Source organism: Ranitomeya imitator, chromosome 2 (assembly GCF_032444005.1).
Source record: "Ranitomeya imitator isolate aRanImi1 chromosome 2, aRanImi1.pri, whole genome shotgun sequence".
Taxonomy (NCBI): Eukaryota; Metazoa; Chordata; class Amphibia; order Anura; family Dendrobatidae; genus Ranitomeya; species Ranitomeya imitator.
In genome coordinates this window covers 834,228,270-834,282,014 of record NC_091283.1, presented here as the reverse complement: position 1 = coordinate 834,282,014, position 53,745 = coordinate 834,228,270, and the positions used below count along the sequence as shown (strand labels likewise).

Here is a 53,745-nt window from a genome sequence, read left to right as displayed (position 1 = left end):
TGCACTTTTTTTTTTCCTCTGAGTCATTATTTTTCTTTTTCCAATGACTATGTAGTTTTAATTTTTGGGTACATGTCATGGATTTATTATTTTTTATTGTATTTTTTTTATGGAGTTTGGACTGATCAAAAAAAAATTATAATTCTGGCGTTTCCATTCTTTTTTTTTTTTTTCTTTACTGCATTTACTGATTAGTAAATTAATTTTATATTTTGATAGTTCGGACTTTTACGAATGCAGCGATAACCAATATGTTTATATTTTTTCATTTTTTATTCATTTTTTTTTAAAGGAAGTGATTCAGACATTTATTATTTTATATATATATATATTTATTTTTTTTTTCAATTTTTAATTGATTTTTTTTTTAGCCCTCCCGATGTGCATTACTTGTTTTTAGCAGAGCTGCAAAGGATACCGCAAAGATATACACGTGTTTGGTATCGACGCATTCATAAAAGCCTGATCTATCGATATGTAAAATTAATTCATCTGATGGGTAAAACATAACGATAAAATCAATACAACAAAACTCCCTAAACATACATTTTAAAAAAAATCAAAACAAACGTCTTATTTAGAAATAAAAACATCAGTTCGCCTCACAAAAACCAAGCTGCGAATTGATGGAAAAGTAAAAACGTTGCGTCGGAAAACGGCGGCGCAATTTTTTTTTTCAACACTCACATAAAAAAGAAAAGGAGAAAAACAGCGAAAATGCAAAAGTGAAAAATGTCCTGGTCTTGAAGAAGTTAAAAGAACGGCAGGAATTTCGGGCGAGTCCTGGTTGTGTGAAGCATGTGACAACAATCTCTCCTCTTATTATGTCTGGCCTGTGGGGTAGTATAGCAAGATGGAATCTGTTTCTTAAAAAAACAAACATCCAAGCCTGGCTGTGTTTTACCAAAACCTACATCACGTTGGCTTAAAGCGTGTGAGATAACATGTCTGATGAGAACAACTTGGAACATTTTGGCCATAATTCCAAAAAAGTTCAAATCCGACACTACGCATCACTAGAATTTCACCATCCCCACAGTGAGGCATGGTGGATGCAGCATTGTTCTTCTTGGCTGTTTTTCAGCAGCTAGAACAGGGGCTTTAGTCAAAGTGGAGGGAATTTTGAATAGTTTCAAATATCAGTCAATTTTGCAACAAAATCTCGAGCCCTCTACTAAAACGCTGAAGATGAGTTTTACATTTCATCCCAACATTGAACCTGTGACCTCCAAATCAGCAAAAGAACAGCTTCAACAGAGGAAGATCAGAGTTTTGGACCAATGGACAATCTGTGATGACCTGAATTGGGCGCTGTACACAGGAGATGCTGTCGCAATATGACAGACATGGAGGTGCTGCAAGGAAGAGCGTGAGAAGATCGCCAATTCTCCATGTGCCACACTGATAGACCCCGACCCAAAGAGAATGAATGGTGATTGAAGTTCAAAGGCGACTTCAGCGAAGTGAACCCGTCAGATCGGATAATGCTGTGACCATGCAGGTATAGAGTTAAACTGAAGGTTAATAGCATTATGAAGGTGCCCGGCCACAGTACTGAATGTTCAGCACTCAGGAGAATATTAACTTTAACTCCTTTAAGACCTATGACGTGTAGGTACGTCATAGATCGCCTCACCCTCTCTGTTGTGGGCTCCGGCGTTGAGCCCACATCTTTTCAGCTGATCTGATCAGCTGTCATTTGCCCCTAACAGCCGCGGGTGGAATTATGATCCATGTTATGACCTGGTGGTCAGGACAATAATGGACCTGGTGGTTAAGAGCACACGGAATGACCTGATAGTTACTGATAATAAGGACGAGCTCTGGGACGTGGGAACTCTGCTGACCGCAATCCCTAAACCTATCAAACACACTAGAAATAGCCGTGGATTGCGCCTAACGCTCCCTATGCAACTCGGCACAACCTAAGAAACTAGCTAGCCCTGAAGATAGAAAAATAAAGCCTACCTTGCCTCAGAGAAATTCCCCAAAGGAAAAGGCAGCCCCCCACATATAATGACTGTGGGTAAAAATGAAAATACAAACACAGAAATGAAATAGATTTAGCAAAGTGAGGCCCGACTTACTGAACAGACCGAGGATAGGAAAGGTTACTTTGCAGTCAGCACAAAAACCTACAAAAAGACCACGCAGAGGGCGCAAAAAGACCCTCCGCACCGACTCACGGTGCGGAGGCGCTCCCTCTGCGTCCCAGAGCTTGCAGCAAGCAAGACAACAAATTAAATAGCAAGCTGGACAGAAAAATAGCAAACCAAAGAAATACAAGCTGGAACTTAGCTTCTGATGGGAAGACAGGTCACAAGAACGATCCAGGAGTGAACAGACCAATACTGGAACATTGACAGGTGGCATGGAGCAAAGATCTAAGTGGAGTTAAATAGAGCAGCAGCTAACGAATTAACCTCATCACCTGTGAAACTCAGAAACACCCACCAGAGGAAGTCCATGGACAGAACCAGCCGAAGTACCATTCATGACCACAGGAGGGAGCCCGACAACAGAATTGACAGCAGTACCCCCCCCCCCTTGAGGAGGGGTCACCGAACCCTCACCAGAGCCCCCAGGCCGACCAGGATGAGCCAAATGAAAGGCACGAACCAGATCGGCAGCATGAACATCAGAGGCAAAAACCCAGGCATTATCTTCCTGACCATAACCCTTCCACTTGACCAGGTACTGGAGTTTCCGTCTCGAAACACGAGAATCCAAAATCTTCACCACATACTCCAACTCCCCCTCAACTAACACCGGGGCAGGAGGATCAACGGATGGAACCACAGGCGCCACGTATCTCCGCAATAACGACCTATGGAACACATTATGGATGGCAAAAGAAGCAGGAAGGGCCAAACGAAATGACACAGGATTGATAACCTCAGATATCTTATACGGACCAATGAAACGAGGCTTAAACTTAGGAGGGGAAACCTTCATAGGAACATAACGAGACGACAACCAAACCAAATCCCCAACACGAAGTCAGGGACCCATACAGCGCCGGCGGTTAGCGAAACATTGAGCCTTCTCCTGGGACAAGGTCAAATTGTCCACCACATGAGTCCAAATCTGCTGCAACCTATCCACCACAGTATCTACACCAGGACAGTCCGAAGACTCAACCTGCCCTGAAGAGAAACGAGGATGGAAACCAGAATTGCAGAAAAACGGCGAAACCAAAGTAGCCGAGCTGGCCCGATTATTAAGGGCGAACTCAGCCAATGGCAAAAAGGACACCCAATCATCCTGATCAGCAGAAACAAAGCATCTCAGATATGTTTCCAAAGTTTGATTAGTTCGTTCGGTTTGGCCATTTGTCTGAGGATGGAAAGCCGAGGAAAAAGACAAATCAATGCCCATCCTAGCACAAAAGGATCGCCAAAACCTTGAAACAAACTGGGAACCTCTGTCAGAAACGATGTTCTCCGGAATGCCATGTAAACGAACCACATGCTGGAAGAACAATGGCACCAGATCAGAGGAGGAAGGCAATTTAGACAAAGGTACCAAATGGACCATCTTAGAAAAGCGATCACAAACCACCCAAATGACCGACATCTTTTGAGAGACGGGGAGATCCGAAATAAAATCCATAGAAATATGCGTCCAGGGCCTCTTCGGGACCGGCAAGGGCAAAAGCAACCCACTGGCACGAGAACAGCAGGGCTTAGCCCGAGCACAAATCCCACAGGACTGCACAAAAGAACGCACATCCCGCGACAAAGATGGCCACCAAAAGGATCTAGCCACCAAATCTCTGGTACCAAAGATTCCAGGATGCCCAGCCAACACTGAACAATGAATCTCAGAGATAACTCTACTAGTCCATCTATCAGGGACAAACAGTTTCTCCGCTGGGCAACGGTCAGGTCTATCAGCCTGAAATTTTTGCAGCACCCGCCGCAAATCAGGGGAGATGGCAGACAAAATTACCCCCTCTTTGAGAATACCCGCCGGCTCAGGAACAACCGGAGAGTCAGGCACAAAACTCCTTGACAGGGCATCAGCCTTCACATTCTTAGAGCCCGGAAGGTACGAAACCACAAAATCAAAACGGGAGAAAAATAATGACCATCGAGCCTGTCTAGGATTTAACCGTTTGGCAGACTCGAGATAAGTAAAATTCTTGTGATCTGTCAAGACCACCACGCGATGCTTGGCTCCTTCCAGCCAATGACGCCACTCCTCGAATGCCCACTTCATGGCCAACAATTCACGATTACCAACATCATAGTTACGCTCAGCAGGCGAAAACTTTCTAGAAAAGAAAGCACATGGCTTCATCACCGAGCCCTCAGAACTTCTTTGTGACAAAACAGCCCCTGCTCCAATCTCAGAAGCATCAACCTCAACCTGAAACGGAAGCGAAACATCTGGCTGGCACAACACAGGGGCAGAAGAAAAACCACGCTTCAACTCCTGAAAAGCCTCTACAGCCGCAGAAGACCAATTGACCACATCAGCACCCTTCTTGGTGAAATCAGTCAACGGTTTAGCAACAGTAGAAAAATTAGCGATGAAGCGCCGATAAAAATTAGCAAAGCCCAGGAACTTTTGCAGGCTCTTCACAGATGTCGGCTGAGTCCAATCGTAAATGGCCTGGACTTTAACAGGGTCCATCTCGATAGTAGAAGGGGAAAAAATGAACCCCAAAAATGAAACCTTCTGAACTCCAAAGAGACACTTTGACCCCTTCACAAACAAGGAATTCGCACGAAGAACCTGGAACACCATTCTGACCTGCTTCACATGAGACTCCCAATCATCCGAAAAGACCAAAATATCATCCAAATACACAATCAGGAATTTATCCAGGTACTCTCGGAAAATGTCATGCATAAAGGACTGAAATACTGATGGAGCATTGGAAAGCCCGAATGGCATAACCAGGTACTCAAAATGGCCCTCGGGCGTATTAAATGCTGTTTTCCATTCATCGCCTTGTTTAATACGCACAAGATTATACGCCCCTCGAAGATCTATCTTGGTGAACCAACTAGCCTCTTTAATACGAGCAAACAAATCAGACAGCAACGGCAAAGGATACTGAAATTTGACTGTAATTTTATTAAGAAGGCGGTAATCAATACAAGGTCTCAAAGAACCATCCTTCTTGGCCACAAAAAAGAACCCTGCTCCTAACGGTGATGACGACGGGCGAATATGGCCTTTCTCCAAGGATTCCTTTATATAACTCCGCATAGCGGCGTGTTCTGGCACAGATAAATTGAACAATCGGCCCTTAGGAAACTTACTACCAGGAATCAAATTAATTGCACAATCGCAATCCCTATGAGGAGGTAGGGCACTGGCTTTGGGCTCATCAAATACATCCCGATAATCCGACAAAAACTCTGGAACTTCAGAAGGACTGGAAGACGAAATAGACAAAAATGGAACATCACCATGTACCCCCTGGCAACCCCAGCTGGACACAGACATAGATTTCCAGTCCAATACTGGATTATGAACCTGTAGCCATGGCAACCCCAAAACGACCACATCATGCAGATTATGCAACACCAGAAAGCGGATATCCTCCTGATGTGCAGGAGCCATGCACATGGTCAATTGGGTCCAATACTGAGGCTCATTCTTGGCCAAAGGCGTAGCATCAATTCCTCTCAATGGAATAGGATACTGCAAGGGCTCCAAGAAAAAACCACGGAGCCTAGCATACTCCAAGTCCATCAAATTCAGGGAGCGCCTGAATCCACAAATGCCATAACAGAATAGGATGACAAAGAGCAAATCAGAGTAACAGACAATAGAAATTTAGACTGTACAGTACCAATGGTGTCAGACCTAGCGAACCGCTTAGTGCGCTTAGGACAATCGGAGATAGCATGAGTGGAATCACCACAGTAAAAACATAGCCCATTCCGACATCTGTGTTCTTGCCGTTCAGCTCTGGTCAAAGTCCTATCACATTGCATAGGCTCAGGCCCATGCTCAGATAGTACCGCCAAATGGTGCACAGCTTTACGCTCACGCAAGCGTCGATCGATCTGAATGGCCAAATACAAAGACTCATTCAGACCAGCAGGCGTGGGAAATCCCACCATGACATCCTTAAGGGCTTCAGAGAGACCCTTTCTGAAGATTGCTGCCAGGGCACATTCATTCCACTGAGTGAGCACAGACCACTTTCTAAACTTCTGACAATATATCTCCGCTTCATCCTGACAAGATTTTCTCTGCCTGATCCACTGAATTAGGTTCGTCATAAAGCAATCCAAGCGCCAGGAAAAACGCATCAACATCACGCAATGCCGGATCTCCTGGCGCAAGGGAAAATGCCCAGTCTTGAGGGTCAGCACGTAACAAAGAAATAATGATCTTTACTTGTTGAACAGGGTCACCTGAGGAGCGAGGTTTCAAGGCAAGAAACAATTTACAATTATTTTTGAAATTCAAGAACTTAGATCTATCACCAAAAAACAAATCAGGAATTGGAATCCTAGGCTCTGACATCGGATTCTGAACCACAAAATCTTGAATGTTTTGTACCCTTGTAGTGAGATTATCCATCCAAGAGGACAGACCTTGAATATCCATGTCTACACCTGTATCCTGAACCACCCAGAGGTAAAGGGGAAAATAGAGACAAAACACACTGCAAAGAAAAAAAAATGGTCTCAGAACTTCTCTTATCCCTCTATTGAGATGCATTAGTACTTTGGGCCAGCTGTACTGTTATGACCTGGTGGTCAGGACAATAATGGACCTGGTGGTTAAGAGCACACGGAATGACCTGATAGTTACTGATAATAAGGACGAGCTCTGGGACGTGGGAACTCTGCTGACCGCAATCCCTAAACCTATCAAACACACTAGAAATAGCCGTGGATTGCGCCTAACGCTCCCTATGCAACTCGGCACAGCCTAAGAAACTAGCTAGCCCTGAAGATAGAAAAATAAAGCCTACCTTGCCTTAGAGAAATTCCCCAAAGGAAAAGGCAGCCCCCCACATATAATGACTGTGAGTAAAGATGAAAATACAAACACAGAGATGAAATAGATTTAGCAAAGTGAGGCCCGACTTACTGAACAGACCGAGGATAGGAAAGGTTACTTTGCGGTCAGCACAAAAACCTACAAAAAGACCACGCAGAGGGCGCAAAAAGACCCTCCGCACTGACTCACGGTGCGGAGGCGCTCCCTCTGCGTCCCAGAGCTTCCAGCAAGCAAGACAACAAATTTAATAGCAAGCTGGACAGAAAAATAGCAAACCAAAGAAATACAAGCTGGAACTTAGCTTCTGATGGGAAGACAGGTCACAAGAACGATCCAGGAGTGAACAGACCTATACTGGAACATTGACAGGTGGCATGGAGCAAAGATCTAAGTGGAGTTAAATAGAGTAGCAGCTAACGAATTAACCTCGTCACCTGTGAAACTCAGAAACACCCACCAGAGGAAGTCCATGGACAGAACCAGCCGAAGTACCATTCATGACCACAGGAGGGAGCCCGACAACAGAATTCACAACAGATCCACCCGCGGCTGTTAACATGTTAAATGCCGTCAATCTCTGACAGCGGCATTTAACATAACTGCGCCCATCGACGCCCTTGTCACATGATCGCAGAGCGCCGACGGGTTGGCAGGAGACCACCGCGCTTGTCATTCCAGATCTGCTATGAGCGCCACCCTGTGGCCGGCGTTCACAGCAGATGAGCATTTCTGCTACACATAGCAAAGCTGATGCCCTGCTATTTGTAACACAAGTGATGAGAAGATTGAAGCTTCAAGTCTCCTAAGGAGACGATTGAAGCAAGTAAAAAGTGAAAAAAAATGTTTTTAAAAATGTTAAAAAAAATATGAAAGTTCAAATCACCCACCTTTTGCCCCATTCAAAATAAAGCAATAAAAAATGAACATATTTGGTATCGCCGAGTTCAGAAACACCTGATGTATAAAATTTAAAACAAATTAATCTGATTGGTAAACGGCCTAATTTGAAAAACATCAAAATGCCAGAATTACATTTTATTGATCATAACAACATTGCAATAACGGGATAAAAAAAAATCTTATATCTACCCCAAAATGGTATTAATAAAAACATCAGATCAAGGTGCAAAAAAATAATCCCTCACCCAGCCCCAGTTCCCAATATAATGGAGGCGCCATCAGTCTCGGGAAAATGGTGTTCTTTTGTTTGTTTTTTGTTTCTTTTTTTTTTTACAAGCTTTGGATTTTTTTCACTTAAGTAAAAAACAACCTAGACATGTTTGGTATGTACGATCTCGCACTGACCTGGAGAATCGTATTGGTCGGTCAGTTTTAGCATTTAGTGAACATGGTAAAAAAAAAAAAACGATTGTAGAATTGCACTTTTTTTTGCAATTTCACCGTACTTGGAATTAGTTTTCCAGTACTCTATGTGGTAAAACCAAAAGTACAATTTTTCCCACAAAAAAAAACAAGCCCTCACACAGCTATATTCGTGGAAAAATAAAAAAAAGTTTTGGCTCTGGGAACAACAAGCAAAAAATGCAAAACCGGAAAATCCCAAAGTGGTGAAGGGATTATTCCTCCTTGGTGCCGCCGGCTTTCAGTTATACTGGTGTGCCGTGCGTTGACTGTAACCATGCCGGCTAACTGAAAGCTGGCGGCTCCAGGGAGGAATAAAGTTCATTTTCTCCCAGTGCGACAGCCAGACACTTTTCTAATGCTATAAACCCGCACATTAACCCTATATCTGGTGGTTAAAAACGTTATCCAGCTTGAGAGTTGCCTTTTAAGGGTATTTATGCCACTACGTTATTATTTTTCACTTGAATTGTACAGATTGTGGGTGACTTTATAGGTGCAAACAGTTTTGAGATAATTCTTCTAGGTATGATTTTTTTTCTTGACAATAGCCTGACATTTTAATAGGGGGTTGTAGACTTCATAAAAAAAAACGTATTTAGGGGTGAAGTCTGGGGTCTGAATTTGGGGGTATTGTCGGCTGACCAATACACCGCAATACTGCAATCCATTGTTTCATACAATTTAATAGCAGATTGTTGAAAGCGTAAGAAAATTGTGGCAGGAGAGGTTTATGTACAAGTCACGCTGCTATCAGATTGTTGATAAGATCAAGCTCATTGCTCCATGTAGGAACATGTAACCATCAAGCGCGTCGCCTGCCTGTGAACAAAGCTGTTGAACTGTCAAAAGGAGCCACTCTATCATGTTACTTATGTATCAACATTGCCTGCTGGTTCAGTGTCTCATTATTTGCTTTCTCAGAAGTGTCAACTTTACACCAGACACTTTCCTGCCATCTGACCTAAAACACCTCCCTCCACCCCTCCAGGAGAAGCCACAGGACAAGGCAGACTGTGATCTGGGGTGGAGGCCACACGCCGTGTCTCACACAGATGAACCCTAACCCATTGTAATTGGTGCCGTCAGTGCTGTAATCATGGCTCTGCCGAGTGTATTACATGGGAAAATGTTACATTTCGCCCCATCGTTGTTACTGTTTATGTTGTGCAATCAGCGACTGAGTAATGGCTTCCTTCCCTCGTCAGCATTTTATGTGTGTGATGAGTGCATACAAATATGGATTTAATACATATCTTTTTTATTACAGTTATTGTAGTTATTGTCGGCCTCAGTAGTTTGGAAGTTCTTTATTGTAGGAAAAAGTAATAGTTGCCTGCATTATAGTGTGAAGATAAGCAGTTAGGTGTCTGAATTCTACCAGCAGAACAGTGAGTGCAGCTCTGGAGTATAATACAGGATGTAAGGCTACGTTCACATTTGCGTTGTGCGGAGCTGCGTCGGCGACGCAACGCACAACGCAAACAAAAATGCATGCAAAACGTATTGTTTTGTGATGCATGCGTCCTTTTTTGGCATGATTTTGGACGCAAAAAAAATGCAACTTGCTGCGTCCTCTGCGCCCTGACGCTTGCGCCAAAAAAGACGCATGCGTCACAAAACGCAAGACAACGCATGTCCATGCGCTCCCATGTTAAATATAGGGGTGCATGACGCATGCGTCGCCGCGGCTGCGCCCGACGCAGCCCCGCAAAACGCTAATGTGAACTACCCTAACTCAGGGTCAGTAATGTAATGTATGTACACAGTGACTGCACCAGCAGAATAGTGAGTGCAGCTCTGGAGTATAATACAGGATGTAACTCAGGATCAGTAATGTAATGTATGTACACAGTGACTGCACCAGCAGAATAGTGAGTGCAGCTCTGGAGTATAATACAGGATGTAACTCAGGATCAGTAATGTATGTACACAGTGACTGCACTAGCAGAATAGTGAGTGCAGCTCTGGGGTATAATACAGGATGTAACTTAGGCTATGTAATGTATGTACACAGTGACTGCACCAGCAGAATAGTGAGTGCAGCTCTGGAGTATAATACAAGTTGTAACTCAGGATCAGTAATGTAATGTATGTACACAGTGACTGCACCAGCAGAATAATGAGTGCAGCTCTGGAGTATAATACCGGATGTAACTCAGGATCAGTACAGGATCAGTTATGTAATTTATGTACAAAGTAACAACGTTAAATTCAGATTATATATATTCCTTTTTTACACAAGCACATTCACTTGAATTAATTTGAGCTGAAGTATGAGAAACATACATCCCTATTGATAGACAGGAGTTCCTGTGTAAACAATAATGGTGCTTTCATATTGCGCTCTGTGTCCCCGTGAAAGCATACGCAAAATGGAATCCGGACTTGTGCACTGACGGGGCCACTAGACTGCAGTGGTTTGCTCTGCCATGCACCTTTTTCGGAAGTGTATGGATCGCCCCCACGTAAGGGCAATGGGGTACTCAGTACCGGGTCCTTCAGTCCTTCAGCGAGGATGTCACGGTGGCCCGACCCGGATCGTGGCCCTATGAGGGGCGCCCAATAAAAGGCAGAGTTCGTGACGCCACCTGTGGTATTCGGTCAGGGTGACCGACGCTGCTTAGGGGTCCGCTGGGGTGATGTTATGGCAGCTGGATGGTATACCTTCCCACAGGTGAAGTATATCCCCAGGGCTTCCCAGTGTGTAGATGGTGGATGGTGAGAGGCGCAGTGAAGAACGAGGACACAAGGTTGCAGTCTCTTTACCTTTACTGAAGGCTTCAGCATCCACAGTCCAGAGCACCGGATCACAGGGCAGGCAGAGTACAGCCGGTCTGATGACAATTCCAGAGTCCCCTTATCCAGGTGGAAATCAGTAGCCTTCATTCTAGCGCCTTGCGTTGTTGTACCTCCCTGCTGAGCAACTCGGTAAGGTCCTCACAACTTTTCTAGATGTTATGTCTTCCTCTCTGCCCCCCAGTTGGTATGGATAGGACAAACCCATATGACTGATGGCCTGAGGCTTGTTTATAGGGACCCTAGAGACGCCCCGACCCCACAATTTGCCACCGTGTCTTCTTAGGTATTAAGGTCGGGCAGCCAACTTGGAATTGACTGTCCTGCCAGTCTCTGAAGTAAAGTGTAGAGTCTATTACTCCCTTGGTGTTCCGGCCACCGGCCCGCGCTCCAGAAGGAGACAGCCTCTCCCAGGACAGGACTCCTCCTGGTTTTGTTCTCCTTTTGCTATGACTTCGTTTCTCACTCCCTACAATACAAGTCTCTTCGTGTCCTTTCTTAGGATGCTGCCACACGTGGGGCAGGCGCAGCTCCGTGTCTTTCTGTCTTGCTAGACCCCTGTCAGGATCCCACCCCTGACAGGGACCTCTGTCTGCAGCTTCATTGTTCCTCCTTTTCCCTCTGTCTGCCTGACAGGTGTTACCTGGGCAAAGCTTCTCCCTAACTCCCTATCCAACCCACCAGTTCTACCCTAATGTGAGGAGTGCCCTAATAGATAGGAGCAAGTCTCCCCCTGGTGGACTGGAGTGTGAAGTGTAGTGTATGGTTTGTGATACCTCGCACGGTGAACTCCTTTGGTGCCATCAGACGCAACATCACTCCCCCTGGTGGAAGAATGACATTACTGCAATGACCAGGACTCTGGGGCGCTGCATGTACGCCTACCGGAGGTGGACACTGAGACACAGTCTACTAAGTCTGAGTGCTTCCTCGAGGTGTACACTCCCAAAAAAAGTGCACGGCAGAGTGCACGTTCCCTCTGCTGTGACCATTGCAGTTTTTTGGCCCCGTCAACGCATATTTCCGGAGCCCGTTTTGTGGGGTATTACAGATGTATGCCCCGACGGGGACACAGAATGCCATGCGAAAGCGTCCTAAAGAGTGTGAGCAATGGGGTTCCTAGGGGTACTTTGTATATTAGCACTGTATGGCACCATACAACTAAGTTTATGTAGCTGTTGTGTGATATGTACATTCCCTTTAAGCCCCCATAGCTGCTCCAGTAGAACACCTGTCAAACTAATTTTTGCAGCATTTTCCTTTTTGTGATAGATTGTGATGTGCGCACTATAATACCATTGCTCCCTCTTGTGTCAGCCTGAAATATTACAATTTCATTACCATTGACCTCTTCCCTCTCTATTACAATCTAAACTATCACATTGAGGAAGTGTTGGATTTTTTTCCATTTGTTGCAAAATACTGGAATGTGACGAAATCTTTGTGTTTTTGTCTTTTTTCAGCAGAACTTCCAGTAGTCGCCACTAGATGGTGATATTACAACATTAATAGATTCCATGCACAAAATAAAAAAATTGTGGATAATTATTTAGATTTTTTTTTAAATTTACATTGATTTCTATAATTATGCTCATCATGTGATGTAAAGTCATATCATATCTACTATATAAAGCTGAATGTGTGTGTGTGTGTGTATGTCCGGGATTGGCATCTGCACCGTCGCAGCTACAGCCACAAAATTTTGCACAGTCACACGTCTGGACCACGAGAGCGTCATAGGCTATGTTGTGAGGTGAAATTTTAACCCCGCGCTTTCCAATTTACCAAACAATTTTGCCCCTATCTACATAATGGGGAAAAAAGTGAAAGGAAAAGTGTTGGAGGCGTCGCAGCTACAGCAACAAAATTTTGCACAGTCACACGTCTGGACCCTGAGAGCGTCATAGGCTATGTTGTGAGGTGAAATTTTAACTCCGCGCTTTCCAATTCACCAAACTATTTTTCCCCTATCTACATAATGGGGAAAAGTGAAAGGAAAAGTGTTGGAGGCAAATTGACAGCTGCTAGATGTGAACAAGGGGGACTTAAAGAATGAGAGCGATGGCGCAAAAGAGTATATACCGTACAGTTGCTAAGGTGGGGCCTCGACATGAGATACTCACCACACACGGGGATATGAACACACACACAAAATGCGCCACACACTACCACGTGCTTGAACACATATACCACCCTCAGCACACATAAAAGTCGAAACACAAAAGTTGCCGCTCAAAACTCGCCACACGCAAAACTCGCCACAGGCAAAAACTAGGCTCACGCAAAACTCGCCACAAGTGCAAAACTCACCTCATGGAAAACTCGCCACACGCAAAACTTGCACACGCGGAAAAATTGCCACATGCACAAAATTTGCAACACATGCAAAAGTTGCCTCACACAAAACTTGCACATACTCAAAAGGCACCACACATAAAACTCGCCACGCGCAAAACTCGCCATGCGCAAAACTTGCTGCACACAACTTGCTACACTAACCTGTCACATGCAACTCAACACACAAAAAGTTGCTACACGCATGTTGCCACACAAAACTCATCTCACAAAAGTCGCTACATGCATGTCGCCACACACAACTCAACACACACAACTTGACAAACGAAACTCGCCCTAAAACACACACAAGTCTGGTATTATCCTTCAAAAATAAAAATCTGATTAATAAGCAGACAAACTACAAGAGCAACAAATGTACCATATAGGAAATACGGCAGCTGTCAGTCACATGACCTGTCTATTATGTGTATGTGTGAGCTAATATATACTGCCAGGGGGAGGGCTTCCTGTTGGCTGGGGATTTATCAGGCTGCCAATTTATCTTACAAATACTGAGGTAAAAATACTGAGCAAATAACGTGTGAATGAGGTCTAATACAGGAGATCACACAGGTATATACTATATACAGGGGAGATGACACACAGATATATACTATATACAGGAGAGATGACACACAGGTATATACTATATAGAGGAGGAGATGACATACAGGTACATACTATATACAGGAGGAGACGACATACAGGTATATACTATATACAGGAGGAGATGACACACAGGTATGTACTATATACAGGAGCAGATTACCTACAGGTATATACTATATACAGGAGGAGATGACATACAGGTATATGCTATATATAGAAGATAACATACAGGTATATACTATAAAAATAAAGATTATTATAAAATAAAGATTATTATTATATATACAGGAGGAGATGACACACAGATATATACTATATACAGGGGAGATAACACACAGGTATATACTATATACAGGAGGAGGTGACATACAGGTATATACTATATATAGAAGATGACATACAGGTATATACTATATATAGGAGGAGATGACATACAGGTATATACTATATATAGGAGGAGATGACATACAGGTATATACTATATACAGGGGAGATGACACACAGCAGGTATATACTATATACAGGGGAGATGACATACAGGTATATACAGGAGATGAAACACAGGCGTATACTATATATAAGGGAGATGACAAACATGTATATACTGAGGTGAAAATGAGAGGTGTGAGGTGAAAATGAAAAGGTGTGAGTGCAAAATGAGAAGAGTGAGGGAAAATAGTGGAGTGATCGGAAAATGACAGATGTGAGGTCGAAATGACAAGTGTTAGGGGGGAATGAGAGGAGTGAGGGAGAAAATGAGAGGTGTGAGGGAGAAAATGAGAGATGTGAGGGGGAAAATTAAAGATGTGATTGGGAAAATGAGAGGCGTGATGGGAAAATAAGAGAAGTGAGGTGCTATAACTAACCACAGATATTTACTATGCCCAGGCAACGCCGGGCTCTTCAGCTAGTATCAAATATAATTGATTTTATCGGCATTTTATCTATATCGTTATCTATCTATCATTTATCTATCTTATCTATCTATCTATCTATCTATCTATCTATCTATCTATCTATCTATCTATCTATCTATCTATCTATCTATCTATCTCAATTATATTATATGCTGCCCCCCAATGTTTACAATGCAAGCCGCTTCATCTCCAGTGGAAGAGCTGCAGTGTGATTGCTGCGCTGGCATAAAACTTCACTACAAATGATAAAACTTTCCTGTCCATAAAATGAGGTCGGGGATCAACAGCAAAAAAAATATTTGTTCTCTGAATTAACTTGTTATTATTATTATTTAGACTTATAGATGATGTGCATATAAATATTTTTTTCAAAATTTAAAGGGGCCAGTAACCTTAAAATCAACAGACAAATAGCCGATATAATTTATGCCTATATATGTAAACTTCACTGGAGATATGTAGTAGTGATGAGTGAATATGCTCGTTACTTGAGATTTCTCGAGCACGCTCAGGGGTCCTCCTGAGTATTTTTTAGTGCTTGGAGATTTAATTTTTCTCGCAGCAGCTGAATGATTTACATCTGTTAGCCAGCTTGATTACATGTGGGGATTCCCTAGCAACCAGGCAACTGTTAAATATTAATTATTCTTATTTTTATTCTGTACCGAGCACATGGTTTCTTGCTGACACTATCAAAAGCTATTTCTGTGTATGTAGCTCAGAGTATAAGTTAACTCCATATACAGAAGACACGTGATCAGTGTTGAACATATATAAACGTCTCTTAGGAGGGGGTGGGGGCTTTTTGTCACGTGGGACGGTCACCTCCCTTCCTTCACCATCATTCTCCATGGACATGGGACAAGACACGAGGAACAACAGCTGTTAGCTACTCCATGCCATGATGAACTTCACACAGACAGATGACTTTTACCATTCTACCTTTTAAAGATGAGTAACAAGAAAAGCGCTGATATCTACACATGGACACTCTGTTTGTAATTGTTTCATCTACCTTTTATGTTTTCTGCAATTTGGTTTTTCTGTGGACTAGTCAATAAACCACTATACTTTCTTCAGAAAATCATGACATTTTTCTTTTAAGAATAACGCACCTGGTTAAGTCTTGATTAGATATTTTTGCGCAATAACGATTTTTAACATTTGGCCTAGCCAGCCAGTTTTGATTTTTTGTGCTATTTTTGCGTGAATTTCCTTCTTCTTGCACACGGGGGAAGACAGAAGAGTTCCGCTAGATTGTGCAAGTATTCAGGAATTCCACTTCAAAACTTCAAGTCACAAAGAACTCATACAAGAACCTACGAATTACGAAGACTTTAACAGGTGTCAGACGGATTGACAGCAAGCACTGGTAGTGCTGAAGATAGATGTGCTAAAAATAGCCGTGCTGAAGTCCGGAGCCCAGCGTTGTAAAAGCAAAGGGATTACAAGCTGAGATTTCAAGGTAAGACAAATGGATTTGATAAATTCATATGCTAAATCAAGTCAGATAGAATTTGTAAGTTTGTACGGATCTAGCTTAGAAATATTTTGGTCTAATTTATTTGCAGAATGCAGAATAGCGAATTCGAATTTGAATTTAGATTCTAAGCTAATGTCTAAGAAAAAAGAAAAAGAGCAACTTAAAAATATTTTACATATGGTTTATGTATTTAACGAGTTTGTGACAGAGAAGTCCAAAAAAGACAGTGTAGAAAGAATTTCTAAGGAAACGAATGATGTTCCCAAGATTGACTGTAATGAGAAGAGTGAGAAAGATGTGACGCACGTATCTGTAATGACGATGACCACCCAAAGTGACATTGACTTTGTGACACAAAATGAAAAACAAGATGGAGGAAGTGAAGGAGACATGACAATTGACAAAGATGATCTACGAGGGACAGATGTACCATTGCCCTTAAAAATAGACGACTCAGAGGCCCAACTCCAACCTAAATCTAGGAAAATTCTGCTAAAATTATGCAAAACCATTCCTGCATATGATGACAAAATCCATGTGTGCAGAAATTCAGAGATATTTGAAAGTTTTGCTGATAAGTTTGATTTGACTAATCAGGAGAAAAATAATTTGTTTAAAATTTGGCTGCCAGTAACTTTTATCAGAAGATATTCATTAGAAATGCAGAATGAGGAGTATGAAAATATGACTGATGTAGAAAGTTTAAGAATTTTGATTTTCTGTGGATTAAAAGAAAATTATCCAGATCTTGATATTCTTCTAAAATTGAAGATTGGCCAGAAAGAATGTACTTTTACATTCATGTCCATTTTTGAAAGGATTTATAAATTGGTCTGTACGAATTTGAATCAACAATCCATGATAAATTGTTTTGTAAACAAGTTTAAATTCTTAAATCCTGTATCTCGTATAATTGCTTCACAGAAAAATTCCTTATACGAATGCGCAAAATCCCTAGATTTTTCTAGAAAACACGAGAATCTTGAAAGGAAAGCAAATCACACTAAGTTTTTGAAACCAGGCAGAATTCAATCTTATCAAAAGCCAAAATCAAAATCTCCAAAACTGATCCAAAATCACATCTATGAAGTACGAAGAAAATTACATATTTGCTACAAACCCTATGAAAAGATTCAGGAGTCTATTAAAGAAATTTCTCTGAAAGATTTAAAATCTGAAGGCTCAGATCTGTCTCTAAAGATGGCGGAGACTGACAGACGGAAGCAGGTGAGTATCCCAGGGGGAGCTCAGCTGAACACTCTATCATCACAGCAGCTCTTCAAAGAGTCCATAGGGTTAAAACTGACCTTACTAAATTTAGCATTTCAGCAGATTATCGACAAACAGCCAAATTTTGGGATAGGAATTGGCTAAAAATTAATTATATTATATGATGAGTTATACAATGTATTATTTATTAATGTAATTATTCTATTTCAATATAATTCTGCAGTTACATATATTAATATAATATACAGTAAATACTGTAGCATATTTGTATAAGTAGAGATTATATTAACTGCATTTTTATATGTATAGTGAAATAATTAAAATTTACTCCAGTAATAATATTTAGAATTACAATTAAATACATTTATTAAATATATACATATGTATAAGATATCTAAATTATTTTGTTTTGAAATAAATATGAAATTAACCTTTATCTTTCATTTTCCCTTAGAATTTTACTTTCAAAGCGAGGATTGAACAAAAAATACCTGTTTCATGAATTTATGTCTTATTCACACAGGAAGCTATATTAACTGCATGATTTTTATATATTTAACACTTAAAAATAAATAATATATCTAACAACCAAAAAAAAAAAAAAACATGTGTGTACTACATGTTTTTCTGTAACATTATGTTTTTTTCCTCTCACTGCATGGTGTGACAGCTGTGAGTTAAGGAATATCATATAGCCTTGTTTTTTAATTTTAGGAATTTTCCTCAGCCTTACATTCAAATGGTTTCAGTTACAGGCTTGTACCGAAATAGCGTTAGAACATTCAACTCAAGTTTCTTGTAAATGAGTCCAGTCCTTTCTATAGTTTAAAACATACTGATACTGTTAAATAATATTTGGGGAATATTCAAAGGAATATTAGAATACTAAATTTAATAGATTACAATGCGCATTGATTGATAATTAGGATACAATATTTTGGGTTAATATACATGTTTTTTATTCTTTGTATGTGAAATGTATTGTGAACGTCTATGTGAGTCACATGTGACAGGTGAGAGAACATATGAGCAGCTGCTGAGTGAATTTGACATAAGTGTGTGATGTAAGAGTGACCAGAGCGTGGTATGTGGAATGTGGAATGTGGATGCACAGTTTGACTGAGGCCTCATGATTTATGGTATGTCAGAAAAAAAAACCCAACAACTGTGTGTTTAAAAAAAAAATAATAATAATAGGATTCAGTTAAATTATTAGAATATTAAGATATATTTAAATATTATTATGCAACATATATTTCTTTGGTGATTATTATTTAATAAGTACAATAATACATCAATATGATTTTTCTAGAAAACCTACATTTAGAATAATTTTTCCAAATTATAATTTTATGATATTCAGTGTTTTTTTTTTATAGTTACATAGATGAGTACACATCTTCAAACAAATATATGGCACAAGCTGATATGACAGTTCTAAAAATAATGATTTTTCACTTGGGTTTTTACAAATTAATTTTTTCATAAAATAATATTTTTTGATATTAAGGGGGAAATGTGTTTTTGATCCTGATCACATCATCACATTTCATCAATACCTCTTCTTCACACATTTTAATAAAGAAGAAATATTAATAAGGTATTATTGGGTACAATAACAATAAATATTATAAATATCATTTTTTTCTCTTATGAAGGGTATTATATGCAAAGTTGCATAATTTCAATATTTTGGTGTTCCAAGGCTTTGACAACATCTACATGAGGAAGTATTAAGGGAGTGTGTTACTGAAACATAATCTCAGCATTTGTCATCAACATATAAAGGCCTTATTTTTATTTTTATTTTTTATTCTCATTTTTATTTTTCATTTTTTTTCCACTTTTCTTTCAATTTTTATTTTTCATTCTTATTTTTCATCAAGGAAAAATCTATATTTCATAAAGTAATGTCTAATACAAGAATATTGCTTGATCAAATATAGTGATCATATGGTTTCATTATATAAGAAATGTTTCAATTCTGAGTTAAATACAACAATTCATTCATTCATTCATTTATTTATTCATATATATATATTCTTATTTTGGTTCATGACTATATACATACTTACATATTATTGGTTTACTGAACATAAATTAATAAAGTTTTAATAATAAATATCAGCACTTGTTACATAAAAGACACACTGACATCTATGGGTTCAAGAAGAAATTACACCTACGACATAAAAATGTCCAATCACATGAAGAATATGGTAAATAATATATAATTTATTATTATTATTATTATTTTATTTTCTAAATATAAATTTCATATTAATATAATTTAATAATTATATGGATATTATTGATTGCTATGGTACGCTGTGATGTTATAAGTTAGGGAAAAGAACCAGATTTGGTATAGAATAGGGAATGAAGACTTCAATCAAGATACCGGAGATACGTTAATAAAGACTTTACATTTTTCTAAATTCAATTGATTCTTAAAAATTGCAAGAAGAAAAGCCGTTATCCAGAAGTTCCACAAGGTAACAATGCTATGATTTCTGAGTAATAATAGACTGTGTCAAATACAATTCATGTCACCATTCACAACTACAGCATCCATCACTGACAACTGAGTACAGTATCAAAGATGAACTGTGTTATTACGTTCTTATCACGATCCAGTGGTTTCCTATCACCTATAAGACTTCCATGAAAGCTGGTGAACACTCAGGTAATTGTCAGGACGCTACAACCCTGACATGTGTCCTGTGCACTAAGGACTGGTTATGGTGCTATGTTTGGCAAGGAAGAGTCAATGTAACCCTTGCTGTGCTGACCAAAGACGTCACACCTGTCCCAAGACCAGTGCGGATGATATGAGGATTCCAGATGATTTCCAAGGCGAGCCAATGTAAGTCCAGGTCTCTAAAAGTGACACTGCACAGATATTAAAGCTACATTTCATCTATGGACTTTGTTTTCTTATCAACATTTGAATTTATGGACTTTGATTGACACATGACACACGGTCTCTACATATCTACATGCTATCATCTATTGCAAAAGACATATTAAAGATTGTTTGAAAGAACCAAGAAGAAGAACCAAGATGAAGACCAGATGACATCAGATGACATCACACCTGAGATGCTTCAAGTAGATATAGGGAAGTATAATATATATTTTATATGAATATTAGTCACGGCTTACCATAACATGAATTACCATAACATGAATTACCATAACATGAATTTACATATCATTATATTATTGAGAACATATAACGATATTATTATTAATAATATTATTTATTACATCATTTTGCCAAAGAAGAAAGAAGATTTTATTAATATTTTAATTTGAGGGTTCCAATCAATGTCTGTCACCCTCAAAAGGGGGAATTGTTAAATATTAATTATTCTTATTTTTATTCTGTACCGAGCACATGGTTTCTTGCTGACACTATCAAAAGCTATTTCTGTGTATGTAGCTCAGAGTATAAGTTAACTCCATATACAGAAGACACGTGATCAGTGTTGAACATATATAAACGTCTCTTAGGAGGGGGTGGGGGCTTTTTGTCACGTGGGACGGTCACCTCCCTTCCTTCACCATCATTCTCCATGGACATGGGACAAGACACGAGGAACAACAGCTGTTAGCTACTCCATGCCATGATGAACTTCACACAGACAGATGACTTTTACCATTCTACCTTTTAAAGATGAGTAACAAGAAAAGCGCTGATATCTACACATGGACACTCTGTTTGTAATTGTTTCATCTACCTTTTATGTTTTCTGCAATTTGGTTTTTCTGTGGACTAGTCAATAAACCACTATACTTTCTTCAGAAAATCATGACATTTTTCTTTTAAGAATAACGCACCTGGTTAAGTCTTGATTAGATATTTTTGCGCAATAACGATTTTTAACAGCAACCCCCACATGTACTTATGCTGGTTAACAGATGTAAATCATTCAGCTGCTGCGAGAAAAACTAAATCTCTGAGCACTAAATAATACTCGGAGGACCCCCGAGCATGCTCGAGAAATCTCGAATAACGAGTATATTCGCTCATCACTATGTAACCTAACGTATTGATCAAGAAAGGAATCTTAGACTCTCCTGGGCATGTAGTGGCTGACAACAGAGAACAACAGACTGCATTTAAAAGCACAGGTTGTGAAGAGCTTAGTGGTATCATGTCCCTTTAAGCTTCATTTTCTGGTCCATGAGTTTATGTGTCTACAAATAGGCCGAGTGATGATGAACCGTTGGAATTTTGGCCCTCCACCCCCTCCACCCTCTTTCATTTATTGGAAATCAGCTGCTTTCAGCCCCAAAAAAACTTTGTTGTGTTACGAAATCCTGTACTTTCCCTGTTTGCTGTTTTTCTATTATTGCCTCCTTCTGGCTCCTTTGGCAGGGTGCAACCCACATCTGGATCCCCCAGCCCTCCTCTACTCATGTCCTCAGGCCCCACGAGGGTTAAATCCATCCATGAAGCTGGTGGCGGTGGGGGGGTGACTACAAAGTCCGAAAACGAAAACAAGAATACAATGTCTCCCTCTCTCCTAATGCAAAACCATTAAGGTCCGAAATGACCAGTGTTCAAGTCATATGTCATTTACTGGAATAGATATGAAGCTGAGGTGAGTCACCCGTCACCCCACTACTGACCTGCAGAGCTAGCAATCTACTTCTCCCCTCGCCTACCCATGATCCTCTGAGAATATTGCGCCAATCTCAAAAAGCTTAAAATATTTTATATATTTATACAATTTTTAGATTGCATTCTTTCCATATTTTTAGACTGGATTTTTTATATATATTTTTAGATTGCACTTTTTTATATTTTGTATTTCTAGATTGCATCTTTTCATATTTTTAGACTGGATTTTTTTTTATATTTTTAGATAGCACTTTTTTATATTTTGTATTTCTAGATTGCATGTTATCATATTTTTAGACTGGATTTTTTATATATATTTTTAGATTGCACTTTTTTATATTTTGTATTTCTAGATTGCATGTTATCATATTTTTAGACTGGATTTTTTTATATTTTTGATAGCACTTTTTTATATTTTGTATTTCTAGATTGCATTTATTCATATTTTTAGACTGGATTTCTTTTATATTTTTAGATTGCACTTTTTTATATTCTGTATTTTTAGATTGTATTTTTTAGATTTTTAGATCTTAGATTACATTTGTTGTCAAAGTGCAGTTTTTATATTGATTTTTTTAATATTTTATATTTTTATATTGGATTTTTTTTATCCTTTTAGATTGCACTTTTTTATATTTTGTATTTTTAGATTGCATTTTTTTAATGCTTTTAGATCTTAGATTACATTTGTTGTCAGAGTGCAGTTTTTATATTGATTTTTGAATATTTTATATTTTTAGATTGGATTTTTTTATTTATATTTTTAGATTGCATTGGTTGTCAGATTGCACTTTTTTATATGTTTAGGTTGAATTCGTTTTCATACTGCATTTTTTCCTTATCTACAGGTGGCTGCTCCTCGTCCTCCTGGGCTGTGCTAGTGCATTGTCACCTTCTATGTATGGGGAGATCACATCCCCCAACTATCCTCAGATTTACCCCAATAATGCCAAGAAAACGTGGAATATTCAAGTCCCGGATGGGTACGGGATCCGCCTGTACTTCATACACCTGGACATTGAGCCCTCTGATAACTGCGAGTACGACTCTCTGCAGGTAAGGCAGGACTCACAAGCTCGTACGGTTCTCCACATATTACACTACAACCCCCATCATGCTATGGGCTGTAGCTATGTAATAACTGCAGAGCCACCTGCTGAGAGTCACTACAGCAGGAGATAAGCGTTCACTAAACACATCTCTTGCCGCTTATCTCTACAGGATAAGACTGGACGAAAGTAAAGTCCAAAACATGGCGGTCACACAGTCATGTGATAAATTAGCGCCTCCCAAAATTAAATGGAGGCGGTCAGATGCCTATTTTTCACGGTTTTTACAAGCTCAAAACAAACATGTTGCGCTTGCTGCGAAATGCATTGAAAGTGAAACACAACTTTGAAAAATGTTGATTGATTTTATCGATTGATTTTATTGATTGTTTTGTGCTTGTTTTTTGCGTATTTTTTATAATTTTTAGACATTTTTATAACAGTCAGGGTCCATTTTTTCTTCATTTTATTTTATTTTAAGCTCGTGAAAAGAGGCAGGTCCCCAACATTTTCCCTGTTCTAACTTTGTTAATGACTTGCAATTTTTTAAATAATCTCACACGAAAAGGCGAAATGTAGGGGGATGTCGTAAAAAGTGGAGTAACGTTTCGAGATACATCAGGCGAGACTTTGATAATCTTGGCGCAAAAAAACAGCAACGCAGCCTGAAGCAAAACTGACTTTAAGAATTCCTCTCAACGAGGGTCTAAGACCCTCCTAAATGCGCTAAAATTGTGGCACACAACAAATGACAAACTGCACTTTGGGCCTCATTTATCAAAACTGACTAGCAGTAAGACAGGCCTTGTTGCTCCATAGCAACCAATCACAAAGCCATTTTCATTTTTTCAGCGCAGTCTAAGAAATGAAAGCCGAGCTCTGATTGGTTGCTATGGGAAACAAGGATTTTTTTTACTGCTAGACAGAAAAATGAGGCCTAGATGTGAAACATTTAAAGCACAGCTTTTGTTTTTCCATGGTTAATCTAAGCTCTGACTAGGTGCTAAGGGCAACAAGGACAATCTTACGTGAGGCCTAGATAGCAACCAACCAAAGTTGAGCCATTTTTTTAGCCATTTTTGATGATCTGCCAGATCTTCCAGGCAATACCTGAACCCGATATCCTAAGCCCTTGGAAACCTAAAGAAAAAAGGGATTTTTAAGAAAAAATAAATGTTGAGGAACTAATTATAATTTTGAATGACACCATTCATTTTACAATATAATGTACTGTAAAAAAAAAAAAAATCAACATGTTGAGAAATGGTGGAAAAAAACCCTCAATTCCCCCACTGTTTTTTTTTTATTTTGTTTTTGTTTTTCAGGCGTTCATTGTGTGTTAAAAATTACCTGGAAACATGATTCTCCCGGTCAGTTCGATTACGGTGATCGCAAACTTGTATCGTTTTTTAATATTTTATTGGTAAAAATAAATAAATAAGAGCTTTGGAAATAAAAATTTTGTTTTTTTCGCCTTTTTCAGAGACCCGTATTTCTATTTTGATGGAGTTGTGTTAGAGCTTGTTTTTGTTATGTTGTCATTGATATTATTTTGGGGCACATGCAAGAATTTGATCCCGATTTATTATTTTTTTTAAGCTGCTGTGAACAAAAACAACATTTTTATCATTTTAATTTTTATTTTTACAGCGTTTACAATATGAGATAAATAACTTTATATTTTGAAAGATGGGAAAAAATTGAATAAGGCAATACAAAATATTATATATATATATATATATATATATATATATATTTAATTAAAAAGGAACACAATTCAAGCTTTCATTTATTTTTTAATTTATTTTTCTAATATTTGTAAAAAAAAAATTATTACTTTAAATTGCGATCGTTCTATGACTTACAATACATACTGTAATATTTTTAAACATAGCAAAATGTTCGATCTCCTATACTGTTTGTGATTGCTGCTGATAGAGACAGGTGCTGGCTGAATAATACAGCCGGCACCCACTATGTATGTAATTAATTATCATAAGGCCTTATATGTCCTAAACATTCTGTCCACAGATTAATTATTTGCGGTTTGATGCCACTTTTCCTTTTCTTTTTTTCCTGTGGTGCAAAAATTCTGGCACACGTGGTTCATGAATTATGCGTAAAGTTAAAAAAATGCTTTTCATATTTGTTTTTAGCCTTTTTGCACCTTTTTAAAGCAAAATATTTCATGGTCTGCAAAATGTAAAAAAAATTGCACAAATAGAAAAAAAATTTTTGCGTACATGAAATCATTCCAGGGAGGAAACTAGAGTACATTTGTGCACAAATTTTGCAACTTTTTAAAAAGTTGGAATTGATGTATCAGGCTAGAACATCTGGAAAAGTCACATTGATATGAAAATCAGAAAATAAAGAAAACAACAAAAGGCAACTTTAAAAAAAAGGCAAAAATCCTTTCATGAATTTGTCGATAATCAAAAAAAGTCAGGTATTGAGATTTCTTCACAATGAAGAAATGATGACATTGCAATGATGAATCAAATATAATAAATATATAAAATTATTCACACCCCCTTAGTACACTGTGCATGAGGACGGTTTTATGAATGTAATAGATATCTCTATTTTTGCCGCTCGGTGAATATGCTCCTTTGTGATCTTTTCTTGGGTGACTGATGTCTCTATACCGCAGGTTATCATTGGAAATGAGGTTCAGCGGGTATACTGTGGTCGCCAGTCTTTAGAATCTACTGGATTCCTGAAGGAGAAGGTGTATCCTACCACCCACATGAAGTTACTGTTCCAGTCTGACTTCTCCAATCAGGAGAGACATACTGGATTTGCTGCGTATTACGTGGCTGCAGGTGTGTAACATTCATACTGTCTGGCGAGGGGCAGATTGCTGCAGCAGAAACCTTCCTTCACTACTTTGTTCTGCAAAGGAATCGAAAGGTGCAGGGGATCATTAGGAAATGGACCTCGGTTTTCTTACCTAAGATTTTCATCTTCTTAATCCCAACATGTTGGAAACATTTTGCTGATGATTCAGTGCATTTGTCTCACAGTCTGCTCTCCTCTCTGATACAGATGTGGATGAGTGCATATTGAGCAACCCCTGTTCTCATTTTTGCAATAACTACATTGGAGGGTTTTTCTGCTCCTGTCCCCCAGAATATCAATTGCAGGAAGACCACAGCAGCTGTGGGGGTAAGTAGTGCTCTGTACTTATCTGGTGGGTGGTCAGCGGCATATAGCGGCAGTCTGAATGTTGAGCCTGGAGCGCCCCCTGTAAAGGAAGTATGGATGTATAGACTAGAGCCCCTTAATAACAGCAATCTAGGTATGCAGTCTGGAGCCCCCCCTATAACAGCAATCTAGGTATGCAGTCTGGAGCCCCCCTATAACAGCAGTTTGGATGTGTAGTCAGGTGCCCCCTATAACAACAGTCTGGAGCCCCCTATAACAGCAATCTAGATGTGTAGTCTGGAGCCCCCTATAAAAGCAGTCTGGATGTGTAGTCAGGTGCCCCCTATAACAGCAGTCTGGATGTGTAGTCTGGAGCCCCCCTATAACAGCAGTCTGGATGTGTAGTCTGGAGCCCCCCTATAACAGCAGTCTGCAGCCCCCTATAACAGCAGTCTGAATGTGCAGTCTGGAGCTCCCTACAACAGCAGTCTGGATGTGTAGTCTGGAGCCCCTCTATAACAGCAGTCTGGATGTGTAGTCTGGAGCCCCCCTATAACAGCAGTCTGGATGTGTAGTCAGGTGCCTCCTATAACAGCAGTCTGGATGTGTAGCCTGGTGCCCCCTATAACAGCAGTCTGGATGTGTAGTCAGGTGCCCCCTATAACAGCAGCCTGGAGCCCCCCTATAACAGCAGTCTGGATGTGTAGTCTGGAGCCCCTCTATAACAGCAGTCTGGATGTGTAGTCTGGAGCCCCCCTATAACAGCAGTCTGGATGTGTAGTCAGGTGCCTCCTATAACAGCAGTCTGGATGTGTAGCCTGGTGCCCCCTATAACAGCAGTCTGGATGTGTAGTCAGGTGCCCCCTATAACAGCAGCCTGGAGCCCCCCTATAACAGCAGACTGGAGCCCCCTATAACAGCAGTCTGGTGCCCCATATAACAGCAGTCTGGAGCCTCCCCTATAACAGCAGACTGGATATGTAGTCTTGCAGCGTTATGGGAAAAGTTGTTCTAGAATTGTTTATTTTTTATAGGGAATTCATGTATTGATAGCAGTAGAGGCGTCAGGAGCGCAGCTGATAACAGTAGAGGTGTCAGGAGCGCAGCTGATAACAGTAGAGGTGTCAGGAGCGCAGCTGATAACAGTAGAAGTGTCAGGAGCGCAGCTGATAACAGTAGAGGTGTCAGGAGCGCAGCCATAGAGAGGTCGTCTTTCGGAGGCAGAGTGCCTGAGCTTTGCTCACCCTCACACTATACACCTAGGGACCATCGTATGATCTGGATGTGTCTTTGCCTTTCACAGTGAACTGTAGTGGGGGTCTGTACAAAGATCTGAGGGGGCAGATCAGCAGCCCAGGATATCCTTCTCCATACCCTGAGAACTCTCGTTGTGAATACAAAGTCCTCCTAGAATTGGGGTACCAGGTTGTCCTGACGTTCAAGGCTCAAGATTTTGACATTGAGGCCCCTGAGGACGGGAGCTGCATTTATGACAGTCTCATCGTGAGTACGAGTGTCAGCCTCTGTCTCCACAATGTACATTTAATGGAACAGTGTAATGACTGGACATACTCCGCATTGCATACAAACTTAAAGGAAAACCCCAACTTTTATGAAAATTTCAACATAAAAGTCAACATAAAACTTCCTGAATGCAGATTTCTGTTATCAGAATGCAGCAGCCACAAAAACAATCACATTAGCAAACTTTTTGATTAGAAACCCAAGTGGAAACCCAACCTATCCCATTCCTATCAGTAGATTTCTTTACTAACTGTGAAGGGTTCTCTGCAGTAAGAGCATAATAACTCTAAATGAACTGTAATGGATGCTTCGCTGTTGTAATTCTCCTCAGATAAAACCCAAAGTCTCAAATTAAATTCGGATCAATAGATTTCTTTACTGTTGCCAGGAGTTTTTGCAGTAAGAGCATAATTTGTATAAATGAGCTATAAATGACCATTTTCTAACTTATTCCTCTTTTGATGAAAACTAAAGTCTCAAATTCCATTTGAAACAATAGATTTCTTTACTAACCGTGGGAAGGGTTCTTTTCTGTTAGAGCATACTCAGTATCAATTAGCTGTAATGGACACTTTCACATCGTATTTCTCCTCAGATAAAAGTAAAAATCCCATTACTATAAATAGACTTCTGTACAAACTGTGTGAAGGCTTCTTTGCTGTAAGAGCTTAATTAGTGTAAATGAGCTGCAATGGACACTTTGTTTTTGTATTTCTTCTCAGATAAAAGCGAATGTCTCAAAATCAATTTACTGTTAACTATTTCTTTATTAACTGTGTGTAGGGTTCTTTGTAGTAAGAGCATTATTAGCAAATGAGCTGTAATGTACACTTTACCATTGTATTTTTTCTCAGATAAAAGCCAAAGGACGAACATTCGGACCTTACTGTGGGAAGACGCCCCCTCCTCGCATCGAGACGGGCAGTAATGAAGTGGATATTGATTTCATGACAGACAGCGGAGGGGATAACAAAGGCTGGAAGATCTATTATTCAGAGGATGGTGAGGGGGGAATATGATATGGGGCCTGAGGGATGAGGACCCCATCTGGTGCAATGATAGGATAGTCATATTGTGAGGCCTAAAGAGTGGCATACACAGGGAGGGGGCACCATAGGGGTAATCGAAATGGGCCTCCTAATTTATCTCCAGGACTTTTCTCAGAAGAGTAACGTGTAACAGGGCCCTCGACCATACAGGTCCTTCTCAAAAAATTAGCATATAGTGTTAAATTTCATTATTTACCATAATGTAATGATTACAATTAAACTTTCATATATTATAGATTCATTATCCACCAACTGAAATTTGTCAGGTCTTTTATTGTTTTAATACTGATGATTTTGGCATACAACTCCTGATAACCCAAAAAACCTGTCTCAATAAATTAGCATATTTCACCCATCCAATCAAATAAAAGTGTTTTTTAATAACAAACACAAAACCAACAAATAATAATGTTCAGTTATGCACTCAATACTTGGTCGGGAATCCTTTGGCAGAAATGACTGCTTCAATGCGGCGTGGCATGGAGGCAATCAGCCTGTGACACTGCTGAGATGTTATGGAGGCCCAGGATGCTTCAATAGCGGCCTTAAGCTCATCCAGAGTGTTGGGTCTTGCGTCTCTCAACTTTCTCTTCACAATATCCCACAGATTCTCTATGGGGTTCAGGTCAGGAGAGTTGGCAGGCCAATTGAGCACAGTAATACCATGGTCAGTAAACCATTTACCAGTGGTTTTGGCACTGTGAGCAGGTGCCAGGTCGTGCTGAAAAATGAAATCTTCATCTCCATAAAGCATTTCAGCCAATGGAAGCATGAAGTGCTCCAAAATCTCCTGATAGCTAGCTGCATTGACCCTGCCCTTGATGAAACACAGTGGACCAACACCAGCAGCTGACATGGCACCCCACACCATCACTGACTGTGGGGACTTGACACTGGACTTCAGGCATTTTGGCATTTCCTTCTCCCCAGTCTTCCTCCAGACTCTGGCACCTTGATTTCCGAATGACATGCAAAATTTGCTTTCATCAGAAAAAAGTACTTGGGACCACTTAGCAACAGTCCAGTGCTGCTTCTCTGTAGCCCAGGTCAGGCGCCTCTGCCGCTGTTTATGGTTCAAAAGTGGCTTTACCTGGGGAATGCGGCACCTGTAGCCCATTTCCTGCACACGCCTGTGCACGGTGGCTCTGGATGTTTCCACACCAGACTCAGTCCACTGCTTCCTCAGGTTCCCCAAGGTCTGGAATCGGTCCTTCTCCACAATCTTCCTCAGGGTCCTGTCTCCTCTTCTCGTTGTACAGCGTTTTCTGCCACATTGTTTCCTTCCAACAGACTTACCATTGAGGTGCCTTGATACAGCACTCTGGGAACAGCCTATTTGTTGAGAAATTTCTTTCTGGGTCTTACCCTCTTGCTTGAGGGTGTCAATGATGGCCTTCTTGACATCTGTCAGGTCGCTAGTCTTACCCATGATGGGGGTTTTGAGTAATGAACCAGGCAGGGAGTTTATAAAAGCCTCAGGTATCTTTTGCATGTGTTTAGAGTTAATTAGTTGATTCCGAAGATTAGGGTAATAGGTCGTTTAGAGAACCTTTTCTTGATATGCTAATTTATTGAGACAGGTTTTTTGGGTTATCAGGAGTTGTATGCCAAAATCATCAGTATTAAAACAATAAAAGACCTGACAAATTTCAATTGGTGGATAATGAATCTATAATATATGAAAGTTTAATTGTAATCATTACATTATGGTAAATAATGAAATTTAACACTATATGCTAATTTTTTGAGAAGGACCTGTATATAATGTCTTGTGTAGACGCTGACCATGTGTGGACAGATCTGTTCCGGATTCTGCTACTTTGGCATTTCCAATAAAGACTAGGGACGCTGGTGCCGGGTTCGGTTCTTTTTGGTTGCTGGTGTTTTTTATTTTAAGAAAGCAAAATCTGCATTGTTATTATTGCTATCACAGGCCCCAAAACCCCGACGGGAACATGTTGGAACCATTCTTAAGTCAATGGGATCATCAGAAGTCATTGGGATCTGGTTGGAAGCCATGATGGCCTCCTTGCCAGCTTTTAAGGACTGATGTCTGGGGGGTTGGTGGGAGACTAAAGGGCCCCTTGTAGTCTTCTTGCTGAGGTGACGCATAGAGTACAGGAGGACTGTCGTTCTGTCAGTATGTGTGACAGACAAGATGGGTGTCAGCACGTTCAACCCATAGGACGTGGACATTCTACCACCCAACCTTCCACCATTGCCCCAACAAAAACCCATCACACAGCTACATGGCAAAAACGCGTGTCTTGTGGCCACTGTACTAACATACAGTTACAATAAAGGGGGACTCTAACCAGTTAAGACTCTGCGTCATCCCCGGGTCCTAAATATACCGTAAATGTTCATCCGAGCAATGCTGCTGATTTTCTCATTCCCTTAATCACCTTCAACCTCTTCTCTCATCTTTGCCAGCCATCCCGTGCCCGACAGGTGTGTTCCAGCATGCCATCGTAAAACCGATGAAGGACAAGTATGTTTTCAAAGACATGATGACCGTGAAGTGCGAAGATGGATATGAGACACTTTCCGGGCAGGTAAGTGATGCTTTATGCATATGATCAGATGCCCAAAAAACAGATCCCAGACCAAACCAAATAAATAAAGACCACAGGCCCAAGAATAAATAGAGACCTTAGTCAGGACTCCAGAATAAATACAGATCCACAGACCAGACCTGGAAAAGATTCCAGAGTAAACCCCAATAAAAACGTAGAACCCAAACCAGACTCCAAAACAAAAATAAATCTCAGATAACAAAGAATACTTACCCCCGAAATAAACATAGACCCCAAATCTGAAAATAAATAGACACCCAAAAAAGAAGACCCGACAAGGGAACCCCGAATAAGTGCAAATTCCAGACTAGACTCTAGAATACAAACCATAGACCCCAAAGTAAATACAGAATCCAAACTAAAGCGCCAGATGACACCCCAAAATAAAACATTGACCCTAAACCAGACCCTAAACCAGACTCAAAAATAAACCGAAAGTCCAGTAAGATCCAAGAAAGAATACAGACCCCATAATAAATACAAACCCCAAACCAAACCCTAAGATAAATACAGACCCCAGACTAAAACAGATCTAAGACCCTAGTATAAATACAGACCCCAGAGTAGAATCCAAAATAAATAAAGACTACAGATCCTAGAATAAATAGAGACCCAAAATGAAAACTCCAGATCAGACCCTAAAATAAATGTAGACCTCCAAACCAGATTCCAAAATAAATACAAACCCCAGATGAGATCCCAACAATAGATGTGGACCCCAGAGTAAATGCAGATCCCAGACTAGACCCTGATGGGGTTTTTTCTGGAGTCTTGTGTGAATTTTTGGAAGTGTAACAATTATGGTTAATACATTAGATCCCTGGGGAAGGTACATGGGTCCTTAATAGAATTTCTGAATTGTAGCTACCCATTATTATGTCTCCCAAAGGCAGTTACCCACCTATACCGTACCCCATGTCAGCTCCACTGAGATCATCTTTGTACCTGTTTTATGTAATTCCATATTACCCATTACTATAAGTCTCCTGCTCCTAATCTCTCATCAGAAGCGTCTGCCATCATTCAGAGCAAAATGCCAAGCAGATGGGACCTGGTCAAATGCCAATCTGCAATGTCAGCGTAAGTTACAATTCCAAAAACTGTGTTTCTCATAGTAGAATATACCATTAGCAGGTACTAGAACAGTAGGACACTGACCCCGTCCTCTTTTCAGCTGTGAATTGTGGAGATCCCGAACAAATCATTAACGGTGATGTTGAATTCACACTCACCACATACAGGGCGACGGCCATATACCATTGCAAAACAAAGTACTACACCCTAAAAGGAGAAGGTAAGTATGGGCGCACTGTACAACGTATATAAGATAGGATGGAGGAGATGATGGGATGGACAATGATGGGTATGTGTGCAACTAATGAGGCATGAAGAACATAGTAGGAAGTGAGGAGTGCGGGCACATGTGTGACTGGTAGGAGGTGAGGAGTGCGGGGCACATGTGTGACTGGTAGGAGGTGAGGAGTGAGGGGCACGTGTGTGACTGGTAGGAGGTGAGGAGTGAGGGGCACGTGTGTGACTGGTAGGAGGTGAGGAGTGCGGGGCACATGTGTGACTGGTAGGAGGTGAGGAGTGCGGGGCACATGTGTGACTGGTAGGAGGTGAGGAGTGAGGGGCACGTGTGTGACTGGTAGGAGGTGAGGAGTGAGGGGCACGTGTGTGACTGGTAGGAGGTGAGGAGTGAGGGGCCCATGTGTGACTGGTAGGAGGTGAGGAGTGAGGGGCACGTGTGTGACTGGTAGGAGGTGAGGAGTGCGGGGCACGTGTGTGACTGGTAGGAGGTGAGGAGTGAGGGGCCCATGTGTGACTGGTAGGAGGTGAGGAGTGAGGGGCACATGTGTGACTGGTAAGAGGTGAGGAGTGCGGGGCACATGTGTGACTGGTAGGAGATGAGTAGTGCGGGGCACGTGTGTGACTGGTAGGAGGTGAGGAGTGAGGGGCCCATGTGTGACTGGTAGGAGGTGAGGAGTGAGGGGCACGTGTGTGACTGGTAGGAGGTGAGGAGTGTGGGGCACATGTGTGACTGGTAAGAGGTGAGGAGTGCGGGGCACATGTGTGACTGGTAGGAGGTGAGGAGTGCGGGCACATGTGTGACTGGTAGGAGGTGAGGAGTGCGGGGCACATGTGTGACTGGTAGGAGGTGAGGAGTGCGGGGCACGTGTGTGACTGGTAGGAGGTGAGGAGTGCGGGGCACATGTGTGACTGGTAGGAGGTGAGGAGTGAGGGGCACGTGTGTGACTGGTAGGAGGTGAGGAGTGCGGGGCACATGTGTGACTGGTAGGAGGTGAGGAGTGCGGGGCACATGTGTGACTGGTAGGAGGTGAGGAGTGAGGGGCACGTGTGTGACTGGTAGGAGGTGAGGAGTGCGGGGCACATGTGTGACTGGTAGGAGGTGAGGAGTGCGGGCACATGTGTGACTGGTAGGAGGTGAGGAGTGAGGGGCCCATGTGTGACTGGTAGGAGGTGAGGAGTGCGGGGCACATATGTGACTGGTAGGAGGTGAGGAGTGCGGTGCACATGTGTGACTGGTAGGAGGTGAGGAGTGAGGGGCACATGTGTGACTGGTAGGAGGTGAGGAGTGCGGGGCACATGTGTGACTGGTAGGAGGTGAGGAGTGAGGGGCACATGTGTGACTGGTAGGAGGTGAGGAGTGCGGGGCACATGTGTGACTGGTAGGAGGTGAGGAGTGCGGTGCACATGTGTGACTGGTAGGAGGTGAGGAGTGAGGGGCACATGTGTGACTGGTAGGAGGTGAGGAGTGCGGGGCACATGTGTGACTGATAGGAGGTGAGGAGTGCGGGGCACATGTGTGACTGGTAGGAGGTGAGGAGTGCGGGGCACATGTGTGACTGGTAGGAGGTGAGGAGTGCGGGGCACATGTGTGACTGGTAGGAGGTGAGGAGTGCGGGGCACATGTGTGACTGGTAGGAGGTGAGGAGTGAGGGGCACATGTGTGACTGGTAGGAGGTGAGGAGGGGCCCATGTGTGACTGGTAGGAGGTGAGGAGTGCGGGGCACATGTGTGACTGGTAGGAGGTGAGGAGTGAGGGGCACGTGTGTGACTGGTAGGAGGTGAGGAGTACGGGGCACATGTGTGACTGGTAGGAGGTGAGGAGTGCGGGGCACATGTGTGACTGATAGGAGGTGAGGAGTGCGGGGCACGTGTGACTGGTAGGAGGTGAGGAGTGCGGGGCACATGTGTGACTGGTAGGAGGTGAGGAGTGCGGGGCACATGTGTGACTGGTAGGAGGTGAGGAGTGCGGGGCACATGTGTGACTGGTAGGAGGTGAGGAGTGAGGGGCACATGTGTGACTGGTAGGAGGTGAGGAGGGGCCCATGTGTGACTGGTAGGAGGTGAGGAGTGCGGGGCACATGTGTGACTGGTAGGAGGTGAGGAGTGAGGGGCACGTGTGTGACTGGTAGGAGGTGAGGAGTACGGGGCACATGTGTGACTGGTAGGAGGTGAGGAGTGCGGGGCCCATGTGTGACTGGTAGGAGGTGAGGAGTGCGGGGCACATACGATACGATACGATACGATACGATACACTTTATTGATCCCGTGGGAAATTATGATATCACAGCAGCACAACTTAAATCATAAAAATCATGAAGGAATTACATAGTTGACATGACAGTTTGTTGACAGAAGAACATTATACATTATACATTAGAATAGGACATACACAACGAGTGAACTGAAATGTAGAGAAATAAGTAGACATTCACCTTGGTGGTTTAACCCTAATGTTATTGTTGTACATCCCCATAGCAGTTGGCACAAACGATTTCCTATATTTTTCCTTCTTACACCTCAGAAGTATTAGCCGGTTACTGAAGGTGCTCTTCTGTCTCATGAATAGCTCATATAATGGATGTGCATTATTGTTCATAATTGCCATACACTTTTTCAGAGTTCTTTTCTCCACTACCTCCCCAAAAGAGTCCAGCTTGCAGCCCACAGCAGAACTTGCCTTCTTGATAATCTTATTCAGCTTATTAGCATCAGAGGCCCGCACACTACTACCCCAGCACGTGATTGCAAAAAAGATGGCACTTGCCACTACAGACTGGTAGAACATTTCTAACATTTTGCTGCACACATTAAAAGACCTCAGTTTCCTTAGGAAATACAATCTGCTCATCCCCTTCTTGTAGACAAACTCTGAGTGGCATCTCCAGTCCAGTTTGCTATCCAAATGGACCCCCAAATATTTGTAACTCTCCACCTGCTCGACCTCCTGACCAGCAATAGTGATCGGTAAACATTCCAACTTAATCCTGCTATAGTTGGCCACCAACTCCTTAAGGCCCCTTCACATTAAGCGACGCTGCAGCGATACCGACAACGATCCGGATCGCTGCAGCGTCGCTGTTTGGTCGCTGGAGAGCTGTCACACAGACCGCTCTCCAGCGACCAACGATGTCGGTAACCAGGGTAAACATCGGGTAACTAAGCGCAGGGCCGCGCTTAGTAACCCGATGTTTACCCTGGTTACCATGCTTAAAGTAAAAAAAAACAAACACTACATACTTACCTACAGCCGTCTGTCCTCCAGCGCTGTGCTCTGCTCTCCTCCTGTACTGTCTGTGTGAGCACAGCGGCCGGAAAGCAGAGCGGTGACGTCACCGCTCTGCTTTCCGGCTGACCGACGCTCACAGCCAGTACAGGAGGAGAGCAGAGCACAGCGCTGGAGGACAGACGGCTGTAGGTAAGTATGTAGTGTTTGTTTTTTTTTACTTTTAGCATGGTATCCAGGGTAAACTTCGGGTTACTAAGCGCGGCCCTGCGCTTAGTTACCCGATGTTTACCCTGGTTACCAGTGAAGACATCGCTGGATCGGTGTCACACACGCCGATCCAGCGATGTCAGCAGGTGTCCAGCGACGAAATAAAGTTCTGGACTTTGTTCAGCGACCAACGATCTCCCAGCAGGGGCCTGATCGTTGGTCGCTGTCACACATAACGATTTCATTAACGATATCGTTGCTACGTCACAAAAAGCAACGATATCGTTAACAATATCGTTATGTGTGAAGGTACCTTTAGTTTTCTTAACATTTAGTTGTAGATAGTTACCATTGCACCAATCCACGAAATTCGACACCACCCTTCTATATTCCTCATCCCCCTGATCTCCCCTAATGCATCCCACAACCACGGAGTCATCCGAAAATTTTTGAAGGTGGCAAAGTTCAGATTTATACTGAAAGTCTGAAGTATACAGTGTGAATAGAAAGGGCGCAAGCACCGTTCCCTGGGGGGCACCTACACTGCTCAATAATCTGCTTGACACCACTGCTCCTATCTGTACAAACTGTGGCCGATCTGACAGGTCGTCAGTTATCCAATTTCTCATCCCCTCCTCCCCCTTCATATCAGTCATCTTTTTGTGTAGTAAAAGTGGCTGCAGGGAGTTAAATGCACTCGAGAAATCGAAGAACATCGCTCGCACCGTGGTTCCGTCAATCTCCAGAAATGAATGTACCCTATGTAACAGAGAAAGAATAGCATCATCCACCCCCAATCTATGTCGGTAAGCAAACTGAAGGGGATCGATAAAAGCATTGACCCTTGGTCTTAAGTGAGCAAGCACTAATCTTTCCAAGGCCTTCATAGCGTGAGATGTTAAGGCTACAGGACGATAGTCATTTAGGGTTGCAGGAGAAGAAGTCTTGGGTACCGGCACCAGACAGGAAGTTTTCCATAACACTGGTACCCTCTGTGTTTGTATACTTCCATTAAATAGGCGTGTAAAGACAGTACACAGCTGGTCTGCACAAACTTTAAGGACACGTGAGCCGAGTCCATCAGGTCCTGCAGCTTTACCAATGTTAAGTGACTTAAACTGCCTCCTCACATCATGTGTGACTGGTAGGAGGTGAGGAGTGCGGGCACATGTGTGACTGGTAGGAGGTGAGGAGTGAGGGGCACATGTGTGACTGGTAGGAGGTGAGGAGTGCGGGCACATGTGTGACTGGTAGGAGGTGAGGAGTGCGGGCACATGTGTGACTGGTAGGAGGTGAGGAGTGAGGGGCACATGTGTGACTGGTAGGAGATGAGTAGTGAGGGGCACATGTGTGACTGGTAGGAGGTGAGGAGTGCGGGGCACATGTGTGACTGGTAGGAGGTGAGGAGTGCGGGGCACATGTGTGACTGGTAGGAGGTGAGGAGTGCGGTGCACATGTGTGACTGGTAGGAGGTGAGGAGTGCGGGGCACATGTGTGACTGGTAGGAGGTGAGGAGTGCGGGGCACATGTGTGACTGGTAGGAGGTGAGGAGTGCGGTGCACATGTGTGACTGGTAGGAGGTGAGGAGTGAGGGGCACGTGTGTGACTGGTAGGAGGTGAGGAGTGTGGGGCACATGTGTGACTGGTAGGAGGTGAGGAGTGCGGGGCACATGTGTGACTGGTAGGAGGTGAGGAGTGAGGGGCACATGTGTGACTGGTAGGAGGTGAGGAGTGCGGGGCACATGTGTGACTGGTAGGAGATGAGTAGTGCGGGGCACATGTGTGACTGGTAGGAGATGAGTAGTGCGGGGCACATGTGTGACTGGTAGGAGGTGAGGAGTGCGGGGCACATGTGTGACTGGTAGGAGGTGAGGAGTGAGGGGCACATGTGTGACTGGTAGGAGGTGAGGAGTGAGGGGCACATGTGTGACTGGTAGGAGGTGAGGAGTGGAGGGCACATGTGTGACTGGTAGGAGGTGAGGATTGCGGGGCACATGTGTGACTGGTAGGAGATGAGTAGTGCGGGCACATGTGTGACTGGTAGGAGGTGAGGAGTGCGGGGCACATGTGTGACTGGTAGGAGGTGAGGAGTGCGGGGCACATGTGTGACTGGTAGGAGGTGAGGAGTGAGGGGCACATGTGTGACTGGTAGGAGGTGAGGAGTGAGGGGCACATGTGTGACTGGTAGGAGGTGAGGAGTGAGGGGCACATGTGTGACTGGTAGGAGGTGAGGAGTGCGGGGCACATGTGTGACTGGTAGGGGATGATGCCTATATACTATTCTGAGCTCATCTTTACTTTTTCACAGATACCTATCACTGCTCCTTGGATGGATTCTGGAGAAACAGCAACAAAGAAACTGAACTTCCCAAATGTGCAGCAGGTAAATGAGAGGAGCCAACTCCAGAACTGCTCATTCATTGCTCGGATTATAAGATATTTGTCTTATAGTCCATCCAGACATATTTCATATTTGCTCTCCGGCCACAGACACTCGTTATTACTACCAGCCCCTGCTCGTTCAGTGTCTGTATAGAAACCCTGACCCCCAACATCCTCGCTAAAATTAGAGTATTACATAATGTGACTAACGTATGTTGAAATTATTTACAAAGTGACTCAACAAGATATGGGGGATTTCAAAAACAGAACCTGGAGTTTAACACCGCTTATCTGCTCCAAAATATTTACTTCCATTTTATGTATTTTCAGTTTGTGGAAAAAGTTCAGTAACCGGGACCACCCGAATTTTTGGTGGGGAAAAAGCACAAGAAGGCTACTTTCCATGGCTTGTGCGGGTCGAGGTGACTTCATCTATCGGTGGGGCGTCACTTATATCGGATCGCTGGGTCTTGACGGCTGCCCACGTTGTGGAGGAAGATGCAAATCCTACATTAAAGGTCGGCAGTGTGGATCATCGGACGGCAACAGAAATACCAGTCAAGAAAGTGATCATCCACCCCGACTGGGAAAAGCTCTCTACAAATGACGATAGAGTGAATTACAACAATGACATCGCCCTTATCCAGCTCGCAAGGAGAATTGAACTGGATGAATGCGTTTACCCAGTATGCCTCCCGCAAAAAGGAGAGGCTGACCATCCTGCAATTAGAGAGGCTGGATATGTCGCAGGTTGGGGGAAAACCGACCGAATACATCAGAAAACTGGATACGCAATAGACAAACCCAGGATCTTAGAATTTACAAGGGTTCCACTCCGGGATCTGGTGGAATGCAAGAAGACTGTGCCAGAAGATTATACTGTTACCTCCAACATGTTGTGTGCTGGGGAAGCCGGTCATGACAGTTGTGGTGGTGACAGTGGGGGTCCCCTTATGTTTGAAGATCTTAAAATTCGAGAATACAAAAGACTATATATCGCTGGCGTCGTCTCCTGGGGCATCAAATGTGGCGAATTCGGAATGTACACCAAAGTTCAGAACTACCTGGATTGGATCGAGACGACAATACAAAGGGTGGAAAGCGAAGAGAATGACGAAGAGCCACCGGAACCGCTGAAAATATGTAAGGAGAAAACAAAGGCAGGAGGATAACTCTCCGAGCTCACAAATTAGTATATATGACGGGGAGAAGGAGCAAATATCATTCATGTCTTTCACAATAAACTCTATATACACAAACACAATAAAAGGATTTGGCTATATTTTTTTCCAAAAAATTGTAACTGAAGAACTACACATCGCAGCCCCACCTGACATCACTAATAGGTCAGGAGTCACACGTTTCAGCCTGCCAGAAAGGCCTTAGTCCAACCTAGGCTGCTAGAGGTGTGGGCTTTTCCACTGGGAGCTTTTGAAGCTGGACTACCTGCTGAGCCAGGTGTCTTGTCTCAGCTTCACATTTTGAAGGAGGTCTATAATCTCTGATGGATATGGTACAGTCAATTGGCATGAAATAATATCCCCCATATTCTTAACAATAACATCTGAATCAGCTTAATGAAAGTGGTTAAAATCATGTGATCAGGCTCTTCATTATTCTCCCTGAATGGTTTGCTGCTCAGTCATCTTTGGCTCTTTCCTTTTTCTTGATGTACCCCGCAATTGGTGCATATTCCAGACTAGACTCTGGAATACAGACCACAGACCCTAAAGTAAATACGGAATCCAAAGTAAAGCTCCAGATTTAAACATTGACCCTAAACCAGACTCAAAAATAAACACAAACCCCAGGTAAGATCCCAGAAAGAATACAGACCCCAAAATAAATACAGACCCCAAACCAAACCCTAAGATACATACAGACCCCTTTTTCTTGATGTAGCCCACAATTTGTGCCACAGATTGTGCCTCAAAGCACGCACGGTGTCGCATATGCCAGACATGTCAACTCTTCACTGCCACAATGCCTTCCATAACAACCACAATATCCCCAAGTGGCAATATCCCCCATAATAGGCCACATAAGACAGCAACATGCCCAGTGACAGCCTGTCATTCTCTATCTGTCCCCATTGTGTAATGCGGCATTGTATCTCCACTTTTCCTCATAGATTGTAAGCTTGCGAGCAGAGCTCTCATTCCTCTTGGTATCTGTTTTGATCTATGTGTTTATTGTTATGTCTATTGTATATACAAGTCCTCTCTAAAATGTAAAGTGCTGCGGAATATGTCAGCGCTATAGAAATAAAATTATTATTATTATCTGTCACTCCCTACCTGTCCTCCATGTGTAGTGCAGGTGTGGCACCCCAGGAGTCCAGTTGCCACAGTGGCAATGCCTCCATCACAGGGGGTGATGCCATGCCTGGAAGCAAGAAGGGATTACATTAGCAGGTACGCTGGCATGCAACACCTTTCCTGACTCCAGACCAGAAGGGGGAGCTCTAAACCCGGTTTCAGTGGAGCTTCCCTATAAGTTCTTGCCTGGAGACGGTGTTAGGGAGTGAAGTGTAAGACAGTGAAGGGAGAGGAAGCATGTAAGGAGAAGCCTGAGAGTGGAGCTGTGACCGAGCTCACCCCAGGATTGAGCGCAACAGAGTGGACACCGGAGTCCATGGTTGTGTGGGAACTACAGGCCCCGCAGCCAAATCCAGAGGACAGGAAATTGCAGGTCTCCTGGCCACAACTGACACCCGAAAACACAGCTGCAACCCAGAGCCCGAAGCCACCACGAAGGAGTGACACTTTGAACAGGCTCAAGCTGCCAGCCATGCGGGTAGTATTTCACTAATTGGACAGACTGAGAGAGGGACTTGAGGTGTACTACAAGCATCAGGAACCCAGAGAGCAGCGTAGTAGGGAGGTTTTCAACCCCACCTGGCTAGGGGAATTCTGAACTGCTTCCATGCTGCCCGGATCTCTAATACCACCTGTTACCTGTGCTCCGGACGGCAGCTACAGTTAAAGGTAAAGAAACTACAGTCCCTATGTCCTCCAATTATTCCTGCACCCCAACATCCACAATCCCTCATGGACTGGTCTGGAAGCCCTGGGACCCCTGCTCCGCCTGTGGGGAGCTATACCAACTCTGCTGCAACGCCATCAGCCCTACTGTAGTAGTCCCTTTAAGCAGCGTCGGCCATCCCTGGCCGAGTACCACAGGTGGAGTCACGAACATTTCCCCTTTATCCCCTACAAACTTTATCATTAACATTCCCTCCTTCCCTTTTATTGTGCACCCAGGGCCACAGACTGGGTCACCGCTGCCATGAAACTCCTTTAAGAACTGTCCGACCCGGTTCCGAGTGCCCCACAGCCTGTTGTGAATTCTGTTGTCGGGCTCCCTCCTGTGGTCATGAATGGTACTTCGGCTGGTTCTGTCCATGGACTTCCTCTGGTGGGTGTTTCTGAGTTTCCTTCCACAGGTGACGAGGTTAATTCGTTAGCTGGCTGCTCTATTTAACTCCACTTAGATCTTTGCTCCATGCCACCTGTCAATGTTCCAGTATTGGTCTAGTTCACTCCTGGATCGTTCTTGTGACCTGTCTTCCCAGCAGAAGCTAAGTTCCAGCTTGTATTTCTTTGGTTTGCTATTTTTCTGTCCAGCTTGCTATTTTTATTGTTGTCTTGCTTGCTGGAAGCTCTGGGACGCAGAGGGAGCGCCTCCGCACCGTGAGTCGGTGCGGAGGGTCTTTTTTGCGCCCTCTGCGTGGTCTTTTTGTAGGTTTTTGTGCTGACCGCAAAGTAACCTTTCCTATCCTCGGTCTGTTCAGTAAGTTGGGCCTCACTTTGCTAAATCTATTTCATCTCTGTGTTTGTATTTTCATCTTTACTCACAGTCATTATATGTGGGGGGCTGCCTTTTCCTTTGGGGAATTTCTCTGAGGCAAGGTAGGCTTTATTTTTCTATCTTCAGGGCTAGCTAGTTCCTTAGGCTGTGCCGAGTTGCATAGGGAGCGTTAGGCGCAATCCACGGCTATTTCTAGTGTGTTTGATAGGATTAGGGATTGCGGTCAGCAGAGTTCCCACGTCCCAGAGCTCGTCCTTTATTATCAGTAACTATCAGGTCATTCCGTGTGCTCTTAACCACCAGGTCCATTATTGTCCTGACCACCAGGTCATAACAGCAGCCCTAGCGGGTGCTGCACAGGGTCTGTCACTCTCTACCTGTCCTCCATGTGTAGTGCGGGGTCTGTCACTCTCTACCTGTCCTTCATGTGTAGAGAAGGGACTGTCACTCTCTATCTGTCCCCCGTGTGTGTCTGTCGCTCTCCACCTGTCCTCCGTGTGTAATGTGATATCTGTTGCTCTGTACCTGTCTTCCATGTGTAGTGTGGTGTCTGTCACTCCTATCTGTCCTACGTGTGTAGAGAAGGGACTGTCACTCTCTATCTGCCCCCCCGTGTGTGTCTGTCGCTCTCCACCTGTCCTCCGTGTGTAATGTGATATCTGTCACTATGTACCTGTCTTCAATGTGTAGTGCAGGGTCTGTCACTCTCTACCTGTCCTTCATGTGTAGAGAAGGGACTGTCACTCTCTATCTGTCCCCCCGTGTGTGTCTGTCGCTCTCCACCTGTCCTTCGTGTGTAATGTGATATCTGTCACTATGTACCTGTCTTCCATGTGTAGTGTGGTGTCTGTCACTCCTATCTGTCCTACGTGTGTAGTGTGTGGCCTATCTCTTCCTGTCCTTCGTGTGTAGTATGGGGTTTGTTGCTATCCACCTGTTCTCCATGTATAGTCCAATGTGTGTCATTCTCTACCAACACTCCATTTGTAATGTGCTGTCTGTCGCTCTCCTCTTGTCCTCTATGTGTATTATGGTGTCTGTGACTCTCTCCCTGTCCTCCATGTGTAGTGTGGTGCCTGTCGCTCTTCACCTGTCCTCCATGTGTAGTGTGGTGTCTGTCACTCTTCATCTGTCTTCCATGTGTAGTGTGGTGTCTGTCGCTCTCCACCTGTCTTCCATGTGTAGTGTGGTGTCTGTCGCTCTTCACCTGTCCTCCATATGTAGTGTGGTGTCTGTCGCTCTTCACCTGTCCTCCATATGTAGTGTGGTGTCTGTCGCTCTTCACCTGTCCTCCATGTTCATTGTGGTGTCTGTTACTCTTCACCTGTCCTCCATGTGTAGTGTGGTGTCTGTCGCTCTTCACCTGTCCTCCATGTGTAGTGTGGTGTCTGTCGCGCTTCACCTGTCCTCCATGTGTAGTGTTCCAGTATTGGTCTAGTTCACTCCTGGATCGTTCTTGTGACCTGTCTTCCCAGCAGAAGCTAAGTTCCAGCTTGTATTTCTTTGGTTTGCTATTTTTCTGTCCAGCTTGCTATTTTTATTGTTGCCTTGCTTGCTGGAAGCTCTGGGACGCAGAGGGAGCGCCTCCGCACCGTGAGTCGGTGCGGAGGGTCTTTTTTGCGCCCTCTGCGTGGTCTTTTTGTAGGTTTTTGTGCTGACCGCAAAGTAACCTTTCCTATCCTCAGTCTGTTCAGTAAGTCGGGCCTCACTTTGCTAAATCTATTTCATCTCTGTTTGTATTTTCATCTTTACTCACAGTCATTATATGTGGGGGGCTGCCTTTTCCTTTGGGGAATTTCTCTGAGGCAAGGTAGGCTTTATTTTTCTATCTTCAGGGCTAGCTAGTTCCTTAGGCTGTGCCAAGTTGCATAGGGAGCGTTAGGAGCAATCCACGGCTATTTCTAGTGTGTGTGATAGGATTAGGGATTGCGGTCAGCAGAGTTCCCACGTCTCAGAGCTCGTCCTTTATTATCAGTAACTATCAGGTCATTCCGTGTGCTCTTAACCACCAGGTCCATGATTGTCCTGACCACCAGGTCATAACAGTGTGGTGTCTGTCGCTCTTCACCTGTCCTCCATGTGTAGTGTGGTGTCTGTCGCTCTTCACCTGTCTTCCATGTGTAGTGTGGTGTCTGTCGCTCTCCATCTGTCCTCCATGTGTAGTGTGGTGTCTGTCGCTCTTCACCTGTCCTCCATGTGTAGTGTGGTGTCTGTCGCTCTTCACCTGTCCTCCATGTGTAGTGTGGTGTCTGTCGCTCTTCACCTGTCCTCCATGTGTAGTGTGGTGTCTGTCGCGCTTCACCTGTCCTCCATGTGTAGTGCGGGGTCTGTCACTCTTCACCTGTCCTCCATGTGTAGTGTGGTGTCTGTCACTCTTCACCTGTCCTCCATGTGTAGTGCGGGGTCTGTCACTCTTCACCTGTCCTCCATGTGTAGTGCGGGGTCTGTCACTCTTCACCTGTCCTCCATGTGTAGTGTGGTGTCTGTTGCTCTTCACCTGTCCTCCATGTGTAGTGTGGTGTCTGTCACTCTTCACCTGTCCTCCATGTGTAGTGTGGTGTCTGTTGCTCTCCACCTGTCTTCCATGTGTAGTGTGGTGTCTGTCGCTCTCCACCTGTCCTCCATGTGTAGTGTGGTGTCTGTCGCTCTTCACCTGTCCTCCATGTGTAGTGAGGGGTCTGTCACTCTCTCCCTTTCTTCCATGTGTAGTGTGGTGTCTGTCGCTCTTCACCTGTCCTCCATGTGTAGTGTGGTGTCTGTCGCTCTCCACCTGTCTTCCATGTGTAGTGTGGTGCCTGTCGCTCTTCACCTGTCCTCCATGCGTAGTGTGGTGTCTGTCGCTCTCCACCTGTCTTCCATGTGTAGTGCGGGGTCTGTCGCTCTCCACCTGTCTTCCCTGTGTAGTGTGGTGTCTGTCACTCTCCACCTGTCTTCCATGTGTAGTGTGGTGTCTGTCACTCTCCACCTGTCTTCCCTGTGTAGTGTGGTGTCTGTCACTCTCCACCTGTCCTCCATGTGTAGTGTGGTGTCTGTCACTCTCTCCCTTTCTTCCATGTGTAGTGTGGTGTCTGTCGCTCTCCACCTGTCTTCCCTATGTAGTGTGGTGTCTGTCACTCTCTACCTGTCCTCCATGTGTAGTGTGGTGTCTGTCGCTCTCCACCTGTCTTCCCTATGTAGTGTGGTGTCTGTCACTCTCCACCTGTCCTCCATGTGTAGTGTGGTGTCTGTCGCTCTTCACCTGTCCTCCATGTGTAGTGTGGTGTCTGTCGCTCTCCACCTGTCTTCCATGTGTAGTGTGGTGCCTGTCGCTCTTCACCTGTCCTCCATGTGTAGTGTGGTGTCTGTCGCTCTTCACCTGTCCTCCATGTGTAGTGTGGTGTCTGTCGCTCTCCACCTGTCTTCCATGTGTAGTGTGGTGCCTGTCGCTCTTCACCTGTCCTCCATGTGTAGTGTGGTGTCTGTCGCTCTCCACCTGTCTTCCATGTGTAGTGCGGGGTCTGTCGCTCTCCACCTGTCTTCCCTGTGTAGTGTGGTGTCTGTCACTCTCCACCTGTCTTCCATGTGTAGTGTGGTGTCTGTCACTCTCTCCCTTTCTTCCATGTGTAGTGTGGTGTCTGTCGCTCTCCACCTGTCTTCCCTATGTAGTGTGGTGTCTGTCACTCTCTACCTGTCCTCCATGTGTAGTGTGGTGTCTGTCGCTCTCCACCTGTCTTCCCTGTGTAGTGTGGTGTCTGTCACTCTCCACCTGTCTTCCATGTGTAGTGAGGGGTCTGTCACTCTCTCCCTTTCTTCCCTGGGTAGTGTGGTGTCTGTCGCTCTTCATCTGTCCTCCATGTGTAGTGAGGGGTCTGTCACTCTCTCCCTTTCTTCCCTGGGTAGTGTGGTGTCTGTCGCTCTTCACCTGTCCTCCATGTGTAGTGTAGTGTCTGTTGCTCTCCACCTGTCCTCCATGTGTAGTGTGGTGTCTGTCGCTCTCTCCCTGTCCTCCATGTGTAGTGTGGTGTCTGTCGCTCTTTACCTGTCCTCCATGTGTAGTGTGGTGTCTGTTGCTCTCCACCTGTCCTCCATGTGTAGTGTGGTGTCTGTCGCTTTCTCCCTGTCTTCCATGTGTAGTGTGGTGTCTGTTGCTCTCCACCTGTCCTCCATGTGTAGTGTGGTGTCTGTCGCTTTCTCCCTGTCGTCCATGTGTAGTGTGGTGTCTGTTGCTCTCCACCTGTCCTCCATGTGTAGTGTGGTGTCTGTCGCTTTCTCCCTGTCTTCCATGTGTAGTGTGGTGTCTGTTGCTCTCCATCTGTCCTCCATGTGTAGTGTGGTGTCTGTTGCTCTCCACCTGTCCTCCATGTGTAGTGTGGTGTCTGTCGCTCTCTCCCTGTCCTCCATGTGTAGTGTGATGTCTGTCGCTTTCTCCCTGTCTTCCATGTGTGGTGTGGTGTCTGTTGCTCTCCATCTGTCTTCCATGTGTAGTGTGGTGTCTGTCACTCTCCACCTGTCCTCCATGTGTAGTGAGGGGTCTGTCACTCTCTCCCTGTCTTCCCTGGGTAGTGTGGTGTCTGTCGCTCTTCATCTGTCCTCCATGTGTAGTGTAGTGTCTGTTGCTCTCCACCTGTCCTCCATGTGTAGTGTGGTGTCTGTTGCTCTCTCCCTGTCCTCCATGTGTAGTGTGGTGTCTGTTGCTCTCTCCCTGTCCTCCATGTGTAGTGTGGTGTCTGTTGCTCTCCACCTGTCCTCCATGTGTAGTGTGGTGTCTGTCGCTTTCTCCCTGTCTTCCATGTGTAGTGTGGTGTCTGTTGCTCTCCACCTGTCCTCCATGTCTAGTGTGGTGTCTGTCGCTTTCTCCCTGTCTTCCATGTGTAGTGTGGTGTCTGTTGCTCTCCACCTGTCCTCCATGTCTAGTGTGGTGTCTGTCGCTTTCTCCCTGTCCTCCATGTGTAGTGTGGTGTCTGTTGCTCTCCACCTGTCCTCCATGTGTAGTGTGGTGTCTGTCGCTCTCTCCCTGTCCTCCATGTGTAGTGTGATGTCTGTCGCTTTCTCCCTGTCTTCTATGTGTGGTGTGGTGTCTGTTGCTCTCCATCTGTCCTCCATGTGTAGTGTGGTGTCTGTCACTCTCCACCTGTCCTCCATGTGTAGTGAGGGGTCTGTCACTCTCTCCCTGTCTTCCCTGGGTAGTGTGGTGTCTGTCGCTCTTCATCTGTCCTCCATGTGTAGTGTGGTGTCTGTTGCTCTCCACCTGTCCTCCATGTGTAGTGTGGTGTCTGTCGCTCTCTCCCTGTCCTCCATGTGTAGTGTGGTGTCTGTCGCTCTTTACCTGTCCTCCATGTGTAGTGTGGTGTCTATTGCTCTCCACCTGTCCTCCATGTGTAGTGTGGTGTCTGTCGCTTTCTCCCTGTCTTCCATGTGTAGTGTGGTGTCTGTTGCTCTCCACCTGTCCTCCATGTGTAGTGTGGTGTCTGTCGCTCTCTCCCTGTCCTCCATGTGTAGTGTGATGTCTATCGCTTTCTCCCTGTCTTCCATGTGTAGTGTGGTGTCTGTTGCTCTCCACCTGTCCTCCATGTGTAGTGTGGTGTCTGTCGCTCTCTCCCTGTCCTCCATGTGTAGTGTGATGTCTATCGCTTTCTCCCTGTCTTCCATGTGTAGTGTGGTGTCTGTTGCTCTCCACCTGTCCTCCATGTGTAGTGTGGTGTCTGTCGCTCTCTCCCTGTCCTCCATGTGTAGTGTGATGTCTATCGCTTTCTCCCTGTACTCCATGTGTAGTGTGGTGTCTGTCGCTCTTCATCTGTCCTCCATGTGTAGTGAGGGGTCTGTCACTCTCTCCCTGTCTTCCATGTGTAGTGTGGTGTCTGTCGCTCTTCACCTGTCCTCCATGTGTAGTGCGGGGTCTGTCACTCTTCACCTGTCCTCCATGTGTAGTGTGGTGTCTGTTGCTCTTCACCTGTCCTCCATGTTCATTGTGGTGTCTGTCACTCTTCACCTGTCCTCCATGTGTAGTGTGGTGTCTGTCGCTCTTCATCTGTCCTCCATGTGTAGTGTGGTGTCTGTCGCTCTTCACCTGTCCTCCATGTGTAGTGTGGTGTCTGTTGCTCTCTCCCTGTCCTCCATGTGTAGTGTGGTGTCTGTCGCTCTTTACCTGTCCTCCATGTGTAGTGTGGTGTCTGTCACTCTCTCCCTTTCTTCCATGTGTAGTGTGGTGTCTGTCGCTCTCTCCCTGTCCTCCATGTGTAGTGTGGTGTCTGTCGCTCTCTCCCTGTCTTCCATGTGTAGTGTGGTGTCTGTCGCTCTTCATCTGTCCTCCATGTGTAGTGTGGTGTCTGTCGCTCTTCACCTGTCCTCCATGTGTAGTGTGGTGTCTGTTGCTCTCTCCCTGTCCTCCATGTGTAGTGTGGTGTCTGTCGCTCTTTACCTGTCCTCCATGTGTAGTGTGGTGTCTGTCACTCTCTCCCTTTCTTCCATGTGTAGTGTGGTGTCTGTCGCTCTCTCCCTGTCCTCCATGTGTAGTGTGGTGTCTGTCACTCTCTCCCTTTCTTCCATGTGTAGTGTGGTGTCTGTCGCTCTCTCCCTGTCCTCCATGTGTAGTGTGGTGTCTGTCGCTCTTTACCTGTCCTCCATGTGTAGTGTGGTGTCTGTCGCTCTTTACCTGTCCTCCATGTGTAGTGTGGTGTCTGTCGCTCTTTACCTGTCCTCCATGTGTAGTGTGGTGTCTGTCGCTCTTTACCTGTCCTCCATGTGTAGTGTGGTGTCTGTCGCTCTCTCCCTGTCCTCCATGTGTAGTGTGGTGTCTGTCGCTCTTTACCTGTCCTCCATGTGTAGTGTGGTGTCTGTCGCTCTTTACCTGTCCTCCATGTGTAGTGTGGTGTCTGTCGCTCTCTCCCTGTCCTCCATGTGTAGTGTGGTGTCTGTCGCTCTTTACCTGTCCTCCATGTGTAGTGTGGTGTCTGTCACTCTCTCCCTTTCTTCCATGTGTAGTGTGGTGTCTGTCGCTCTCCACCTGTCTTCCCTGTGTAGTGTGGTGTCTGTCACTCTCCACCTGTCCTCCATGTGTAGTGTGGTGTCTGTCACTCTCCACCTGTCCTCCATGTGTAGTGTGGTGTCTGTCGCTCTCCACCTGTCTTCCCTGTGTAGTGTGGTGTCTGTCACTCTCCACCTGTCCTCCATGTGTAGTGAGGGGTCTGTCACTCTCTCCCTTTCTTCCCTGGGTAGTGTGGTGTCTGTCACTCTCCACCTGTCCTCCATGTGTAGTGAGGGGTCTGTCACTCTCCACCTGTCCTCCATGTGTAGTGAGGGGTCTGTCACTCTCTCCCTTTCTTCCCTGGGTAGTGTGGTGTCTGTCGCTCTTCATCTGTCCTCCATGTGTAGTGTGGTGTCTGTCGCTCTTCACCTGTCCTCCATGTGTAGTGTAGTGTCTGTTGCTCTCCACCTGTCCTCCATGTGTAGTGTGGTGTCTGTCGCTCTCTCCCTGTCCTCCATGTGTAGTGTGGTGTCTGTTGCTCTTTACATGTCCTCCATGTGTAGTGTGGTGTCTCTTGCTCTCCACCTGTCCTCCATGTGTAGTGTGGTGTCTGTCGCTTTCTCCCTGTCTTCCATGTGTAGTGTGGTGTCTGTTGCTCTCCACCTGTCCTCCATGTGTAGTGTGGTGTCTGTCGCTTTCTCCCTGTCTTCCATGTGTAGTGTGGTGTCTGTTGCTCTCCATCTGTCCTCCATGTGTAGTGTGGTGTCTGTTGCTCTCCACCTGTCCTCCATGTGTAGTGTGGTGTCTGTCGCTCTCTCCCTGTCCTCCATGTGTAGTGTGATGTCTGTCGCTTTCTCCCTGTCTTCCATGTGTGGTGTGGTGTCTGTTGCTCTCCATCTGTCTTCCATGTGTAGTGTGGTGTCTGTCACTCTCCACCTGTCCTCCATGTGTAGTGAGGGGTCTGTCACTCTCTCCCTGTCTTCCCTGGGTAGTGTGGTGTCTGTCGCTCTTCATCTGTCCTCCATGTGTAGTGTGGTGTCTGTCACTCTCTCCCTGTCCTCCATGTGTAGTGTGGTGTCTGTCGCTCTTCATCTGTCCTCCATGTGTAGTGTGGTGTCTGTTGCTCTCCACCTGTCCTCCATGTGTAGTGTGGTGTCTGTCGCTTTCTCCCTGTCTTCCATGTGTAGTGTGATGTCTGTTGCTCTCCACCTGTCCTCCATGTGTAGTGTGGTGTCTGTCGCTCTCTCCCTGTCCTCCATGTGTAGTGTGATGTCTATCGCTTTCTCCCTGTCTTCCATGTGTAGTGTGGTGTCTGTTGCTCTCCCTGTCCTCCATGTGTAGTGTGGTGTCTGTTGCTCTCTCCCTGTCCTCCATTTGTAGTGTGGTGTCTGTCGCTCTCTCCCTGTCCTCCATGTGTAGTGTGGTGTCTGTCGCTCTTTACCTGTCCTCCATGTGTAGTGTGGTGTCTATTGCTCTCCACCTGTCCTCCATGTGTAGTGTGGTGTCTGTCGCTTTCTCCGTCTTCCATGTGTAGTGTGATGTCTGTTGCTCTCCACCTGTCCTCCATGTGTAGTGTGGTGTCTGTCGCTCTCTCCCTGTCCTCCATGTGTAGTGTGATGTCTATCGCTTTCTCCCTGTACTCCATGTGTAGTGTGGTGTCTGTCGCTCTTCACTTGTCTTCCCTGTGTAGTGTGGTGTCTGTCGCTCTCCACCTGTCCTCCATGTGTAGTGTGGTGTCTGTTGCTCTCCATCTGTCTTCCATGTGTAGTGTGGTGTCTGTCGCTCTTCACTTGTCCTCCATGTGTAGTGTAGTGTCTGTTGCTCTCCATCTGTCTTCCATGTGTAGTGTGGTGTTTGTTGCTCTCCACCTGTCTTCCATGTGTAGTGTGGTGTCTGTCGCTCTTCATCTGTCCTCCATGTGTAGTGCAGGGTCTGTTACTCTCTACCTGTTCTCGATATGTAGTCATAGAATCCTAAAATGTTAGAGTTGGAAGGGACCTCCAGGTTCAATGCAGGAGTCACTAAACCATCTCAGACAGATGTCTGTCCATCCTCTGTGTGAAGACTTCCATTGAAGGAGAACTCACCACCTCTCGTGGCCGCCTGTTCCACTTATTGATCGCCCTCACTGTCAAAAAGTTTTTTCTAATATCTAATCTGTATCTTCTCCCTTTCAGTTTCATTTCATTGCTTCTTTTGTTTCCATCTACAAATGAGAATCATGATAATCCCTCTACACTGTGACAGCCCTTCAGATATTTGTAGATAGCTATTAAGTCTCCACTTAGGCTTCTTTTTTGCAAGCTAAATATTCCCAGATCCTTTAAAGCAAACCTGTCACCCACAAAATCAACAGTGAGCTAAGCCCACCGGCATCAGGGGCTTATCTACAGCATTCTGTAATGCATTCTGTAATGCTGTAGATAAGCCCCCGATGTATCCTAAAAGATGAGAAAAAAAGGTTAGATTATAGTCACCTGGGCGGGCCATCCGATCCGATGGGCATCGCGGTCCGGTCCGAGGCCTCCCATCTTCTTACGATGACGGCCTCTACTGGTCTTCACAACGCAGCTCCAGAGCAGGCGTACTTTGTCGGTCCTGTTGAGGGCAGAGTAAAGTACTGCAGTGTGCAGGCGCCGGGAAAGGTCAGAGAGGCCCAGCACCTGCGCACTGCAGTACTTTACTCTGCCCTCAACAGGGAGATAAAGTACGCCTGTGCCGGAGCCGCAGCATCAAGACCAGAAGATGACGTCATCTGATGAAGATAGGAGGCCCGGACCGGACCAGCAGCGGGAACGCCCCTAGGTGAGTATAATCTAACCTCTTTTTCTCATCTTTTAGGATACATTTGGTGCTTAACTACAGCACTACTGAATACATTACTTAATGCTGTAGCTAAGCCCCTGATGCCAGTGGCCTTAGCTCACCCTTAATTTTGGGGGTGACAGGTTCCTTTTAACTGTTCCCCATAGCACATAGTTTGCAGTCCACTTACCATCCTGGTAGCTCTTCTCTGTGGGTCTGTGTTACCTTCTACCTATGCTCCATGTGTAGTGCAGGGTCTGTTACTCTATACCTTCCCTCCATGCGTAGTGAGGGGTTATGCACATATCTTAATGAATTTGCTGCAAGTTATTCCAACGCATTGTTCATCACCACTGGCACACAAGACTCCAGTCTGGATGAATTCCTTTATGAGGCATTACTGATTGATCGGCGAGCTTTGTGACTCATAACTTGTAGCTGTGACTCCATATTGTAATGTTATTGGGTTCATGATTCACTGTATGTGGATCGCCCCCACGTAAGGGCAATGGGGTACTCGATACCGGGCCCTTCAGTTCCCTCAGCAAGGATGTCACGGTGGCCCGACCCGGACTGTGGCCCTATGAGGGGCGCCCAATAAAAGGCAGAGTTCGTAGATAACGGTAGTGTTCGTGACGCCACCTGTGGTATTCGGTCAGAGTGACCGACGCTGCTTAGGGGTCCGCTGGGGTGATGTTATCGCAGCTAGATGGTATATCTTCCCACAGGTGAAGTGTATCCCCAGGTCTTCCCAGAGGTGTAGATGATGATGGTGGATGGTGCAAGGCGCGGTGAATAACGAGGACACAATGGGTGCAGTCTCTTTACCTTTACTGAAGGCTTCAGCATCCACAGTCGAGTGCCGGATGACAGGGTAGGCAGAGTCCGGCCGGTCTGATGGCAAATCCAGAGTCCCCTTATCCAGGTGGAAATCAGTAGCCTTCCCCTTGCGCACAGTAACGTAGTAGGTCCCTACTTGCATTAGCTACCATACGGTTCTCACTGTTGTTACTTCTCTCTCTCTGTCCCCCAGATGGATAGGACAAACCCGTATGATGGTGGTGGCCTGAGGCTATTTTATAGGGACCCTAGCGTCGCCCCTCCTCCACAATTGCCACCATGTCTGCTTAGGTGTTTAGGTCGGACAGCCAACTTGGAATTCACTGCCCTGCCGGTCTCTGAAGTAAAGCGTAGAGTCTATTACTCCCTCGGTGTTCCGGCCACCGGGTCTGCGCTTCGGAAGGAGGCAGCCTGCTTCTAGCTGGTCTCCCACCGATGTTTCACTCCTGTTGCTATGACTTCTTTTCTCACTCACTACGGCACACTTCCTTTCTTGTCCTTTCTTAGGATGCTGCCGCATGGGTTGCAGGCGCA

General features: G+C 44.4%; 1 protein-coding gene across 1 annotated transcript; it reads left to right on the top strand.

Moving 5' to 3' along the window:
• Window positions 1-22,094: 22,094 nt before the first annotated feature.
• Window positions 22,095-41,101, top strand: LOC138666070 (complement C1s subcomponent-like). The gene is made up of 11 exons (XM_069754180.1): window positions 22,095-22,322; window positions 23,191-23,398; window positions 26,045-26,216; window positions 26,440-26,559; window positions 27,842-28,041; window positions 28,917-29,064; window positions 31,545-31,666; window positions 32,695-32,767; window positions 32,862-32,981; window positions 38,740-38,814; window positions 39,144-41,101. The coding sequence occupies exons 1-11, from the start codon at window positions 22,291-22,293 to the stop codon at window positions 39,983-39,985; spliced, it is 2,112 nt and encodes a 703-aa protein (XP_069610281.1). The 5' UTR covers window positions 22,095-22,290; the 3' UTR covers window positions 39,986-41,101.
• Window positions 41,102-53,745: the final 12,644 nt, after the last annotated feature.

Coding starts and splice junctions, on each gene's coding strand:
- LOC138666070 (XM_069754180.1), top strand. CDS start 22,291: ATGTCATTTACTGGAATAGATATGAAGCTGAG. Junction 26,217..26,439: donor TGCGTATTACGTGGCTGCAG/GTGTGTAACATT, acceptor TCTCTGATACAG/ATGTGGATGAGTGCATATTG. Junction 38,815..39,143: donor ACTTCCCAAATGTGCAGCAG/GTAAATGAGAGG, acceptor ATGTATTTTCAG/TTTGTGGAAAAAGTTCAGTA.